The 72089-nt window shown below is 44.6% G+C and overlaps 1 protein-coding gene across 1 annotated transcript; it reads right to left on the reverse strand.

Moving 5' to 3' along the window:
- Positions 1-7818: 7818 nt before the first annotated feature.
- On the reverse strand, positions 7819-47375 carry LOC123441809. The gene is made up of 10 exons (XM_045118031.1): positions 47202-47375; positions 18717-18789; positions 18427-18616; positions 17354-17543; positions 15348-15518; positions 14995-15139; positions 10167-10322; positions 8908-10080; positions 8745-8816; positions 7819-8082 (listed from the first exon to the last, which is right to left on the reverse strand). The coding sequence occupies exons 1-9, from the start codon at positions 47373-47375 to the stop codon at positions 8785-8787; spliced, it is 2304 nt and encodes a 767-aa protein (XP_044973966.1). The 3' UTR covers positions 7819-8082; positions 8745-8784.
- Positions 47376-72089: the final 24714 nt, after the last annotated feature.

Consider the following 72089-nt stretch of genomic DNA (forward strand, 5'->3'; position numbering starts at 1 on the left):
TGATCCCAGTAACCTGGTCGAGTAACTATGTGGTTGTAACACCGGGGGGAATCCGAGGTATCACCCTCGTTGGATTCCGAACGATGTAGCCGTCAAGGTGGGCTTAGAGGAATCACCCTCGGGGGTCCCACACTTGAGGGGTTGCACGACACAGGCATCGTCGGGAATGGTGAAAGAGGAATCACCCTCGATAACCACGACCGACTAGCTATACTACAGAGATATCAGGAGTACTTAGCGAGGTGTCACCCTCGGTACCCGATAATATCTATGTAGCCTCGTACAACTAAGGGGGTGTATGTGTTGTGTCGGGTCTGGCTCGTCGATCAGGGATCGAGATTTGAAAACAAGCGGGGCAACTAGACTACGGGGTCAGAGGGGATGACTGCTCCACCTATAATAAGCAGATTAAAGATACAGTACTGAAAGTAGCAGTTCATCAAAAACAGGCTATGCATCAGATATAGGAGCTAACTACAACAGTAGCAAAATACTAATGCAAGCAGTAGGAAGAAAGACATAGGCGATATAGGAATGATCAAGGGGGGTTTGCTTGCCTTGCTGCTCTGCGGCAAGGACTGATCGGCAGGGTCGTAGATGTACCCGGCAGTAGCGTTAGTCTCGGGGTCTACTGGTAAGAAGAGGAAGAAGAAAAAAAGAAATAATAGCAACGGTGCAACACAATGCATGACATGGCAAGATGCAGGCTAGACATGAGCTAACGCAGCAACATCCGTCATAGACGGGTTGGAAGAATATCTCACGATATTTTCCGGGTCTCGGGCTACTACCGGTGAGACTGAAAACGATAGAAATGTTCCATGTTTGCTATGCTAGGGACGCGTGACAGACGAATGGACCGTGTATCCGGGTTCGTCTCGTTCTACTGATCAACTTTCATGTTGAAAATATTTTGATCTCACTTACGGATTATTTTATATTAATTTTTAAAGTTTTATTAAATATTTAGGAATTAAAAACATATTTAAATATTTTAAATAACAGCAATTATGACATCAGCATGATGTCATGCTGACATCAACAGTTGACTCGTCAACTGACGAGTGGGTCCCGAACGTCATAGGCACAAGTTTTAATTAAGATTAGATATTAATTAATCAGTTAATTTAGTGGGGGGCCCACGTGTCATACTCTAATTATTCTAATTATCCAATTAATTAATTAAATAATATATCTATTTCTTTATTTAATAAAAACATTATTTTTATTTTTATATTTTAATTTCACTTTTCTTTAAAAGAGGGTGTGGGGCCTCCCTGTCATAGACAGCGGGGTGCGTTGGCCCCACCGGTAAGTGGCTTAGGCCAAATACACATATTTACCCGCACATACATATCCATACAATTAACGTATACCGCCATATACCGAAATACATACATACATACATACGTGCATCTCATACATACAAAATACATACGCAATACATTAATTATTTTTATTTCTTTTTCTCAACTCATCTCCCAACTGTGTGTGCTAACAACTAACAACACATACTCTTTTGCAACAGAGAAAGGAAGCATCTCCATCAACACCTACACGAACCTAACGGCGTCGGATCGGAGTGCCGTCTGCCGGAACGGAACCGGGACGGCGTGAGGAAGAAGATGGTGGGAGGAGCCCGAGAAGGGGCTCACCGACGTTGACGAGAGGGCCCGGTGAAGCCGGAGTTCTCGTGAGGCGGAGGTGACGGCGAGGAGGAAGACGAGGCGGTGATGGTGGTGGCGCGGTGGTGACGCGGTTCCGGTGAAGACGGTCGTTGCCGGAGAGGCCTCCCGGAGTGGCCAACCGCTTGACGAGGAGGAGCAGTCTCCCTGCCCGGTCCCTCCTGGACCGAGCGGGAGGAAGGGGTGGTGCAGGGGCTCGGCCGACGGGGAACCAGGGGGAGGCCGACGTGTGTAGGGGAGTGCCGGGTCGTCGGAGGGAGGATGTGGAGCCGACGAGGCCTTGCTGCCGGCGGTGGTAGGAGGGGCGATGGGGGAAAGGGGCTCGGTCCCCGGGAGGAGTTGGGGCCGACCTCCAGGGAGGACGAGGGGGCCGAGGGGAGGGGCGGCCGCCGGAGATGGGGGGTGGGCCACCGGGAGGAGGTAGACGGGAGGGGTGCAGGATCTGGGGACGATGGGAGGGACGAAGGGGGAGGGAGATCGAGGGGACTGGGGCTGATTGGATCGAGGGGAGGGAGCCCTCGGTCTGGGACGAGGGAGAGAGGAGGCTTTTGTCAGGGTAGGTGGTGAAGGGAGTACCAAGAGAAGGCTCGGTCGTGGGGGGTCGTGGGGGTTTCGATCTGGGGCAGCGGTGAGAGGCTGAGAGAGGGAGGTGTCGGTGGGGAGTGGGGTCGTGTGGGAGAGAGAACCGAGGGGAGGCAGTGGCTCTCGAGGGAAGGGCCCAGGGCGATGGGGGTCTCGGGAGACCAGGGGGAGCGGGGGTAGGTGAGCTCGCCAGAGGGGGTTGGTGGCGATGTGGGAGGCTGCTACCCTAGCGGCGGGGGGGAGTTGGGGAGCCAGGGTCGCTAGGGTTGCCCCTTCCTGGGGCTTTATACCCAGGGAGGGTTGGTGGGCCGAATAAGGGGGCTTGGTAGGCCCAATTCGGTCGGGGGGGTCCCTTTCCTTTTTCTTTTTTCTTTTTTTATACTTCATTATTATTATTTCAACTTCTTTTTATTATCTAATTTTATCTACTTTCTTTTATAATTTATTATTTTTATTTTTAATTCTTACTTTTATTTAGTTATTTTCTTTACTTATTTTGTTTAAAGCTCTTTTCTTAAATATATTGGGATTATCAATTATTCCAAAAGTGCCCGATTTGACATTATAATCCGCTAGGGAATTTTTATAACTCCCCTGACATTATTATTTCAACAACCGAATCTTTTCACGTTTGACTTAATCTCGAAGCTTCGAATTTTGATTCGGTTTCAACCAACATGAAAACATTGATATAATCCACGATGATGTGGCATCATTAGCGCCGGATCACTCTCGCTTAATTACAATCATCACTGTAGCAAAAGTCGAGGATGTCACAATCCTCACCACCACCAGAGCGTCGTCACGCTGTCGAAGAACTCATCTACTTCTCTGTCTTGCTTGGTAGATCAAGAAGGCCGAGATCATCGTCGAGCTGTACGTGTGCTGAACGCGGAGGTGTCGTCCGTTCGGCACTAGATCGGGACGGATCGCGGGACGGTTCGTGGGGCTGATCGAGGGACGTGAAGACGCTCCACTACATCAACCGCGTTTCTTAACGCTTCCTGTTGTGCGATCTACAAGGGTACGTAGATCTAAATCTCCTTTCGTAGATGGACATCACCATGATAGGTCTTTGTGTGCGTAGGAATTTTTTTGTTTCCCATGCAACGTTCCCCAACACTCATGGTCATAGGAACAAATACTTGACACGCAGAGAACAATAGCAATAAAACGACACGATCAATATGCTACGTTCATAGTTTGGGTCTTGTCCATCACATGATTCTCCTAATGATGTGATCCCGTTATCAAGTGACAACACTTGTCTATGGTTAAGAAATCTTGACCATCTTTGATCAACGAGCTAGTCAACTAGAGGCTTACTAGGGACAGTGTTTTATCTATGTATCCACACATGTATTTGAGTTTCCAATCAATAAAATTATAGCATGGATAATAAACGATTATTATGAACAAGGAAATATAATAATAACTAATTTATTATTGCCTCTAGGGCATATTTTCCAACAGGTGGTGGCAAATCGGCAAGAGGTGGAGAAGCAGAGGTAGCGGAACAAATAGACAAAGGCTCGATGGGGGTGATAGTTGTGTCAAGAAAAGTGAGGAAAGAGATATCCTCCACTGAAAAGGTCGAGGAAGATGAGCGCGGGTAGAAGGGACGAGACTCATCAAAAGCCACATCCCGAGAGATACACATCCGACGACCGATAGGATCCCAACAACGATAGCCCTTATGCTCATCACTATAGCCTAAGAAGACACACTCAACAGACTGAGCAGTCAGTTTGGTCCATTCTCGAGAGGCAAGAAGAACATAGCAAACACAAACGAACAAGCGAAGCATCGAATAATCAGGAGAACGATCAAAAAGACGCTCGAAAGGAATACCACCCTAAAGAGCAGCGGAAGGTTGTAGATTGATCAGATAGGTGGAGGTGGAGACAGCCGCAGCCCAAAAATAAGGCGGGAGAGAGGCAGCAATCATCAATACACGAGCCGTCTCAAGAAGGTGACGATGCTTGCGCTCAGCCATGCCATTCTGAGCGTGAGCACCAGTACAAGAGAATTGAGAAAGAGTCCCTTGCTCAGCAAGAACACCATGCAACATCTTAGAAATATACTCGCTAGCGGAGTCAGCACGAAACACGCGAATGGGCGAAGAGAACTGGGTGTGAACCATGGCAGCAAAACGCTTATAAATAGACAACGCCTCACTACGAGAAGTCATAAAATAAATCCATGTGTAACGAGAGAAATCATCTATGAAAATAATATAGTATCATGACCCCCTTTCGAAGTGAAGGGAGCCAGACCCCATACATCAGAATGGACTAAATCAAAAGGACGCTTAGACACTGACTCACTATGTGAATATGGTAACTGAATTTGTTTGCCAAGACGACAATCCTGACATTCTAAAGAGACATCTCCTGAGACAGGCCCCAGAAGACCTCGACGAACTACAGACGACAAACAAGAACCACAAAGATGACCAAGCCGATGATGTCACTTCTGGAAGGAACCGATAGCGGAGGCGATCGAAGCGGAGGAACTGGCGATAGTGGTGGCAGCGAAAGGAACATGAAGCCGGTCTTACTCCCAAAGACCTTGAGAATCGGCAGCGAGGGCCGGCCCCAACCAGAGTGTGCGTGTGACAGTCTTGGACAAAACAAGAGTCAACGTCAAGGATGACGCGACAACCAGAATCAGTAAGTTGACCAGCAGAAAACAGATTCATGGTAAGTCGAGGAACATGAGCAACATCAGGGACAAAATAAGGAGTGGTAAGATTGCCTCTACTAGCAACAGAAAGAGGAGTACCATCAGCAGTGAGGACATGAACAGGAAAATCAAGTGATCTAAGAAAGGACAAAGTGGAAGAATAAGAAGACATATGAAAAGAAGCTCGAGAGTCCAGAACCCATGGGGATGTACCTGACTGTGTAGCGGGTGGATGCTCAGTGTTGGAAGCATCAGTCACAGAACCAGCAATACACGTCAAGGAAGAACCTGAAGCAGCGAGCAGACGCTTAAGTCTCAGAATATCCTTCTCAGTCAAAGCAGTGGCTAAAGATGTCGAGGTAGTAGACGAAGTCCCTGAAGATGATGATCGCTCCTTACGCAGGTGTTTCTTCTTCTGGAAGCACTAAAACTCGACATGGCCATCCAGGTTCCAGTAGCCGCAATGTGGACGGGCGCGGCCCGAGCCGCTAGAAGGAGTGGGCAAGAGCGGCGGGGCACTCGAGCGAGAAGGAGTCAGTGCAACATGTGGCATAGTGGGAGCTCGAGCAGCGAGCACAGAGGGAACCCCTAGCAAACCAGCACCACGCAAGCGAGTCTCCTCGGCACGAATCTTAGAAAGCACCTCCATGAGAGAAATACGGCCACGAGCAAACAACTGAGCACGCCGGGGCTCAAACTCCTTATGGAGCCAAGACAAGAACTCGTAGACACGATGAAACTCCAAATTATCCTGCACAGCCTGGCAACACGGGCAAGTATGACAATGAGCATTGCGGAGAGAATCAAGCTCGCGCCAGATAACAGAATTATGTGCATAGAAATTATCAAAAGTGGAGTCACCCTGCTGAAGAGCATGCTCCTGACGGACCATAGAGAGGTATAAGGCATCACCAAAGGGCTCATAGCGCTGACGAAGACAGGTCCACATCTCAAATAGAGTAGGAAGGCCCAGAAACTCAAAGGCAAACTGAGGCAGAACACTAGCAGTGAGAACAGTTGCAGAACGAGCATCATCATGAAGCCACTGGGTGTAAACAGAGAGAGCACCATGATATGCCTGAAGAGCCTCCTCATAAGTCAAAACCTGCTCATCATAAGCATGTTGCTAGGTGAACACCCGATCCGATCCGGAGTGCAGAAGGCGGCGCGGTGCGGGAAGCTTCAATCTGGAGAGCGACCAGGTGAACACCCGATCCGATCGGGAAGTGCAGAAGGCGGCGTGGTGTGGGAAGCTTCGATCTGGAGAGCACGACGCGACCTGGAGAGCACGACCAGGAGCAGAGCCTCGATCCGGCGGCGGGAGACGTCGAGACGGGGAGGAGCCGACGCGGCCGGGGTGGAGGGCGAGGGCGGGAGCAGAGCCAACGCGGCTGAGGTGGAGGGCGAGGGCGGGAGCAGAGCCGACACGACCGGGGTGGAGGGCGGGGGTGGGAGGAGAGCCTCGATCCGGCTTCAGGAGACGCCGAGACTGGGAGGAGCCGACGCGATCGCGAGCTGAAGACGAGGCAGGCTTCGATCTGGAGACACCGAGGCTGCAACACGAGCACGACGCGGTCAGGAAGAAGAACGCGCCAGCCCAAGGTAGCTAAGTGCGAGCTTCGGCGAGAGAAGCTGTAGCGCTAGCGTCGGCAAGGAGGAAAAGCACGAGTTGCGCGTGCGGAAAAAAAACCTAGGGCTCTAATACCATGTTAGGAATATGCAGCTTGTATTCCCATGAGGCCGTAGGCCGATATATATATACATGTACATGTGTGGACTATATGCAAAAAAAACCTTATACAATAGAATAAGTACAAAGGGGTACATGGCTATATTATATATACTCTAATTGTGCGAACTGCGACACTTCCGGGTGCGGTGGTTGATCTGCTCGTGCTGCTTGGTGTGCGATGGGGTCTACGATCTGGGTTGGGAGAAATCCCAGCTTCGATGAGGCTGACAACGACGACGCCCGCGAGCGTCGTTCCCTTCCTGAAGGAATTGTCTTAGACCCGATCGGACTACCTTCCTCGAGCTCGGGGGAACCCTTGGTTCCTTCGAACCGGACAACGACGACGCCAAGGCATCATTACCTTCTTGAAGGCGTTGTCTTGTTGCTCAAGGAACATCGACAGTGCGGCTCGAGTCAAGGTCGACGACTCTTTGGGCGTGGGCCTCTTTGGCACAATGTACACCATCTTCGGTGTTCTCTCGACGAAACCTTTCCTTGGCCTGCCCAAGCCCTGCCGTTCACTTGTCGACTTTCCCCTGGTGCATTTGGGTGGCGGTACATTGGTTTGTGTTGGTTATTGGTCTTGATCTTGTTGTAGGTTGTGATATGGCTAGGTTGCTTTTTGGCTTGCCTTATTTTCTTTGGCATGAGGTTAAACTAGAGAAGCTTGTATCATAGTAGGTGGGATGAGTGTGTGCAATGATTGTGGAGGCTAATCCTCATGATTAGCATTGTATTGGTCGAAAGGCCTTGCATTCGGTTTCTTTGCCGCTTCTTTAATGCTATGATACACATGCTTATGCGTATTCGAGAAAAAAAAACATGAAATTCTGAAGTCGGCGGTGGGTGTGGGCTGCTAGAGGCTTCCTCCACTAGCATCTTGTAATTTATGCTTCCTTCGTTCTAAAATAAATGACTCAATTTTGTATTTGCTACTCTATACTCATTCTGTTCTTAATCAATCAACGCATAAAGCTCTTGCGTGTTTCAGGAAAAAATCAGCACGCACATTCCTCCTCCCCCTTCGTCCTCTCCCCTCCCAGCCAGCCCAGAGCCCACCACACACCATGGAGTAGTCTCGTCCAAGAAACGAAGTCACCCCTCACCAAAATAGGCAAATAAAAGGCAGCAAAATCAACTGATCAGGCAAAAAGTTCTGGAAAAAAGATCCCCACTGCATCTGATAGTATATGTGAAAGATCAGGCCAGCAACAAAAAAAATAGACAATTTTGGCTACGGTTGGATCACTACACGATTCCTACAGCGCAAAAACTTCTGTTTGTTCGGTTTCAAAAAAAAGAACTTCTGTTTGTTGGCAAAAGATTCCTGCAACCCATGAAGAACTTGCTGATTCACTCAGTTTTTGCTTTTTCATTCCTTGCACCTGGCCCTGGCCCCTGCAAAAAATAATAAAATTTTGAGAAAAGGAGTTGCTTAGAGGCCTGTAATTGCCTAAAAACACATAAAAAGTAGTAGGCCCCCTGAATGTTCTAACAAATGATGTAGGCAAAGTTGCAGGACATCCTCAGTAATAATATGACGTTAACAAAATGATGTAAGCAAGTTGATGCAAAAACAAAATGATGTAGGCAAGTTGCAAGATACCCTCAGCAATGAGCAAAAAAAGTTGCTAAAATAATCTGTTTATTTGCGCAAAAAGGAACAACACTTTATTGCTCATACCTAATTATGTTGCCTACTGAAGAAAAACAGATGCTGAAAATAGAGCACAGATATTACAGTATGGTCCACTGGAAAAAATGTGTTGCCTACTGAAGAAAACAGTTGCTGATAAATAGCTACCAATATGGACACAGATTACTATAGTTTTGCCTGCGGAACACATTGCCTGCCCACACCCCAAAGAAACCCACAGCAGGTCTGAACTTTTTTTTTTTTTGCAGCATTCAGGTGCCTTTTGGTACCATTTGACAGGAGTTCAGGGTTGATATATGCACTTCTCTCATTATTGAATCATGACAACATATTATATTTTAGTTCATTCCATATGAGCAATTGCTGCTGGCTAATAAACCCAGTGACACATAAATAGATCTACCTTATTTTGGATGTTCATTTCCATCAAGATGCGGACCTTGTCAGCTATTGTCATCATCCTTCACGGCTTCACCTAAAAGGCATCAAACAACATATATTAAAGGAGCTAAACACAGTGCACCTCGGAATACATGCAAAATTTGTAATATCAGTGAGCTTTTTACCAGGTCGTATTTCCACTCTTAGAGTCCTAGGTTGCCTTGGATGTGGTGGCAATGAAGCTATCAACTGCGGTTCAACAGGCAGTGAGCTTTGCCCCGAGTATTCTTCTCCACTTTGGGAGCCTGGTGATTCTTGCTGAGAAAAGACTTTGACAGAGACTCTTGTTGTTCTTCGCAGTTCCGGTTGAGTTTCCTTCTCCTTGAGCCTTGAACTTGCTCTCAGAGGTGCTGCGGGCTTCTTTCGAGCAACAATGCGAGATTCCTTACGACCATTAGCAGCAGACAGACTGGAACTTGCTCTTGAGGTTTCTCCTGAGTAATCTTCTTCTCCAGTTTGGGAGCCAGGTGATTCCTGCTGCGTTAAGACTTTGGCGGACAGTCGTGTCATTCTTCGCAGTTCCGGTTGAGTTTCCTTATCCTTGAGCCTTGAACTTGCTCTCACACGTGCTGCGGGCTTCTTTCGAGCAACAATACGAGATTCCTTACGACCATTAGCAGCAGACAGACTGGAACTTGCTCTTGAGGTTTCTCCTGAGTAATCTTCTTCTTCTCCAGTTTGGGAGCTTAATGATTGCTGCTGTGTTAAGACTTTGGCAGACAGTCGTGTCATTCTTCGCAGTTCCGGTTGAGTTTCCTTCTCCTTGAGCCTTGAACTCGCTCTCACACGTGCTGTGGGCTTCTTTCGAGCAACAATACGAGATTCCTTACGACCATTAGCAGCAGACAGACTGGAACTTGTTCTTGAGGTTTCTCCTGGGTAATCTTCTTCTTCTCCAATTTGGGAGCTTGATGATTCCTCCTGCGTAAAGACTTTGGCGGACAGTCGTGTTATTCTTCGCAGTTCCGGTTGAGTTTGCTTCTCCTTGGGCCTTGAACTTGATCTCGAAACTGCTGTGGGCTTCTTTGGAGCAACAACAAGAGATTCCTCACCCGCATTGGCAGCAGACAGACAGAAACTTGCTCCTGAGGTGCCTGAAGCTTTCTCCTGCATCCCCTTTTCCAGAACAAGTTCTCTTATTTTCAGCTTGGAACCTGAAGTTTGTGGAGCCTTCTTCTTGGAATCAATGGTTTGGAGCCTATCCAGAGTTAAATGTATATCTCCATCATCGTAGATGAAAGGTCTCCCTTCTTCCTGAACCAACACATCCACCTGAGTTTCGATGACCTGGATGAACCCTGTTGAAACAGGAGCAATTTTCTGTGAGAAAGCAAAAAGAATCAACAAGTTTCATTTAGTTAAGACATAGGATGTAATTATTTACCATCGATATTTGCCAGAGGCATTGTTTGATCTACGGCCAATTCCAACATCTCTGTTCTCATTATTATTTCCTTCCTCTTAACAACTTGAGCTTTGGCCTTTGAGATCGCCTCTTTCAACTCTTTGCAAGCAACAAAATAATCTTCATTCGTCTCAACTGAAAAAGATACAATATTACGTCACAAATATTGTAAAGAGGAATGACGATGCCTTAGTTGGGGAGCTAAAGGAGCTGCTTTAATGATGTGCTTGCAAAAACAGTACTTGATGCCAATACTCGAAGCAAGATTGATCAACAAGCTGTGCTCTAAGAGGCCCATCGAGGAGTTTTTTCTAATGCGTTGGCAATTTGAAATATTGAGAAAAGGGGCCCTCGTAAGTATTGTTAATTGCAACATGTTAATTTTCAGCATGTTTACTATTCATAAGTTCATATGTTTTTGACTGTTTCCTTTTTATCACTTCAGTTGATTGGTGATGTGAGTATGGTGGTCGGGCCATTGAGATACAAAGATTTGCAAAACGTATTGTCAGCCTTTGTGCATCATCATCCGGGTGTGAGAGGAATTGGAGTAAACTCTTTATGCTTTTCAATGGCACTTCCAGCAAGCCATTTACTCATTTTCTTTTGTTGTTTGTAGATCCATACGAAAACTCCACCTAGGCTTGGCGAGCCAACGTCAAAACTCAGTCACTCTTATGGAGATGGCGACACGCAATATCGGAACCTAGGTGTGGTGTCAAATGGGCAAGGGCCGGGCCATCACCCCCTGGTGGCGTGTTGTACCTTGATCTGGATACGGTCGCAAGTGAGCAAGGATCGGGTCGTCGCATCCTTAGTGGTGCGCTACATCGACGCCCAGGTGTAGTGAAAAATGAGCAAGGGTCTTCAAAATTGACTCGACGAGTGCGAAGGATAAGGAAGCTAGCCGACCCTAGGAGGATCCGCTTAGGTAACTGGAACATAGGGTCCCTAACAGGTAAGCTTCAGGAGCTAGTTGATACGGCAGTGAGTAGAGGTGTTGATATCCTTTGCATCCAAGAAACCAAATGGAGGGGACAAAAGGCGAAGGAGGTGGAGGATGCCAGCTTCAGGTTGTGGGACGACTGCAAATAAAAATGGAGTAGGCATCTTGATCAACAAGAGCCTCAAGGCAGACTAAGGCATAGCCTAGTGGTGGAAAGGGGCTGACTTCAAGGCATGGTACTTGCAGTTTGGGTTTGTTGCACCAATTATATTGTAGGGGGCTCCCTTACAGTCTTTCTATCAAAAAAAACAAGAGCCTCAAGTATGGAGTGGTAGACATCAAGAGGCGTGAGGACTGAATTATCCTGGCCAAGCTGGTAGATGGGGACTTAGTTCTCAATGTTATCAGCGCATATGCTCCGCAAGTAGGCACAATGAGAACACCAAGAGGGAGTTTGGGAAGGCCAGGAGGGCATGGTTAGGAGTGTATCTATTGGCGAGAAGCTCTTCATAGGAGGAGACCTCAATGGCCATGTGGGTACATCTAAAACAGGCTTTGAAGGGGTGCATGGAGGCTTTGGTTATGGTATCAAGAATCAAGAAGGAGATGTCTTAAGCTTTGCTCTAGCCCACGACATGATCGTAGCTAACACCCTCTTTAAAAAGGGTGTTGGATACGTGGAGAGAGTGTTGTCCCTCAGCATGAGCTTGTGGTGGTTGACTTCCGCTTTCGGGTTCATGTCCAGCGGGATAAGCGTGCCAAAGTCGCTAGAACGAAATGGTGGAAGCTCAAGGGAGAGGTAGCTAGGGCGTTCAAGAAGAAGGTCATTAAGGAGGGCCCTTGGGAGAAAGTTGGTGATGCAGACAATGTGGATGAAGATGGCGACTTGCATTCATAAGGTGGCCTCCGAGGAGTTTGGAATGTCCACTGTCCAGGGGAAGTAGAAGCGAAGCTAAAGATACCTGGTGGTGGAACGATGATGTCCAAAAAGCTATTAAGTAGAACAAAAATTGTTTCTGACGCCTTTACCTGGATAGGAGTGCATACAACATAGAGAAGTACAAGATGGCAAAGAAGGCCGTAAAGCGAGCTGTGAGTGAAGCAAGGGATCGGGCGAGGAGGACATCTACCATCGCTTAGACACGAAGGAAGGCGAAAGGGGCATCTATAAGATGGCCAAAGATCCAAGAGAGGAAGACAAGAGATGCCGAGCAAGTCAAATGCATCAAAGACGGAGCATACCAGCTCCCGGTGAAGGACGAAGAGATTAAGCATAGTTGGTGGGATTACTTCGACAAGTTGTTCAATGGAGAGAATGAAAGCTCTACCATTGAACTGGACGACTCCTTTGATGATACCAGCATGCATTTTGTGCAGCGAATCCAGGAGTCTGAGGTCAAAGGGGATTTTGAAAGGATGAAAGGAGGTGCGATGGGCCCTGATTGTATCCCCATTGAGGTGTGGAGAGGCCTCGGAGACATAGCGATAGTATGGCTAACTAAGCTTTTCTACCTCATTTTTCGGGCAAACAAGATGCCGGAAGAATGGAGACGGAGTATATTAGTACCAATCTTCAAGAACAAGGGGGATGTTCAGAGTTGTACTAATTACCTGGAATTAAACTGATGGGCCAGACAATGAAGTCGTGGGAGAGAGTCATTGGGCAACGCTCAAGAAGAATGACAAGTGTGACCAAAAATCAGTTTGGTTTCATGCCCGGGAGGTCGACCATGGAAGCCATTTTCTTGGTACGGACAACTTAGCGAGAGACAGAGAGCAAACGAACGAACTGCATATGGTGTTCATTGACTTGGAGAAGGCCTACGATAAGATACCGTGGAATGTCATGTGGTGGGCATTGGAGAAACACCAAGTCCCAACAAAGTACATTACCCTCATCAAGGACATGTATAATAATGTTGTGAGAAGCGTTTGAACAAGTGATGGCGACACTGATGACTTCTCGATTAAAATAGGACTGCACCAAGGGTCGGCTTTGAGCCCTTATCTCTTTTGCTTTGGTGATGGATGAGGTCACAAGGGATATACAAGGAGATATCCCTGATGTATGCTCTTTGCAGATGATGTGGTGCTAGTCGATTATAGTCGTGCGGAGGTTAATAGGAAGTTAGAGCTATGGAGACAAACCTTAAAATTGAAAGGTTTTAGGCTTAGTAGAACTAAAACCGAGTACATGAGGTGCGGTTTCACTACTACTAGGCACAAGGAGGAGGAGGTTAGCCTTGATGGGCAAGTAATGCGGTGCCTCAAAAGGACACCTTTCGATATTTGGGGTCAATGTTGCAGAAGGATGGGGATATCGATGAAGATGTGAACCATCGAATCAAAGCCAAATGGATGAAGTGGCGCCAAGCTTTTGGCGTTCTATGTGACAAGAGAGTACCACAAAAGCTAAAAGGGAGGTTATATAGAACCGTGATTCGACCCGCAATGTTGTATGGCGCTAAGTGTTGGCCAACTAAAGGATGACATGTTCAACAGTTAGGTGTAGCGGAGATGCACATGTTGAGTGTATGTGTGGCCACACAAGAAAGGACCGGGTCTGAAATGATGATATACGGGACAGAGCTGGGGTAGCACCGATTGAAGAGAAGTTTATTCAACATCATCTGAGATGGTTTGGGTGTATTTAGCTCGGGCTTCCTGAAGATCCAGTGCATGCCAAACGGCTAAAGTGTGTTGACAATGTTAAGAGAGGTCAGGATAGACCGAACTTGACATGGGAGGAGTCCGTAAAGAGAGATCTGAAGGACTAGAGTATCACCAAAGAACTAGCCATGGACAGGGGTGTGTGGAAACTTGCTATCCATGTTCTAGGTTTTAGCTCTAGCCTACACCAACTTGTTTCGGACTAAAGGCTTTGTTGTTGTTGTTGTTGTTTATAGATCCATATGAAGAAAAGGAACAAGCTGCAGTGGAAAGGTTGAATTGTTGTGTTTTGTTTCATACAACCGGAAGATGATGCATAGGTTTCAAAAGAGGCGTGAGAAGGCAGGCGACAATAGCTTTCACCCTTTGGTCATTGAGGATTTTGATTGGGGCATTGAGTGGGTTGACCCAACAATACCACTACCTCAAGGTGCTCGAGGATGTCCTGATGATATCACAAGAGAGGATGTTGATGTGGCTGTTGGTGCATCCGTGAACCTTCAAGGTTGCAATCTTCCTAGGACAAGTACTACACTTCGAAGGGGCCTTTAGTTGTCCATGTGCAGTTTAAAAGACGGCGCAAGAGACCTACAACAACATGTCCAGCACTGCTTGAAGATGGGGAAGAGAAGGACGTGGAGCAAGGGCAGCACTGAAGTATCCCCAACCACAATGAAGAGGAGGATTCAGACTATGTGCAGGATGATGATGATGATGAGAGTTGAGACTTGAGAAAGTTGGCCAGAAGCCTTTTGCTATGCTGATGTTATGTGGACATTTATATGCTATTCTAGTAATGTAGTCTAATTTGTTGTGTTTAGGAATCGGTATTGAGTATCCAGGACTGATGCCATGTGAACTGGTTATGCAATATGTCATGCCCTTATGCTTGATTGCTCGTTGCCTTGCCCTTGGCTTCCTTTTCACTTTTGTTCAAATTTAGTTCTCAGATTTTTCATCATTTGTGACCTGATAAATGACAAGTCGTTCTTGTTCATGCAGCTTTCTCTTGGGGAAAAGAGCAAGTGCAATGGAATGGATGCTATGTGGGCTATACAACCAGCAACATCAAGGTATGAATGTCTCACTAAATGGTACTCTATTCTACTTCCATCGTCAACCAGCAACATGTTCAGATCAGTCTAAAAATGTCAAAAAAAATCAAGAACTATAAAGCCACCGAAAGATTACCTTTCATTTCAAAATCAAAATGCACCAGACTCGAGGAAAAATGACTCTTCTGAATCAGTGAAAGCAGCTTGCTCTTGCGCCTGACAAACTTGTCTTTCAGTTTCTTCAGCTCTAGTGATTTTTGCAGAAGAATTTCATTATTTATCTGCTCGAATAGATAGTATTAGTTTAGCACTCCTCGGGAGGGGGGGTGGGAGGGTGAACTAAGTTAACTTATACTCCCTCTGTCCCAAAATAAGTGACTAAAAAATGACTCAGTTTTGTACTAACTTTAGTACAAAATAGAGTCACTTTTGATTCACTTATTTTGGGACGGAGGGAATATAAGATAAGTGGACTGAAACAAATTCTACCTTCTTTATTGAATCAATGTTCAGAGCTTTGTATCCAGTCAACTGTGCCGATGACTCTGTTGCTGATGCGGCATCATAAAATGCCAAGGCTTCCGAAAAATCGACGATTCTTGATGGTGGTGTGTCGTTTGATTTCCACTGTTGGATGACCTTAGTCCCACACTCTTTTAGCTGGAATATACAGAGAATGTCATGATGATAGAGAATATACGACAACACGATGATAGAGTTGATACTGATGTCTCAAGAAAAATAAAACTGATCAAACAACATGATATTTGGTTAATAAGAATGACATGACAGGCCACATCGAAATATAAATGCAATAACAATACTTTGTGCATATGCTCATTCACGATTATCCAACCAAATGTCTGCGATACAGTTTTGAAAGCAGATCCTTCACGTTATTGGAAAGGAATAGGAACATGGACTGTATCTCCTGAAGAAGGCAACCATTTGGAGATTTGAAAATGGAAGGGGCATCAACAAATGAAGGAATGACTGACTTCCAACGAATGGTCTCATGAAATCTGAGTTCAGCAAGAAATTTACAAGACTGAAAAAGTCTAACTCATCAGACCAGGCAAAAAAGGATTGGAATGAGGCTACGGAGTTTTTCTACCCTCACGATGCTGAAATGGTCCTAAACCTCAAGATCCCTGAAACTGATTTGTAGGATTTTCCAGCTTGGAACCCTGGAAAAAGTGGCATTTTCACTGTTTGTAACGCCTACAAGCTAAGCCTACAACAGTAATACTAACCAGGGAAACAATATGATATGAGGTGAACTGCTAGTGCTTAAAGAGACCATTGGAAAACAATCTGGACAACCCCAGTTTCAAACAAAATTTAGAAAATTCTCTGGACAGTTCAGACACTAAGAGCAAGTGGAGAAGAACTCTCGACAATGGTCATTCGTGCAGCATTTGTGGAAACTGGGATACACTAAAGCAAGAAGCCTTCGAGCTAGTATGAGCAAATTCTGTCATTTACCAAGCGAAAACAAATTTGTTAGAATGGATCGACGGATGATGCTTTTCACAACAAAGGGTACGCTAGCATAAGTTGAAGTATCCTACCATTGTCCTTCTGAATTATATTCAGACGCTGCATCTCAATACCATCTACTCCCTCCGTTCCTAAATATAAGTCTTTTAAGAGATTTCACTAATGGACTACATACGGAACAAAATGAATGAATCTATACTCTAAAGTATGTCTATATACATCCGTATGTAGTTCCCTAGTGAAACCACTAAAAAGACTTATATTTAGGAATGGAGGGAGTAGAAGACAAGAAAGGGAATGTTCGGTGAACAGGACACGACAACAGTATTTTCAGAATGCTCGTGTTAAGTGTCCTTGGACTGCGCCCTCACTTGGCTCCATAAAAACCCTTTGTGCCTTGAACAAGGTGAGGCAGGTGAGGGGCTAATTGTCCGAGATCATATTAGCAGCATTGCATTCCGGAAGTATATAACCCTGAAGAAGCCGAAGCTGCAGCATACCCTCTGAACCTATCTCTCATCTACAGTAGAAAACAAGATTGTGCTGTGGTGCTTAACAATTAACATTGTCCAGAAAGTTTTTCAGGATTTAACAGAGCACGTTTGGACAACCCGTACATTGCCATCAAATATTTAAAGAAGTGCCTACCCAATTAACCAGGTCCATCACAAATTTGCAATGATTCTCTCTTTTCCCTAAATAAACTTGATCATGTATAACGTCCATTGGCCTGAAAAGGGTATCATGTCACTCTAGACCTATCGGACACTGTTCTGGCCAATGTGTGTACTCTGGCTGGGACAGACCTCAATTTCAACCCATGAGCGGATAAAACCCTACCCACTCAAATCGTCGACAGATCAAATGACAGAGGGACTCACAATTATGGAACTAACAATTAACACCAACAAACATCAAGAGGGTAAACTGAACGGATTGCGTGCAGGAACTTCACCAATTTTCAGCAAAATAGCAGTTGAATCAATGTTTATTACCTTATTGTATCTCTCCTCTCTGGTCTCGAGTAGAGTCTGTATCGTCCGCTCCAATCTGTTCTCGGCTGTTTTCCATTCTGCCGTCCCCTCTTCAAGCTCCTCCCATTGGCCCAGTTCTTCTAACTTGTCTTCAAAATTTGAGTCCAACACCTTGCAGAGGGAACGCAGCACCTTAATACGATCCATCATTCTGCAAGAATAAAGAAAGCAATGAATTTCCAAGCAGAAATTCGCAAGGTGTTGAACATGGGGCGGGGCGCGAAGAAGACAATTGTCTTATAATTTTCTTAGTTCAATGACCATACAAGAGTATTATATATATATATATAACAGGAATAACATATGATATCCCAAACATGAAACCTAATATGATTACCTGACACAGGGATATCATAAAATTGGCGCATATATAAACAGGTTGCAGGCGACGGCCGACGAACACATCCATCACCACCGGACGCTGGCGGGCCTAGCCCGCACACGGGGGCGACAGACTACGAACGCACGCATCGCCACCGGACGGTGGCGATGCCCTAGACCCTGACACACTGGGGCGACAGACGACAAACACACGCATCGCCGCCGGACGCTGGCGATGCCCTAGGCCCTAGTACACGGGGGCGACAGTCGAGAACACACGCATCGCCGCCGGACGCCGGCGATGAGTACACAGAGGCGGCGGCTGTTTTTTTTTAAGATGGTAGTCAAGCAACGACTAATCGATCATCCTAACGGGCCAACAACAACATAGGTTGCTTCTTAGGCTTGGGCCCTTTCCCAACTTGGCGCTGGCCGGGTTGTTTCCTAGGCTTGGGGCCTTTTCCAGTCGGATACCAATTTATTTTTATCCAAGTTAACAAAGGTTCATAGGGTGGCAGAGCAATGGGGTCTGGCCCCCGCTGGCCCCCCACTGTCTCCGCCACCACGGTGTGGTAGCAGAGACGCCGTGGTGAAGTAGAACGCAGTCCGCTGCAAAACGGCGACGAATTGAAGAGCGAACCCCGCTACGCTACGCAGAGACGATGAAGTTACGGTTAAGAGAGAGAGGGGGCAGGAGAAAGGGAGAGAGAGACCTGACCACCCGCGCTGATCGCCGGTGTGGCTGCAGAAGAAAATCGGCCTCCTGCAGAACCGGTTGCGTCCCCGAACCGAGAGAGGCGCGGGCGGGAGGAAGGGAGACTTCACGGCACCCACGCTGATCGCCGATGCTCGTCGGCTCGTCGCCCGCTTGACACGGGTGTGCGTCCCCGTCGCCGATCCTCGCTGCAGAAGATAATTAGTTGGAAATTTCTTAGCTATGAGAGAGAGAGGGAGAGGGAGAGGCAGAGAGAGGGGGGCGGGAGGAAGGGAGAGTTCACGACACCCACGCTGATCGCCGATGCTCGTCGGCTCGTGGCCCGCTTGAAACCGGTGTGCGTCCCCGTCGCCGATCCTCGCTGCAGAAGAAAATTAGCCGGAAATTTCTTAGCTATGAGAGAGAGAGGGAGAGGGAGAGGCAGAGAGAGGGGGGCGGGGGAGAGACCACGCTGCTCGCTGATGCTCGTCGCCGGCCCTGAAACCGGTGTGCGTCCCCGACCCCGACCCTCGCTGCACAAATCGCCGGAAATTTATTAGCAGAGAGAGAGACAGAGAGAGAGACAGAGAGAGAGAGAGGGGGGGGGGAGAGGCCACGCAACCCGCGCAGGTCGTCCATGATGATGTTCGTCGCCGATCCTCGCTGCAGAAGGAAAATGTCGCCCCGGAAGTTTATTAGCTGCGAGAGACGGAGGGAGGGCGACACCACGCCAGCTGCACTGGTCGCCGACCTCGCTGCGGAAAAGAGAGATCGAAGGGAGAGAGAGAGGGAGGGAGGGTTAAACCTTCTTTCGTGCTGTTTGTTGGTTTTGCCAGGACAGGAGGGGAGGGGAGAGGGTGAGGGAGAGGACCACGGGCCGCAATGGGTGGGACGGAGGAGGGGTACTTATAGAGGCACCCAAAGCCGTGCGGGTTTCGCTTACTTGCGGAATAAGCTCATCGATCGACACATTGTTACTGTGATAAGATACGGCCGTGAGGATACGCTGATTGTAGATATGCATACTCGAGTCAAAATATATCGTCTTTCAATTTCAAGCAGTCACAATTGAAGATGCTAAAGCGCATGCGCAGCCTACAACTTTAAGGAATGTGGCAGATCAGGCAATGATCCAAACTGAGTTGCCAGGGAAATGCAACAAGCTTTCAGGTTTGATAACAATATATGGATCGTGAATAATAAATAAGAAACCCCCCCCCCCCCCCCCCCCCGCGCAGAAGACAGAATAATAAATAAGAAATAGTTGCATTAAAACCCTATTACCAGACGTGCGTGATTATGTAACCAACCTACTACGTGGCCCCACAGCCGATAGCCATCACCATGCATCACCGTGCAGCTGCGATCAAGTTCCCAACTAGTGTGAGGAACCACAAGAACAAAGTAAAAAGTAGTTGGGGATGAATTCTAACAAAAATATATCTGATGTTCTTTGGCGACTTGTCTGCTGGCTCCCTATGCATAGCGGCATTATATGGATCTAAGATCCAACTAAGAAAACGAAGTGTGGATCTAAAACACCACACCATAAAAAATCATGCGTCTTTAATTTGCATGTTGCATAATAAATCAACAACTCACCTACATGGCACTAATTAAAGACCTGGTTATTGTTGGTGTTCTTGTAAAATATGTTGCATAAACACACTGACCCAATATCCCATCAATGGAAGATGCATATATAAACCACACAAGACAAGTGAGCCAAGCATGATTCTCGAATTAAACTGTGTTAAGGCCTTCGGAAGTCTCTTCAATGCATAGCATGTTTGATTCGTAAAATGAAATCCACATAAATAAATTCTAAGGATAGCTTTGCACTCTATTTTGAAGGATCTAGACCCTCCAAAAAGTATGTGAAAATTCTTAAGGCTTTTCCCTGTTTAGCTATATTAAGGATGTAGTGAAGGGTATGGCTTTTGAACTTGGGTTGTATATCGGTAAAAAGGGTGCATATGAACGGCACTAGAGCTTGTTCTTCGCATCCCAATGACCATCTCTTGTTAATGTGGTATCCCTATTAGTCAAGAAATAAAACATACGCTACACTTAGGCCATGTTTGGAACCACAATAGATTATGATAATCTGAATTATGAAGATAGATTATATAATCTGATTTATAAAAATAATCTAGGTGGACATGTTTGAAGGCCAGATTATATAAACTGTAATCCAGGTTTTACATTGCATAATGACCAGCCTGCCCTCTATTTTTTTAAAGAGGAGGGTGACGGTGGTAGAAATGTAATTATCTTCAACTTTACAAGGATAAAGGGTCATTAGCAATCCATAGTGTGATTTTAGCTGGGATAGAGTAGATTATGAGTTTTTAATAATCTGTTCATCTAGTTTTTATAATCTACACCATAATTTATCCTGTTTGGAGACATAATAGATTATAAAAACTGGATTATATAATCTGAGTGGTTTCAAACAGGGCCTTAATAGCCTCTTGAAAATCTTTCTTGAGCATAATAATTTTCACCGGTCATCGATCCATGTCAATAGACAACAATGGAACTAACACATGTATAAACACTTAGCAACCATCATTAGTCCCACTAATTTGTTGTCATCGGTACCAATACAAATTACTAAAGGGCATTTTCACTTTCAACAAGGAACAATGAAGCAGAATAAGAACATTTTTGTTACAACCATATGTAGTTAAACCCACATACATTTTGGGCTGTGTTTATCACATTGGAGAGTATAAACATGTGGATGTAAAACCATTTGGATAGTATATATACTACTCCAAAGAACTTGATTGCGTATTTTACTATGTACCATATTTTTATCATACTAATTTTTTATTTATAAATAGATCCGATCATATTTTTGAAATATACTAAAACCATGGGCTTAGTTACAATTTTTTACATAGTTCATTTTGGAATATCTTATAATTGGCGTATGAACATACTCAATATTAGCATAGGGTGAGGTGCCGGTAGAAAGCTCCGCGCTTGGTCGCCAACGACGGCAAGGTCTACGAGCATCGTTCTCTTCTTGAAGATCTTGTTGTGGGTCTCGTCTCCGTGTCCGGTTCCAGGTGAAAACCTTTGTCCATCATAGACTCGGCAGCGGCGATGCTTTACCTCATTCTCCCTCTCCGGGCGGTGTTGTGGAGTGTAGATGGTGCAGGGTGTAGTGTGGTATTGTACTCAGTTCTTCCTATCCTCTATTTCGATTGCATTGTCGCGTGCATCTCACGTGATCTGTTAATCTTGGGATCAATGTTGTTCAAGGCTTCCCCATCACCTTGTATCATTCGGCGTGCACTTTGTTGTGTGTATGTTTTATATATAAAAGCAAGGTGGACACCTTTTTTGAGGTATAAACTATGTTGTAGCCGTTATGATGTTCATCCAGAGTCACTGATCTTGTAGCACCTGATGGATTTTAAGAAAAAAAGGGGGCACCAACATTAACTTTTATAACAGCATCTGCTGGTTTCTTCCACATGTGATCGCACTTAAGCTTGGGATTTTTAGGCGAATATGCTCTCAAGAAATTTGTGGCAAGGACCTTAATGGCAATGCTGATCTTTTGGAGGCTTGAATTAATTTTGTTGTAGTAATGACTTCGGTTGAAAGTGCATTTGTCTTTAAATGATGTTTTGGTGTAATAACAATGTGGTTAGTGGGACTATTACCAATTACGAAGTTTATACTGGTCCATTGGTCCCTCGGAGCTATTTTAAGACACATGGTTGAAACCCCACTTCAAAAAGGGGAAAGGAAAAGGTGTGGTTCTCTGATGACTCAAATTTTGGGTTTGGTTTCTTTGAGTCATGGGACCATCACACTATTGAGAGGGGTTGGGGATGTTGAGATGAGAAGTGTGGGAACATGCAATATAAATGGCATACACTCCCTTCGTGTGTGTCCACTGACTGCATGCCTTATGCCCACGGGGTCAATGTCAACTTTGTCAAACCTCATGTACATGGCCCTTGTGGCCCTCGTGCACATGGGGTTGGGGGTTAAAACTCCCTAGGCACCCCATGAACATGGGATACAGTGGTTTCACATGTGGATACCCCATGCACATGGGGTTGGGGCTGAAACTCCCTCGACATCCCATGCACATGGGCCTACACTATGCACACTGGGTAGAGTGATTTCACCCCTGGATACCCAATGCACTCGGGGCCCTCCGGCAGCCACCAGCTACATCCCAAGGAGGGGTGTAAAATCCCCCTCCCCTTATCCTACCTCCATCCATAACCATGATGTCTTGTGAGCCTACCACCATTGCTACACCTTGATTTTCTCAACACACTCAATCTCTCCACCCAACCTTGTTGATACATTGGGATTTGAGACAACAAGACCCGATCTACACTTTTAGCAAATGAAGTCGTGTTCCTGGCTTGAATTCTTCATCAACACTTTTTAATCTTGGATACTGGACTCTTAGATGGTTAGGAGTCAAGGCCTAGAAGCTTCCTTGCTTGTGGTGTGCTCCGAGAATTTGGCAAGGTGTGGTGGTCACCGTCGAGACTAACCCCTAGTGATTTGCATCTGTTAGGATGACTGATGTCCCACAAGCGTATGGGATCGCAGCAGTTTTTGAGGGTAGAGTATACAACCCAAATTTATTGATTCACTCACAAGGGGAAGCTAAAGAATATTCTCAAGTATTAGCAGTTGAGTTGTCAATTCAACCACACCCGAAAGATTAGTGTCTGCAAGCAAAGTATCAGTAGCAAGGTAGTATGATAGCAACGACACCAGAAAAAGCTTTGACAATCCCTGGCAATGGCGCTAGAAAAAGCCTTGTTGACGGGATGTTAGCGCCAACAAAGTCTTGCAACAAGTAACAGTGGAGTAATAAGTAATAGCAGTAGCAGCAGCAGCAAAGTAACAGCAGTAGTGAGAGCAGCAAAGTGGCCCAATCCCTCTTGTAGCAAGGGACGAGCCTAGGCAAAGAAACGTAGTGAGAACCAGTAGTAAAAGACTCATAGGCAGTGGATCGGTGATGGATGAGTATTACGGATGTGATTCATCATGTAACAGCTATAACACGGAGAAATATGTGGCTAGCTCCCATTCGTCGATCTAATGTAGGCATGTATTATGTATGTAGTCATACGAGCTTAGGGAAAAGAACTTGCATGACATCTATTGTCCATCCCTCCCGTGGCAGCGGGGTCCTAATGGAAACTACGGGATATTAAGGTTCTCCTTTTAATAAAGAACCGGACCAACGCATTAACATGCGGTGAATACATGAACTCCTCATACTATGATCATCTCCGGGAGTGGTTCCGGCTATTGTCACTCCGGGGTTGCCGGGTCATAACACATAGTAGGTGACTACAACTTGCAAGATAGGATCTAAAACACACATATATTGGCGACAACATAATAGGTTCAGATCTGAAATCATGGCACTCGGGCCCTAGTGACAAGCATTAAGCATAGCCAAGTAGTAGCAACATCAATCTAGAACATAGTGGATACTAGGGATCAATCCCCGTCAATAACTAACTCGATTACATGATAGATCTCATCCAACTCATCACCGTCCAACAAGCCTACGATGAGATTACTCACGAACGATGAAGAGCATCATGGAATTGTCGAAGGAGAAAGGTTGATGATGACGATGGCGACGATTTCCCCTCTCCGGAGCCCGAAACGGACTCCAGATCTGCCCTCCAGATGAAGAACAGGATGTGGCGGCGCCTCCGTATCACAAAACGCGATGAAACCTTCTCTCTGATTTTTTTCCAGGTGAAACGGAAGATATAGAACTGAGATTGGGGGTGGTGCACGTGGGCCCCACAAGCCCTCATGGCGCGGCTATAGGGGGTGGCCGCGGCCCAGGGGCTTGTGGCCCACTGGCACGCCCCCTCACGTGGATCTTTGCGCAGGTATTTTTATTTTTATTCCAGAAAAAATCTCCGTAAATTTTCAAGACGTTCCGAGAACTTTCATTTCTGCGCAAAAACAACACCATGGCAATTCTGCTGAAAACAGCGTCAGTCCGGGTTAGTTCCATTCAAATCATGCAAATTAGAGTCCAAAACAAGGGCAAAAGATTTTGGAAAAGTAGATACGGCAGAGACGTATCAACTCCCCCAAGCTTAAAGCCTTGCTTGTCCTCAAGCAACTCAGTTAACAAACTGAGAGAGACAAAAGAAAAACTTTGACGAACTCTGTTTGATCTTGTTGTTGCAACTATGTCTAACTCACAACCAGAATTTCAGCAAGATCACAATCAAACCACATAACGAAATGACATCTAGGTCTCACGGTAAACTCATATCAATGGCATAATCAACTAGCGAGCAAATAATAATAATCCTCAAATGTCAACACTTCAATCAAAACAACATGAAGCAGTACGAATAGATGGTATCTCGCTAGCTCTTTCTGAGACCGCAAAACATAAATGCAGAGCACCTTCAAAGACCAAGGGCTGACTAAACATTGTAATTCATGGCAATGAAGATCCAGTCATAGTCACACTCAACACAGTTAAAAGCAAAACATAAAAATGACAGTGGTGCTCTCTAATTGGTGCTTTTGTAAGAGGAGGATGACTCAACAGGAACATAAATAGGCAGGCCCTTCACAGAGGGAAGCATTGATTTGCAGAGGTGCGAGAGCTCAAGCTTTGAAAACAGAGATAATAATTTTGGGTGGCATGCTTTCATTGTCAACGCAATGACTAAGAGTTCTTAATATCTTCCACGCTACACATGCTATAGGCGGTTCCCAAACAGAAAAGTAAAGTTTTGACTCCCCCACCACCAATCAATCAAACTTCACGGCTAGCCGAATCCTCGGGTACCGTCCAAACCAACATCAATCCTAGGGGAGTTTTGTTTGCAATTATCTTTTCGATTTGAGTATGGAACTGGGAATTCCAATTACCGGCCCCTTTCTCGTGAATGATAGTGAATAAATACATATCGAGGATAACACGCCTAGCATGGAAGATACCAATAGCCCCCTGTCACCACATGAGCGGTTCGGGCATGCAAAACAGATTATTTCTTGAAGATTTAGAGAGTGGCACATGCAAATTTACTTGGAACGGCAGGTAGATACCGCACATAGGTAGGTATGGTGGACTCATATGGCACAACTTTGGGTTTATGGAAGTGGATGCACAAGCAGTATTCCCGCTTAGTACAAGTGAAGGCTAGCAAGAGACTGGGAAGCGACCAACTAGAGAGCGACAACAGTCATCAAAATGCATTGAGATTAACTAGCATTAAGTGCAAGCAAGAGTAGGACATAAATCACCATGAACATGAATATCATAGAGGCTATGTTGATTTTGTTTCAACTACATGCGTAAACATGCGCCAAGTCAAGCCACTTGAAACATTCAAAGGAGGATACCATCCTATCATACTACACCATAGTCATCTCAACATTCACGTTGGCAACCAAGACAAACCATTATAAGCTCCTAGCTAAATAAGCATGGCATAAGCAACTATGATCTCTAAGTTGTCATTGCAAACATGTTTCTCTCACAACAAAGCTGAATCAGGCATGATGAGCTAGTCATATTTACAAAAACAAAATAGATCGAGTTCATACCATCTTTTCCAGGCTCAGTCACTTCATCATATATCGTCATTATTGCCTTTCACTTGCACGACCGAACGATGTAAACAATAATAAGCGTGCTCATGCATTAGACTAAAGTTGGAATCTGCAGACAAACACAAAGGAGAAGACAAAGTAATATGTCTCTTTGAAAGCTAAACAGGTATGCATGCAAGAGCCACTAAACATTGTGACCAATATCTTCTACCTTGACCCAAAGAAAAAGAAAACTATCTACACGGGAAAGCTCCCAACAAGCAAAAGAAGAAAAAGAAAATCTTTTTGTTTTTTCCCAAACTAGACAGACACACGAAAAGAAAACGAGAAAAAGAAAATAAACTAGCATGGATGATATAGTGGCAAAGTGTGAACACCGGCTAACAAAGTGAAAGCATAAGCAAGAATGTAAAGTCGGTGAGAACACGTACTCCCCCAAGCTTAGGCTTTTGGCCTAACTTGGTCTACTCCCAAGGATGGTCCTCGCGAAACCCAAAATCATAATTGGGGTTATACAGGAGCGCTGCAGCCACTGCCTGAATAGCTGCCTCACGGAGATGAGCAGCCTTGGCCTCTCCTCTGGTTATGTAATATCTTTGTTTTACCTGAAAGTCAAAGAAAGCAGGAGCAGGAAGGGTAATATGGAAAACACGCTGCTGGTCAAATATCAATCGGTATAGGAGGGATTCATCATCCCTCTCAAGGAACTGGTAGCGTGTCATAGCGACGCGGTCAAGGAAAGTTGTATGGAGCGGGGGATCTCGTGCGCGGATGGGTACTCCAAGAAAATTTGCTATGCGGGTGGCATAGATCCTACGAAAGAAATCCCCATCAATAGCATTCTTATTCAGCCTCCTTGCTATAATAGCTCCCATGTTGAAGCTTTTGTCACGTGTCACTACGCTCTTAAGGATACTAAGGTCGGGTGCGCAGAGGTGACAATGCTCAATCTTGCCATTAATGCATCTGCCTATGAAGAGGGCAAAGTAATGCAAGGCAGGAAAATGAATACTCTCCATGGTAGCTTGCGTAATGTCTCTAGTTTCTCCAACCGTAATACCAGCACAAAAATCTCTAACCGAAGATTTAGGAGGATCATTGAGGTTACCCCAAATAGGTATTTTGCAAATTCTACTGAAATCCTCTAAATCCATGGTATACGATTTATCATATAGATCAAATAGTACCGATGGCTCACGCCAGCTGAAAATTTGAATCTACGAACAAAAGAAGCAGTGAGAGCAACATAATGTTCACATTTATTGGAGATGAATACTTCGAGTCCGACATTGCGAACAAATGCATCAAACTCGTCTTTGAAACCTACCTCAATCATAAATTCATCAGAAGGCCATTCACATGGTTGTACCTGCGCGTTCCTAGGTTGGTAAGGATCAGGCTCCCGAATCACAAGACGGGGACCTCTCTTGCTTGAGGAACCACCATGATAGTTTCTCTTGAACATCTTCCTTTTCTGAAATTTACAGTGACCCAAAGGAAAGGTGAACAAGGTTCAACTAAACTTGTAGCAACTACTCCCACAACTTCCTAGAGACCATACTACGCATCAAAACTACTTGGGACTAGCTAGAATCAGCATACAAAGCTCAAGAACATGGTCACCAAGGCAGCAAAAATACGCGGAGTATAAGGCACTAGAGCAAAAACTAATTGGACCAATGGGGGAGTCACTTACCAAGGAGTAATTTCCCCAAAAGAGTTTGGAGAATGGTGATTTGAGCAAAGAGATCGAAAATCCCAGCAAGAGGAGCAAGAACACGGGTTTGAGTTGCGAAACGATTTTTTCTGGAGGTAGGAGAAGCAGATGGGAGAAAGAATGAGTGGAGGGGGTGCCTGTGGGCCCCACAAGCCTGGGTGGCGCGGCCAGGGGGTGCCCGCGCCCCTAGGGATTGTGGCCCACTGGTGTGGGGGCCAGACAGACTCTTTGTCCCAGTATTTTTCAAATATTCCAGAAAAAATCATACTTGATTTTCACAGCGTTCGGAGAACTTTTATTTTCGGGGTACTTTTCTACCGGACGCTAAAACAGAAAACAGAGAAAACTAAACTAAATCTATCATTTTTCTTCTAAGCAACCTAAAGTGAAAGCTTGGAATAGAGGTTTGTGACTCCTCGATTCATCCATCTCATGGTCATCGAAATAAATCCGTCAATGGGGTTGATCAAGTCTCTTGACAAACTTTTTCGAATCGCAAAAGAGAACGAAGAATTTTCGAATAGTCACTAGGTCACCTCAATGGGGATGTGTATCTCCCCAACAAGCAAATCATACTTCATCTTGACACGAGGAATAGGGCATTCAAAGCTCCCGATAATAATCGATGAAGTTTTTTCAATAGCATTGATGCAATGTACTCGATATTGTTTCTTCGGAGAGTGCACTGTTTGCTCATTACCCTTGACATGGAAAGTGACATTCCCTTTGTTGCAATCTATAACAGCCCCTGCGGTGTTTAAAAGGGGTCTTCCGAGGATGACAGCCATGGCATCGTCCTCGGGAATATCCAAGATAACAAAGTCTGTTAAGATAGTGGTGTTAGCAACCACAATAGGCACATCCTCGCAAATGCCGATAGGGAAAGCAGTTGATTTGTCGGCCATTTGCAGAGAGATTTCAGTGGGTGTCAACTTATCCAGTTCAAGTCTACGATAAAGAGAAAGAGGCATAACACTAACACCGGCTCCAAGGTCGCACAACGCAGTTCTAACGTAGTTGCCTTTAATGGAGCAAGGTATAGTGGGCACACCGGGATCACCTAGTTTCTTAGGAGTTCCACCCTTGAAGGTATAATTAGCGAGCATGGTGGAAATCTCAACCTCAGGTATCCTCCTCTTATTAGTCACAATATCTTTCATGTACTTAGCATACGGAGACATCTTGAGCATATCTGTCAGACGCATCTGCAGAAAGACATGTCTGATCATTTCAACGAATCGCTCAAAATCCTCATCATACTTTTTCTTGGATGGTTTGGGAGGAAAAGGCATGGGTTTCTGAACACATGGTTCCCTTTCTTTACCATGCTTCCTAGCAGTGAAGTCATTCTTGTCGTATCTCTAGTTCTTAGGCTGTGGGTTATCAAGATCAACACTAGGTTCAATCTCCACATCCTTATCATTGCTAGGTTGAGCATCTTCATGAACATCACTATTGATATTATCATTAGGCTCATGTTCATCACCAGATTGTGTTTCAGCATCAGAGATAGAGGAATCGTTTGGACTCTCAGGGGTAGCAGCAACAGGGTTGCTAGCGTGCAGGTTCCTATCATCTTTCTTCTTCTTTCTAGGATGACTAGGTGCATCAGTGCTAACTCCTTGAGACTCTTGTTCAACTCTCTTCGGATGACCCTCGGGATACAAAGGTTCCTGGGTCATTCTACCGCCTCTAGTGACGACTCTGATGGAATTGTCATTCAACTCGTTGAGCAAGTCATTCTGAGCTGTAAGTACTTATTCTACCTGAGTAGTAACCATAGAGGCATGCTTACTCAGAAGCTTAAGATCATTGACATTTCTGTCCACACAAGCACTTAAATGACTAAGCATACGAGCATTCTGTTCCAATTCTCTGCTAACATAATCATTGAAACTTTGTTGTTTGGCAACGAAGTTATCAAATTCATCCATGCATAAGCTAGTAGTTTATCAAAAGGAATATCACTCTCATCAAACCTACACAGAGAATTTACTTCTACTATCTGTATCGGGTTATCAAGATCATGGATCTCTTCGATAGGTGGTAGATTTTTGACATCTTCAGATTTAATGCCTTTCTCTCGCATAGACTTCTTGGCTTCTTGCATATCTTTAGGACTGAGGAATAGAATATCTCTTTTCTTTGGAGTTGGCTTAGGAGGTGGTTCTGGAATAGTCCAAGCATTCTCATTGCACAAGATGTTGTTCAACAGAATCTCAGCTTGTTCCACGGTTCGTTCCCTAAAAACACTACCGGCACAACTATCTAGGTGGTCTTTGGAAGCATCGGTAAGTCCATTATAGAAGATATCAAGTATTTCATTCTTCTCAAGAGGGTGATCAAGCAAAGCATTCAGTAGCTGGATGAGCCTCCCCCAAGCTTGTGGGAGACTCTCTTCTTCAGCTTGAGCAAAGTTGTATATTTCCTGCAAGGCAGCTTGCTTCTTATGGGCAGGGAAATATTTTTCACAAAAGTAGTAGACCATATCCTGGGGACTACGCACACAACCAGGAGCAAGAGAAGTGAACCAGGTCTTAGCATCATCCTTTAGCGAGAAAGGAAACTGCTTGAGCATATAGTAGTGGCGGATCTTTTCCTCACTAGTGAATAGGATGGCTATATCGTGCAGTTTGGTAAGATGGGCTACAACCATTTCAGACTCATAACCGTGAAAGGGATCAGATTCGACAAGAGTGATTAACTCAGGGTCGACAGAGAATTCATAATCCTTATCGGTCACAAAGATAGGCGAAGTGGCAAACTTCGGGTCGTATTTCATCCTAGCGTTCGGAGATTTTTCTTTCCACTTGCGCAGAAGTTTCTCAACATCATAACTATCCTTACCCGCAAGAAAATCCTCAGCTATCTCTCCCTCCATAACATAGCGTGTATCAGGCATGTCAGGCAATTCAGGCATAGGAGAGCTAGTTCTAGCAGGCAAAATAGCAGGCTCTACTTCAATAGTATCAGCAGTTTCAGAAGTATCATCACATCTAGCAGCAACTCTAGCAATATGTGCATCAAGGAATGCACCAAGTGGCAAAGCAGTATCAGGCATAGCAGGCATAGTATCAAGCATAGCATCATCAGGCATACTGTCAAGCATAGCATCATCAGGCATAGTATCAAGCATAGCATCATAAGCATCATGGGCAGCAGAAGTAGCATCATCAAGCACAGGCGACATATCAAGATTTCTAGAAGGAGGCGAAGTCGCAAACTTACTCAAAATTGAAGGTGAATCAAGTGCAGAGCTAGATGGCAGTTCCTTACATCTCTCGTAGTGGAAGGTAGGATTTTAGTTCTTGGATCTTTCGAATTCCTCATAGTGATCAGCATACGTCAATCCCAAGTGACTCAGAGAATATAGTTGTGCTTCTCCGGCAACGGCGCCAGAAAAAGCCTTGATGTCCCACAAGCGTATGGGATCGCAGCAGTTTTCGAGGGTAGAGTATTCAACCCAAATTTATTGATTCGCTCGCAAGGGGAAGCTAAACAATATTCTCAAGTATTAGCAGCTGAGTTGTCAATTCAACCACACCTGAAATATTAGTGTCTGCAAGCAAAGTATCAGTAGCAAGGTAGTATGATAGCAACGGCACCAGAAAAGCTTTGACAATCCCTGGCAACGGCGCTAGAAAAAGCCTTGTTGATGGGATGTTAGCGCCAACAAAGTCTTGCAACAAATAACAGCGGAGTAACAAGTAACAACAATAGCAGCAGCAGCAAAGTAACAACAGTAGTGACAGCAGCAAAGTGGCCCAATCCCTCTTGTAGCAAGGGACAATCCTAGGCAAAGTAACGTAGCGAGAACCAGTAGTAAAAGACTCATAGGCAGTGGATCGGTGATGGATGAGTATTACGGATGTGATTCATCATGTAACAGTTATAACACGGAGAGATATGTGGCTAGCTCCCGTTCGTCGATCTAATGTAGGCATGTATTCCGTATGTAGTCATACGAGCTTAGGGAAAAGAACTTGCATGACATCTATTGTCCATCCCTCCCGTGGCAGCGGGGTCCTAATGGAAACTACGAGATATTAAGGTTCTCCTTTTAATAAAGAACCGGACCAACGCATTAACACGCGGTGAATACATGAACTCCTCATACTTTGGTCATCTCCGGGAGTGGTTCCGGCTATTGTCACTCCGGGGTTGCCGGGTCATAACACATAGTAGGTGACTACAACTTGCAAGATAGGATCTAAAACACACATATATTGGCGACAACATAATAGGTTCAGATCTGAAATCATGACACTCAGGCCCTAGTGACAAGCATTAAACATAGCCAAGTAGTAGCAACATCAGTCTAGAACATAGTGGATACTAGGGATCAATCCCCGTCAAGAACTAACTCGATTACATGATAGATCTGATCCAACTCATCACCGTCCAGCAAGCCTACGATGAGATTACTCACGAACGATGAAGAGCATCATGGAATTGTCAATGGAGAAAGGTTGATGATGATGATGGCGATGATTTCCCCTCTCCGGAGCCCGAAACGGACTCCAGATCTGCCCTCCAGATGAAGAACAGGATGTGGCGGCGCCTCCGTATCGCAAAACGCGATGAAACCTTCTCTCTGATTTTTGTGCAGGCGAAACGGAAGATATAGAACTAAGATTGGGGGCGGTGGTGCCACGTGGGCCCCACAAGCCCTCATGGCGCGGCCATAGGGGGTGGCCGCGGCCCAGGGGCTTGTGGCCCACTCACACGCCCCCTCACGTGGGTCTTTGCGCAAGTATTTTTCTTTTATTCCAGAAAAAATCTCCGTGAATTTTCAGGACGTTCCGAGAACTTTCATTTCTGCACAAAAACAACACCATGGCAATTCTGCTGAAAACAGCGTCAGTCCGGGTTAGTTCCATTCAAATCATGCAAATTAGAGTCCAAAACAAGGGCAAAAGAGTTTGGAAAAGTAAATACGACGGAGACGTATCAATGACTCAAATGGAGAACAGGGTGAGCCACTTAGTGGCACTCTAGAACTTTCGCTTCAGTATCTCTCCAACGAAGATTAGAACTCCCCAAAGAGTGTGAACTTCATGATAAAATATGCATCCTCGACTCGCTTGTGGTTAATCATTTTTGTACCTTTACTTTCTTTGTATGTTTGTTGGCTTGCCAATTATATTTTTGCCTACCATACCTTGCCTTGATTGTGCTTGCCATATAGGTTGTTCTCACCTAGTTGCACATCTAGAACTTACTTTATCTGCATTGCCCTAAAATTGGACTTTCGATCCTTTCAATTTGTATCATAGTGAGGCTCTTTGTTAGGGATTAATAGACTAAATATCATGGTTGATAATGGGGATGGGGAACTAAACGCATCACAGGGAGGGGGAACTTCAGGCTCCCCCACCACTTAACAATATGTTGCTCTCGCACCCACCGCTAACTTCACCGTAACGAACTTCACCTCTTTAATGGCGGATTTTAAATCCACTGTGATAAGGGAAGTCTGCTCCGTTGTTAGGGAAGAAGTGGATTCGAAAGTTAGAGCTACATCATTCGCATCTTCCTCATTTGTTCCTAGTGCGGCTCAACATGTGGATGATACAAGAGCGCCTCTTATTCGCCCCAATCCTACCACTACACCTCTCCATAATTATGTGGAGCGTCACTACTTGTGACTACCTATCCAGCATGCGTGTATTAATCATGTCGGGGCTTGACTCCTTTTGAAAGCTAACATGTTTGCTAAGTGGAAACTCGCTATGAATTCTCATATTTGCAGTGCCTCGGTGCAACTATGGTGGGTGATTGTTAGTGGTTTCAATCCAAAGGACCCCTCAAGCCTTACATCAAGGGAGGTTGTTGATGGTCAACTAAATTTCACTGCCCTCGACATGCTTTGTCTTGCAGGCACCAACGAGTATGTCGATTACGTTGCTCTCTTTAAGACTGACAAAGAAAGTTAGGATTGTCTTGAAGAAACGTTTAAAGGTGATGTTAGTGTTCGTAGATCTCGGTTGGCCTTGCTCAACCAACATGACAACTTCTTCATGAGGCATGAGGGAGAGTCCACATAAGAGGTGTTTCGGAGGTTAAAGTCACTTGTGTTTGATTTGAGGAACTTTAGTTGCATATGAGTCGATGACAATTTCATGAGAGGCAAATTTATTGGAGCCATGGTGTTCACACATCACACTATGGTCATGATGATTTGTCAATGTCCTGACTATGACTGGATGACTCCCAATAAAGTTGTGTATACCTTCACCACCCACACTCTATTGGAAACCAAGTCATGATGGTCATTGTTCATGAAACCAAGAATTCTAACCTTGATTTCAAGGGAAATAAGGTGGTTGTGCGAGCTCCAATAGAGGAGGATGAAGAAGAAAATTGTGTTCAATATGAAGAAGATACCACATTCTCATCAAATGACTTTGAAGAAGGTGCGAGCTCCAAGAGAGGATGAGGAAGAAGAAAATTGTGTTGAATATGAAGAAGATACCACGTTCCCAGCAAATGACTTTGAAGAAGACTTGGCCCTCTTTGTCAAGAAATATTGATGCACCATGGCAAACAAGGGGAAGAATCTCAAGGGAACCTTTTCGAGAGAATAAAATACTATAATTATGATATTCAAAGACACTTTGTTGTGTATTGTTCTTACGAGAGATGTGAAGAAAAGTCCGAGGAGCGTGTGCTTAAGAAGAGAAAAATCTCCAAGAAAAGATGAAAGATGGCAAGACGCTTATTCATGAAGAGTATACGCCCGGCGATGATAAGACGATGCCTGGTACGAGGGCGCCCACATGTACCACCCTCTGGTGGCTTCATGACGTCAGTACACGACGACTACTTATAAGGCTCGAGACCCCATTCGCAAATGAAGAGACACATCACAACAAAATACTCAAAACCCTAAAGCAGTATCCACATCCATAGTAGTTGCCATTGCATCTTGATACGTCTCAAACGTATCTATAATTTTTGATGGTTTCACGCTGTTATATTGTCTTCTTTGGTTGTTTTATGTACCTTTTATATCTTTTTTTGGGACTAACTTATTAATTCAGTGCCAAGTTCCCGTTCTTGTTTTTTCCGTGTTTTTGACTCTTTTCAGATCTGATTTTGGAACGGAGTCCAAACGGAAGAAAAACCTTGAAATGATTTTTTTCCCGAACGGAAGAAGACCAGAGGGCCTTTGGGCCAGGCCAGGTGGGCTCGAGGGAGCACACAAGCCCCCACTCCGCCACCAGGGGAGGCGGTGGTGGGCAGGCTTGTGGCCTCCCTGGTCGCCCCCTGACCTAGGTCTTTGGCCTATAAATTCCCAAATATTCCGCAAAAAAATCAGGGGAGCCTCGAAAATACTTTTCCGCCGCCGCAAGCTTCCGTTTCCGTGAGATCTCATCTGGAGACCCTTCCCGGCACCCTATCGGAGGGGACTTTGGAGTTAGAGGGCCTCTTCATCATCATCATCGCCCCTCCAATGACTCGTGAGTAGTTCACTTCAGACCTACGGGTCCGTAGTTAGTAGCTAGATGGCTTCTTCTCTCTCTTGGATCTTCAATACAAAGTTCTCCATGATCTTCATGGAGATCTATCCGATGTAATCTTGTTTGGCGGTGTGTTTGTCGAGATCCGATGAATTGTGGATTTGTGATCAGATTATCTATGATATATATTTGAGTCTTTGTTGATTTCTTATATGCATGATTTGATATCCTTGTAAGTCCCTCCGAGTCTTGGGTTTTGTTTGGCCAACTAGATCTATGATTCTTGCAATGGGAGAAGTGCTTGGTTTTGGGTTCTGCCATGTGGTGACCTTTCCCAGTGATAGTAGGGGCAGCAAGGCACACATCAAGTAGTTGCCATCAAGGGTAAAAGAGATGGGGGTTTTATAATTGGTTTGAGATTATCCCTCTACATCATGTCATCTTGCTTAAGGCATTACTCTGTTCTTTTGGACTTAATACATTAGATGCATGCTGGATAGCGGTCGACGTGTGGAGTAATAGTAGTAGATGCAGACAATATCAGTCTACTTGTTTTGGACGTGATGCCTATAGAAATAATCATTGCATATATATCGTCACGACTTTGCGCGGTTCTATCAATTGCTCGACAGTAATTTGTTCACCCACCGCCTACTTGCTTTCATGAGAGAAGCCACTAGTAAACACTACGGCCCCCGGGTCTATTCACATCCATCGTTTACATCCCCGCTTTTACTTTGCTTTGTTACTTTGTTGCTTTCAGTTCTCACTTGGCAAACAATCTATCAGGGATTGACAACCCCTTCATAGCGTTGGGAGCAAGCTTTTGTGTTTGTGCAGGATCTTGAGATACTCCTCCACCGGATTGATATCTTGGTTCTCAAACTGAGGGAAATACTTACCACCGCTACGCTACATCACCCTTTCCGCTTCGAGGGAACACCAACGCAAGGCTCCAAGGCCACAGAGGAAATCCTTTGCATACTTGCCTAGGAAGTCCCTTAAGGCGTAGCCGCAGCATAAAGATCAAGCCAAGTATTCTCCCGTCGACGTGCCTATTTCTGGCGCCACTGCCAGGGATACACAGCAAACATCAGAAGTATTTCTGGCGCCGTTGGAAGGTCTTTTGTTGCAGTAGTAGAAGTATTTCTCGCGCCGTTGCCGGGGAGGAGAAATCAAGATCTATCCAAGTAGGTCTCAGAAACTCTTCTCTTGCATTTACTTTTGTTGCCAGTTGCCTCTCGTTTTCCTCTCCCCCACTTCACATTTTCCGTTTTCATTTGCCTTTCTCCTTCGCCGTTTTTTTGCCTTTTTGTTGTTTTCTTTTGCCCGTTTCACTCTCTCTTCCTGCTCGTTTGTGTGTGAGATAGTCAATCAATGGCTAGACCCACCACTCCAATCGACACCCCTGAAAATGAAGTTCTCAATTTCAGGCAGAATGAGGAAGAAAATTTGAAGGACGCTTGGTACAGGATTTGCAATGCTCAAAGTAGATCTACTCGTAAGCAATACACTACCGTCCTCCTTCGCAGTTTCTATGTTGGAATTTCTCCTTGGAATAGGTATATCCTTGATACCATTGTAGGCGGGAACTTTTTGGGGAGCCATACTGTTGACTCCTATAGAGCTATCATGATTTTTTTAGGCTCACCCCCACTCATGGTTAATGGAACTATCTTGACCTTGGAACACGTGATGCAAAGGCTTGACGCTATTGAAAACAAAATTGCCACAGTTGAACTTATTGAGGGTTTGGATAGAAAGATCCACAATCAAATTACTCAGTACGGATCCAAAGTGGAAACTTTTTGAAAAATTTAAAGGAGAAGGAACTTATAGTTAATGATTCTTCTAGAATTGGCAAATTAGAAGATGTCATAACCAACTTGGGTTCCGCTTTTGCCGCTGTGCAAAATACTCCAAATCTTACTCTCAAAAAGACCGTCAAGCCTGTTTTTGTTCCTAAAGCTAGTGGTGAGTCATCTAATAAAGACGAAAACCTTAAGATGATAAATGATCACACTACCTATGGTTCGAGCACCAAAGATGACTATACGTGATTTCATCACCTTTCGCCTAGCTAAGGGCGTTAAACAAAAGCGCTTGTTGGGAGGCAACCCAACGAATCTATCCTTTTTCTTTTTGTTTTGTGTTTTCCACACTTTCATAATTCTGTTATGATTGTGTTTTTTGTGTCTCTTTTTGCGTTTGTGCCAAGCAAAACCGTTATGATTAGTCTTGGGGATGATCGTTTGGTCATGCTGGAAAAGACAGAAACTTTCTGCTCACGAAAAGAATTTTCATTTTTTTGTAAGAGATTTTGAGTTGATTCATTTTTCTGCTGATTGCTACGCAAATTCTTCAAACTGTCGTAATTTTTTAGAATTTTTGAAGTACCAGAGGTATACGAAATATACAGATTGGTACAGACTGGTCTGCTGTTAACAGATTCTGTTTTTGTTGTCTTGGTTGCTTATTTTGATGAAACTATGGATAGTATCGGGGGGTATTAGCCATGGAAGATTGAAAGTACAGTAACTCAACATCAGCACAAGTAGAATTTAAGTTTGCTACGGTACCTAAGGAATTGGTGGTTTGCTTTCTTGTACTAATGTTATCATGAGTTTCTGTTTAAGTTTCGTGTTGTGAAGTTTTCAAGTTTTGGGTGAAGTTCTTATGGACAAAAAGATAAAGAGTGGCAAGAGCTCAAGATTGGGGATGCCCAAGGCACCCCAAGAGATTCAAGGATGTCGTAAAAGCCTAAGCTTGGGGATGCCCCGGGAAGGCATCCCCTCTCTCGTCTTCAATCCATCGGTAACGTTACTTGGGGCTATATTTTTATTCAGCACATGTTATGTGTTTTTGCTTGGAGTGTCTTGTATCGTAGGAGTCTTTTATTTTTTTTGTGTCACAATCATCCTTGCTGCACACCTAGAGAGAGATACATGCACACACCGTGATTTTGTCGAGCTTCACTTATATCTTTTGATAGACAATTCAGCTCACATGTGCTTCACTTATATCTTTTGAGCTAGATACTTTTGCTTTATGTTCTTCACTTATATCTTTTAGAGCACAGCGGTGCGTGGCTTGGTAGTTGATCTATGCTTTGAAAGTAGCCTCAAAAGGGGTAGTTATCCAAAGGGATACAAAAACTTCCACCTTCATGTGCATTGAATAGTTAGAGAAGTTTGATTCATCTCAATTAGTTTTGAGTTGTGGTTATGGTAATATTGAAGTCATGCTAGTAGGGTGTTGTGGATCTAGAAATACTTGTGTTGAAGTTAGTGATTCCCGTAGCATGCACGTATGGTGAACCGCTATGTGATGAAATCTGAGCATGATTAGTATATTGATTGTCATCCTTTGCGTGGCGGTCGGGATCGCGCAATGGTTTCTACCTACCAACCCTTCCCCTAGGAGTATGCGTTGAATGCTTTGTTTCGATTACTAATAAAACTTTTGCAACAAGTATATGAGTTCTTCATGACTAATGTAGAGTCCATGGTTTAGATGCACTTTCACCTTCCACCACCACTATCTTCTTAGTGCCGTGCAACTTTCGCCGGTGCACAAAACCCACCATTAGCCTCCCTCAAAACAGCCACCATACCTACCTATTATGGCTTTTTCAAAGTCATTCCGAGATATATTGCCATGCAACTACCACCATGACATGTGCCACCATGTCTACTTTGCCTTTGCACGATCGTAAGATAGCTAGCATGATGTTTCCATTGATGTCTATGCCATGCTAGATCATTGCCACGGTACACTACCGAAGGCATTCCATATAGAGTCATAGTTGCTCTAAGTTTTGAGTTGAAAGTGTGATGATCATCATTAATGTAGCATTGTCCCATGTGAGGAAATAAAAGAGGCCAAAGAAGCCCATAAAAAAAACAGGCCAAATAGCCCACCAAAAAATGAGAGAAAAAGAGAGAAGGGACAACGCTACCACTTTTTCCACACTTGTGCATATTAAGCACCATGATCTTCATGATTGAGAGTCTCTCGTTTCGTCACCACCATATAGCTAGTGGGAAATTTTCATTATATAACTTGGCTTGTATATTCCTATGATAGGCTTCCTCAAAATTGCCTTAGGTCTTCGTGAGCAAGCAAGTTGGATGCACACCCACTAGTTTTCTTTAAGAGCTTTCACATACTCATAGCTCTAGTGCATCAATTGTATGGCAATCCCTACTCATTCACATTGATATCTATTGATGAGCATCTCCGCAACTTATTGATATGCCTAGTTAATGTGACTATCTTCTCCTTTTTGTCTTGCAACCTCCACTACATTCCACACCATCTATAGTGCTATAACCATGGCTCACGCTCATGTATTGCATGAGAGTTGAAAAGGTTTGAGAAAGTAAAGGTGTGAAACAATTACTTGGCCAATACCGGGGTTGTGCATGATTTAAATTCGTTGTGCAATGATGATAGAGCATAGCGAGACTATATGCTTTTGTAGGGATAACTTTCTTTTGGCCTTGTTGTTTTGAAAGTTCATGATTACTTTGCTAGTTTACTTGAATTAATATTGTTTCCACGTCAATAGCAAACTATTGTTTTGAATCTAATGGATCTGAACATTCACGTCACATAAGAGGAATTACAAAGGACACCTATGCTAGGTAGCATGAAAGCATCAAAAATTCATTCTTACCACTTCCCTACTCAAGGACGAGCAGGAGTTAAGATTGGGGATGCTTGGTACATCTCAAACGTATCTATAATTTGTGATGGTTTCACGCTGTTATCTTCTCTTCTTTGGTTGTTTTATGTACCTTTTATATCTTTTTTGGGACTAACTTATTAATTCAGTGCCAAGTGCCAGTTCCTGTTTTTTCCGTGTTTTTGACTCTTTTCAGATCTGATTTTGGAACGGAGTCCAAACGGAAGCAAAACCCCGAAATGATTTTTTCCCGAACGGAATAAGACCAGAGGGCCTTTGGGCCAGGCCAGGTGGGCTCTAGGGAGCCCACAAGCCCCCACTCCGCCACCAAGGGTGAGGCGGCGGTGGGCAGGCTTGTGGCCTCCCTGGCCGCCCCTGACCTAGGTCTTTGGCCTATAAATTCCCAAATAATCCGCAAAAAATCAGGGGAGCCTCGAAAATACTTTTTCGCCGCCACAAGCTTCCGTTTCCGCGAGATCTCATCTGAAGACCCTTCCCGGCACCCTGTCGGAGGGGACTTTGGAGTTGGAGGGCCTCTTCATCATCATCATCGCCCCTCCAATGACTCGTGAGTAGTTCACTTCAGACCTACGGGTCCGTAGTTAGTAGCTAGATGGATTCTTCTCTCTCTTGGATCTTCAATACAAAGTTCTCCATGATCTTCATGGAGATCTATCCGATGTAATCTTCTTTGGCGGTGTGTTTGTCGAGATCCGATGAATTGTGGATTTGTGATCAGATTATCTATGATATATATTTGAGTCTTTGCTGATTTCTTATATGCATGATTTGATATCCTTGTAAGTCTCTCCGAGTCTTGGGTTTTGTTTGGCCAACTAGATCTATGATTATTGCAATGGGAGAAGTGCTTGGTTTTGGGTTCTGCCATGTGGTGACCTTTCCCAGTGATAGTAGGGGCAGCAAGGCACACATCAAGTAGTTGCCATCAAGGGTAAAAAGATGGGGTTTTTATCATTGGTTTGAGATTATCCCTCTACATCATGTCATCTTGCTTAAGGCGTTACTCTGTTCTTTTGGACTTAATACACTAGATGCATGCTCGATAGCGGTCGACGTGTGGACTAATAGTAGTAGATGCAGACAGTATCGGTCTACTTGTTCTGGACGTGATGCCTATAGAAATAATCATTGCATAGATATCGTCATGACTTTGCGCGGTTCCATCAATTGCTCGACAGTAATTTGTTCACCCACCGTCTACTTGCTTTCATGAGAGAAGCCACTAGTAAACACTACGACCCCCGGGTCTATTCACATCCATCGTTTACATCTCCGCTTTTACTTTGCTTTGTTACTTTATTGCTTTCAGTTCTCACTTGGCAAACAATCTATAAGGGATTGACAACCCCTTCATAGCGTTGGGAGCAAGCTTTTGTGTTTGTGCAGGATCTTGAGATACTCCTCCACCGGATTGATACCTTGGTTGTCAAACTGAGGGAAATACTTACCACCGCTACGCTACATCACCCTTTCCGCTTCGAGGGAACACCAACACAAGGCTCCAAGGCCACGGGGGAAATCCTTTGCATACTTGCCTAGGAAGTCCCTTAAGGCGTAGCCGCAACAGAAAGATCAACCCATGTATTCTCCCGTCGACGTGCCTATTTCTGGCGCCATTGCTAGGGATACACAACAAACATCAGAAGTATTTCTGGCGTCGTTGGAAGGTCTTTTGTTGCAGTAGCACATCTCCATCTCCATCCCTTCTCTATAGCCATCACTAGTAATCATGATACATACAACAACGTGTAAGACTATTATCATGAACCATTCATCTTCATGCTCGATCTGCAATGTCTTTCATCTTTGATTTATGTGTGATGTGTGAGTAGTCCACTCTGGCTATGGGTTGATGCATAGCCTTGCAGCCCCTATGTATTTATACATGGGAATGTTGGTTTTGACTTCATCACAACATATTTGTCCCTTGTATCCTTCTCTTTCTTAGGTTCTACACGTACCCGGGATCCCTGAGATTGAACGAGGAGGAGGTAAAGTACAGGGATGCATGGAAGACTGTGTCGAAAGTCGATATTAGTAAGGATGAGTATGTTAGGTGAAAGCAATTCCATGGGGAAATGTGAGGTGTAATCATTAAAGGCTCAGTTTGTCCGTCTAGAGAAATCCTTCATAATCGAGGTAGCCTCACACGATGGTAAGGGCCTATGGCTGGGCAACAAAATCACGGCGCAAATCGTTGATCAATTGTGAGGTTATTAAGACGCACCCCCACAACATGCACATTGACAACACATAGTGACAATATCTACCAGGACCGTGTTGAATATATAGATGTAATTTCAAGTGTAAGTACAAAGTTTCAAGTAATATCTTAGCCCTTTAATATGTTACTTTAATTTTTTCTCCGTTAAAACCATGCAATTTTTTGTCTGGGAAACTATAACTCTTTATGGCGATAAAAGCTTGCAAGACTCATCTGTCGCATTAGCATTCTTCTCGTTGGTTCGATATCCAGGGTCATATATGGGGAAAAAGAGAGGGATTATCAAAAGGCATAAGTGCAGCAGTAGTGATCTTTCGCGTAAATGATGGAAGGTTTATGAGTGTTAGTGCATTGGTGGTGAAAGGGATACATCACCGAGAATATGTAGAAATCGTCGCTTGTCGAGAAGTTGAAAGTTTGTGGCATGATCCCGTGTAGAACTGATGTAGTATCATCAAACAATGCTCCTATGATGTGTATCATACCCGAAGGAACCAGGGCAAAATGTTATGCTGATAAGTGAAATTAGACGTCTGCTTCCATCGTGATATCGAGAGGCAAAATGTTGATGTCCATAATATTCCAAAGAACTCCTTAGAACTGTAGGTAGGTTGGTATGTTTGTTTCCCTCCCCTCCCCCGACCCGCGCCGCCCCCGCGGCGGCCAGGCCGTGCCCCCCGCATCCCGCCTCCTCACCCCCTTCCCTCCTCCCTCCCGCGCATGCCGGTGTGCCGTGTCGGCCCTTGGTCGGGTGGCCCGGATGGCGGCGGGTCCGGCCCTTCCCCTCCTGGCTCGGGTGGCGCGGGGCAGCCCGTGGCCTGGTGATGCTCCTCGGCGACAGTGGCCTGGCGCGGAGATGGGGCTTCCCTCGGTGCAGCGTGGGTGGTCTTGGTGGTGGTGGTGCTGTCGTTGGTGGCTGGGCAACGTTGGTGGCGCTTCGACCAAGCAGGCCTAGATCTAGGCCCCTAGGGCCTGATCTGGGTTAGGTCGGGCCTGCCTCGTCGCCTTCTGTTGGTCTGTGGCGCGGCTTGCAGCGGGGACGACAGCGTTGATGCCACACCGCTACATCGTGGCGATGGGAGCTTCACGGGCTTGTCCATGCCCGACTGAGCTTTTGGGCTGCATGAGGACAGCGGCGGCGGCAACCTACATGCAGCAACACGACGACAAAGACTTTACGAGCCCTGGGGCTATGCCGGGGCTCGGTCGGGACTTGGGTGTAACGCCCAAGATGCGATCCTATCCTTAATTTGGCACGAGGGCCTCGTCAGGGATAGAAGCGCATCTTGTCGTTTCGCAAGAATGGATATCGTTACAAGTACATGTACTGAAAACATGAGATATATGGAATTGGCTTACACTCGCCACAAGCTACATCAGAGTCACATCAGTACAATACATAAATATCATGAAGAAGAGCAGGGTCCGACTACAGACGAAAACAAACGAGAAAAGAAAACAACGTCAATCCTTGCTATCCTAGGCTGCTGGCCTGGAACCCATCCTAGATCGATGAAGAAGAAGAAGAAGAAGCAACTGCAAATGAACAATCAACGCGCTCGCATCAAGTAACCTTTACCTGTACCTGCAACTGGTGTTGTAGTAATCTATGAGCCACACGGGACTCACCAATCTCATTTCCAAAGGTATCAAGACTAGCAAAGCTTAATAGGTGAGGTATGGTTAAGTGATGAGGCTGCATCAAGCGACTAAGCAGTGTATGAGGTGGCTAACTTACGAGTACAAGAATAAAGAGGGGGATGATCTAAGCACAACGGACGTGAAGTACTGATGATCAAATGAATGATCCTGAACACCTACTTATGTCAGACATAACCCCACCGTGTACTCGATCGAAGAAGGAGCTCACGAAAGAGACAGTCACGGTTATGCACCCAGTTGGCAAGTTTTTAATTAAGTTAACTTCAAGTTATCTAGAACCAGTGTTAAACAAAGTTTCCACGTTATCACATAACCGCGGGCACGGCTTTCCGAAAGATTTAACCCTGCACGGGTGCTCCAACTAGTCCATCGCAAATTACCACAAGCCACATAGAAATCCTCGATCACGAAACTCGCGATCTCGTCGGATTCCTTAGTGGAAAACCTCAACTCTGAGATTACCCAAAGCATCACCGGAATCCCGATGCACAAGATATCTCGTAAAAGGTAAAACTAATCCAGCAAGGCCGCCCGACGTGTCGACAGTCCTGATAGGAGCCGCGTATCTCGTTCTCAGGACACGACGGATAAGCTACGCGTACGGTGGCCTGATAGAAATCACCCAAGTTGCCCTGGATTGGCCCCGCACAGTGCTGTGGGTTGGACCAACACTCATGAGGAGCACTGGCCCGGGGGTTGATTAATTACTCCGCGGGTGCCGGCGGGTCCCTATGCATGTTTATTAGTTATTAGGCAAATGTAGTACCAAAGTTGGGCCTTGCAAGACCAGTTTTAATCTAAGACGAATTATCAAGGGGGTCCCCATAACAACCCCGATCGTGTTAGGAGCACTCAATTATGGAACATAACACCGGTAGCCGAAACTAAGGAGGCAAAGGTGGAACAAAACACCAAGCTAGAAAGGTCGAGCCTTCCACCTTTTACCAAGTATATAGGTGCATTTAATTAAATAACATTTAATAGGGTGATATAACAAGGAACCCATGTTATCACATGGAAGCAACTGCACCTGCAACTAGCAACACTAACACATGGTTAAGCAAGCGGTATCATAGCCAATCAGTGGTTTGCTAGGTTGTGAACAGGTTGAAGGTTTTCATGGCATTGTTGAGAGGCTGAGATTTAACATGTGGTAGGCAATGAGACATAGCGACATAAACGATAATACTAGCATGGCAATGATAGTAATGGTATCTGGGGAATGGTCATCTTGCCTAAGATCCCACTTGCAAGAAGAATGCCTCCGTGAAGCAGACAAACCGATGTAGTCGAACGGGTCCTCACTTTCCGACACGCTTGCGGAACTCTATCACGACGGGGGAAACCGGAAACAAGCATCAACACACGATATTCACCACATGATGCACAACACATATGATGCATGAACGGTTGAAAATATGCAAGACATGGCATGGCAATTCACGACAAACAAACACTACACATTAAGTGAAGTTCAATATGCAACAAGTTGCATATGACAAAACTCCACATACGAATTATTTAGTTCTATCCCGATTATGTACATGGCAGTATTAAATGTGTTTAAACATGGCAAGACTTGAAGCGTAATTAAGCTACCTATCTAGGCATTTTAAATGAGGTCGGAAATGACATATAGCACCTCCGAGATGACCTCATACGTTAATTTATAATTCTGTCCAGATCTGAACTAACACGTTTAAATGTTTGTTAAACATAAAAATAAATAGGTTCACGTGATTCTAAGCGTCATTCCAATCAATTTACACATAGAGAACATCTCCAACGGAGCTACGGTTCAAAAGATACGAACACCGCAAGATATGATGGCATCAATGCAATATGTGTGCAAATGGTACCCACAACATTTCAAAACACACAACCAGCAAGATAATATGAAACTACACAAGGTTCTAAGCAAGTTTCATATAGGACACAATCAAAACGGAGCAACGGTTCAACAACTACGAGCTAAACAAGAAATCACTACAATCTGCCAAAATCAGCCACATAGCATTTTCTACACCCCACAACTACGAGCTACACAAATCCAATATACTCAACCAAGGCATGAGACGATAGAGGGCAAGATGCACTACCACATGCAACTTATAACACCTAGCATGGAAGCATGGATCACTGGGAAAAGAAGTCACAACATGGTTGCTCACAAGCAGTTTCAGACTTAGTGAAAATACCAGTCTATGACAGTGCAGTTTTCGATCTGAGGCATATTGATAGCAGCAAAACCATAAGCTACAGGACTCCAAATGGCATGAAAATTCACAGCATGCTAGATAATCTTAAGGACTACAATTAACTCCATTGCACCAACCTCAAAAGAGCTATAGATCACCAGATAAACTCATGTAACGACAGCAACAAAATATAACATATTTTAGACTTAGAAATATTTCAGCATCTCCAAATGAGCACTATTTCCTAGCAAGTTGAGAACAAGCAAACCACACCTAAACATGGATTTCTATTGCAACCAAAATTACCACAGGCTAGCCTACACATCTAAGGGAATATCTCTAGTTGGCAACTCCTCCATATCATGCACGGATTAAATCACACAAAATAAACAAAAGGGCAACATGGCAAAATATCACGCGCACTAACTTGCTCAAAAGCTAAAACTAAATACATAGTTAAATTCTATGGATTTTTCTACCGTGAAAACATATATAACATGTGGGGTTGCAACACAAAAATATCGCCACACGAATATACGAGATTATGTCCTAAACGCGGTATAACAAACTAGCGTCGGAATCCTACATGCAAAAAATACCAACAACCACTCTAAAATACATGGCAAAGGGTCCCTAAAAGCATGAGAATTTTATCTACGGACTTTGAGCAAACCGGACACACACGAAAATAAATACGGGGCAATCCCCTATTGGGACAACACACAAAACTAGGTATATGGCAAGTCAAATCATTTCAAGCATGCATGCAAGTTGCAAATTATGAATCTACGCAAAAAAAACTACAGAAGTTACATATACAACTCGCTCCGATCCGACATACAGATTAAAAACTACGGACGTTTTAATATCTAGCATATTTCCTGAAGTTATTAAATCGAATTCCTAAGAAAAAAATAACTGACAGGCCGAATTGCCTAACGGGCCTAAACAGGCAGTGGTGCAATATACTTAGATTCCGCTCGGGGCGCAACATAGGAGGCCTGGGGGGAATCTCACCTGGTGGCCAACGGGCCGGCTGGGATACTCGGCCGGGGCGATGAGGTGGGCCGCAGTCAGGGCGGCTGGCGGTGGCCGGCTCGGGGCTGGCCTAGGCCTAGGGCGCTCGTGAGCCGGCGCAGAAGGAGGCCGACCTAGCAAGCGGGGCGGCCCAAGCGGCGTTGGAGCGGGGCGCCGGCTCGGTCGCATTGGTCAACGCACGCAGGAACCTGACGGCGGCGCTGCATGAGGAGGCTCCGGACGGCGAGGACGGGGCCGAGGCAACTCATGGCGACGACGGGGTGCTCCTCCTGGCCCGGATCTGGCCAGATCCGACTGGTGCTGGAATAAGGCGGTGACAGGAGGGGCCGGACTATGCGGCGGCTCAAGGTGTCATCGGCCATGGCGAGGCAGCGAGGCGACGGGTGTGGACGCCGGTAAAGCTCCAGCGGAGGGGAGGCTGCAGCGGTCGGCAGGAGGCGGCAGCAGGGCGGATCCCCGGTGGCTGATGGCGGCAGAGGGTGGCGGCGCACACGGGGCGAGCGCGCTCGGGAGCAGAGGAGGTGCGGGAGTACGGGCGAGGCGGCGGCGGAGCTTCGGGCCCGGGCGGGCCAACCGTGGGCCTGGCGGGTGATGTCTACTACGCAACCTTCTCCTTGTAGACGTTGTTGGGCCTCCAAGTGCAGAGGTTTGTAGGACAGTAGCAATTTTCCCTCAAGTGGGTGACCTAAGGTTTATCAATCCGTGGGAGGCGTAGGATGAAGATGGTCTCTCTCAAGCAACCCTGCAACCAAATAACAAAGAGTCTCTTGTGTCCCCAACACACCCAATACAATGGTAAATTGTATAGGTGCACTAGTTCGGCGAAGAGATGGTGATACAAGTGCAATATGGATGGTAGATATAGGTTTTTGTAATCTGAAATTACAAAAACAGCAAGGTAACTAGTAACAAAAGTGAGCACGAACGGTATTGCAATGCGTGGAAACAAGGCCTAGGGTTCATACTTTCACTAGTGAAGTTCTCTCAATAATGATAACATAATTGTGATCATATAAGTAGCCCTCAACATGCAACAAAGAGTCACTCCAAAGTCACTAATAGCGGGGAACAAACGAAGAGATTATTGTCGGGTACGAAACCACCACAAAGTTATTCTTTCTGATCGATCTATTCAAGAGTCCATAGTAAAATAACACGAACCTATTCTTTCCGTTCGATCCATCATAGAGTTCATACTGGAATAACACCTTAAGATACATATCAACCAAGACCCTAATGTCACCTAGATACTCCATTGTCACCTCAAGTATCCGTGGGCATGATTATACGATATGCATCAATAATCTCAGAATCATCTATTCAACCAACACATAGAACTTCAAAGAGTGCCCCAAAGTTTCTATCGGAGAGTCAAAACGTGTGCCAACCCCTATGCATAGGTTCCCAATGTCACGAACCCGCAAGTTCATCACTAAAACATACATCGAATACTCACATGAATCAAACGTGTGCCAACCCATATGCATAGGTTCCCAATGTCACAAACCAGCAAGTTGATCACAGCAGATAGACACGTGCAAGACATACATCAAGTGTTCTCAAAGACTCAATCCGATAAGATAACTCCAAAGGGGAAACTCAATTCATTACAAGAGGGAGAGGGGGAAGAACATCATAAGATCCAACTATAATAGCAAAGCCCACGGTACATCGAGATCAAGACATCTCTAGAACACGAGAGAGAGAGATCAAACACATAACTACTGGTACATACCCTCAGCCCCGAGGGAGAACTACTCCCTCCTTGTCATTGAGATCGTCAGGATGATGAAGATGGCCACCGGAGATGGATTCCCCCTCCGGCAGGGTGCTAGAACGGGCTCCAGATTGGTTTTTGGTGGCTACAGAGGCTTGCGGTGATGGAACTCCCGATCTAGGTTTCTTTTGGGGGGGTTTCTGAATTTATAGGAATTTATGGCGGTGGAATTACGTCGGTTGGGCCCACGAGGAGGTCACAAGCCTGGTAGGCGCCGCCTAGGGGGTGGTGGCGGCCTCACGACTTGTGACTCCCTCGTGGCTCTTCTGGCCTTCTTCCAAAGCTTCGGGGGTCTCTTTTGGTCCAAAAAATCATCTTAAAGTTTCATTCCATTTGGACTCCGTCTGAAAAAGGGTCAAAAACACGGAAAAAACATAAACTGACACTTGGCACTGAGTTAATAGGTTAGTCCCAAAAAAGATATAAAATAGCATATTCATGCATATAAAACATCGAAAGTTGACAAGATAATAGCATGGAACCATAAAAAATTATAGATACATTGGAGACGTATCAGCGGGCCGGCGGTGGCTGGTGGGAGGAGAGAGGAGGTGGGAGTGGGTTGTGCACGGATTTGGGTTAACACGGGTTTCGAGGAGGAGTTGGGTGGCTGTCTAAAACAATAGCATGGGGGTCTATTTATAGACAAGGGGGGCTAGGTTTAGCAGAATTTCGCCCCGCTTTCAGCCGCGCGGTCGGAATCGAACAATTCCGAACGCGGGACGGGCTAAGTGGCCGTGTAGAGTAGGTTAGCCGAAGAAGAGAGGGAAACGGCACCCGGCAACGTATTTTAAAACACCAAAAACGTCCAATGATAGACCGAATACTGTGCCGCTACGATCGACCGTTCGGGTACGAGACGGGCTCCGATTGCGACGAAATTTGACAGGCGGCCTACCTATATTAAAATAAGATCACACGTCAAGTTTCAACCCAATCAAAGAAAGCTTTATACACACTTTTTAAAACAAGGATTGGACGATGCCGCGGGCGTGTGCGAGTGTGGTCGGGCTCAGAACGGGAAACGACGAGAACCGACAACCAACAACGGATGCAACTTTGAAAACTGGCGGCAACGGAGTGCCGATGCAATGGGATGATGCGCATGATGCGATGATGATGCGACAATGAAAAACAATCACACGACGGAAACGGAATAAAGGGGGAACCTTCTGGAACATCGGTCTCGGGCTGTCACAACTCTCCTACACTACAAGAGGATCTCGACCCGAGATCCAAGAATGAAAGGGGAAGAGCATGAGAAAGCAAGAGTTAGAACTTAGTCGCTCCTTAGACAAACGAGTGAAACCAACGATACTTGAAGGTTGCAACTAGATGAAGAATGGTATAAGAAACAAGGAAGAATTCACAGAAAATTTCGGCAGCACTTCGGTAGGAAAAGGGGACAAAATTCGATAAGATAAGAAAACTAGACAAGATTCATAAGAAACAACTAAATTGAAGAAGGGAACAAACATGATCTTGATAGAACAACATGATTGACCCAAATGAGAAACATCACAAGCCTCCGTTATAAAGAATAGAAACTAGCTCTTGGCAAGAAAAGAACGAAGAAGAAATTGAGAACTACTACCACTAGAATCTTGAAGAATATCTTGAGACAAAGAATTGAAACCTTGATGCACCACCATGACGAACCTCTTGGGGAACACCGGAATGAAATGATGAAAGAATAAGATTAAAGGCCTTGCAATGATTTAGATGAAGCTTCTCAAAGAGAAACTTGATAGAACTTGGAACTTCGGAAAAGAAAGATAAGCACTTGAGAAAAGAATTGATATCATGAGCCACTCTGGAAGAAGAATTGGGATCACTATGAACACGAATAAGAATTATGTTATGCTTATCCTTCATCAAGTTTAATTGATGACAAGCAACGGATTTAGCGAACCACTTATTCTTCTTGAAAAGGTTGAAGAGATAAAGATAGAGCACAAACTGAAGAAATCTTCAACGAAGCACCTGTAAGAATTGAAACGAATGAGACAAACATGAATGAATTAAGATTCATGAGAATGAAGAGATCATGAGCCACCTGAGAGAAAAAAAACTTAAACAAGACGCCAGAATAATTGAGAGACGAAGGAAGAGACAAGAATTGAGAAGAATTGAGGATGAAAGCTGAAAGCTGAGAACGAAGAATCTTCTGAAATGATGGCCTTCGGAGGATCGAGAATGAAAACAATTCAGAAATGCACCAGATAGCAAGAAATGAATCACTCATGATTGGGAACAATTAAAGATGATAACGCGGAGCTGAAATGATGAATCTCCAAGAGAATGAACCAAGATTTGAGAGAAAACACTCCTTCGGTCTTCCAAGCTGAAAATGATGACGAGAAACAACACCACCAAGAATAACTGAGACACTCCGAAATAATGAAGAATGAAAGGTTGAGCCAAATATGAGAATAAATTCAAATTGATCTTGAAGAAGGAATATGACTGATGGAAATCATTCTTACGTCACCTGAAAAAGAATAAAAGAACTTCTGAAAGATTACAAGAGCTAGAAAAGATCCTGGGAAAGAACATGTGGATTATGGGCCCACTCAAAGAAACCACCGTTGAAAAGATTGCTCAGAAAGAGAGATATTGCACCGATATAAAGAAAACTTGATGAGGTTAGCACCTTGAAATAATTGAAAGAATTGAAAACAAGAAACTTCTGAGATAACTTCAATACTCCGGATGGAAAAGAGAGGAATGAATAACAAGACAGGCTGATAAGAATTTCCAACATGGGAAAGAATTTAAAGGATGAAAAGGATATGATGAACACGGATAACTGAATTGAATTCACCGGAAAAGATAACAAGATTGAATACAGATGAACACGAAGCTCCTGAGAATCTTCACAAAGAGTCATCGGAAACAATATGAAAGAAAAGAGAGCGGAAGCATTGATGAAAAGAAGGCACTTGGATGACAATTAAATCATTGAAGAAAAGGGTGGGAGGGCGGGAAAACAAAGACAACTTGGGACAGACGAGATGAACTCCGGAATAAATGAGAGAACGATCTTGCAAAATTGGAGAGGATTGAATTCACTTGAAGAGAAGCACACCGGTTGGAAAAGAATTGACACGATGACACCGGGTGAAAAGGAATTGATGTGACAATTGATTAAGCAAAAGGATTAGCACTCTCATAAAAATATGAGAACATCCCTTAGGAAAGATCTGAAATCACCACTTGACATCGAAGCAACTTGAATTACCATACTCCAACAAAACAAGGGGTGAGGCTTATGAAACAAGCCAGAACAAATTCATGAGAGATATTTCGTTTGATATTTTCGTGAACAGGATCGCACGGGCTCGATCCTTACAGTAGTCATCATGTACAAGGAAGTGCACACGACATACGAAGCGTCCTCGAGTCGTAGCAAGTTACAAGGACTCTTTAAGACACAACGAGAACCGTTGTAAGTCGACCGTGAACAAAAGAACCCACTAGATGTCGAACCCCAACCTAACATCATGCATTTGTTGGAAGATTGTACTATAAGTAACTACTTGAATTCCCACCTAAGAACTCCCGAAATTTCTGGTCATGCAATCTGGTCCACGGATACAAGGAGTTATATATCACTCAACTCCTATACTAACCCGTCCAGTGTATCACATCCGTCAACACATAACCAGAACCTCGGAACTTTATCTATCTCACACACTCGAAATCACAACGATACAAAGTATGGCGATACATCCGGAACTCTCTGCACCAGTACTGGGGAAGACGGACTCCTCTCGCCACTACTAGTATTGAAGCAATTTCGAACATCCTCCGTCCTGAGATACTAAGAAATCTGAATGATAACGATGTGCTCAAGAATCCCCTGGAGCTCAACTCCCCGGAAGAAATCAAGTCAGACAGGAGGCACCAAGACAGAACTCTGTCACATCGACATCATATAGATTCCAAAAATATCCGCGTGATCCTAAAAAAAATTTGAGTGAGAAAAGGAGTAGAATTAAAATTATTACGCCAGGATTCCTCACCAGACCATAGAAGAGGAGAAAAAAGAATCCTACTCTCCAATATATAACTAGACTCAAAGCAGTTTTTTTACTAGACTCGACTCGGCCAAGTTCGATCAATCAAGGGGGATCCTAGGTCGGTACTGCTCTGATACCAACTTCTAACGCCCAATATGCGATCCTATCCTTAATTTGGCACGAGGGCCTCGTCAGGGATAGAAGCGCATCTTGTCGTTTTGCAAGAATGGATATCGTTACAAGTACATGTACTGAAAAGATGAGATATATGGAACTCGCTTACACTTGCCACAAGCTACATCAGAGTCACAACAGTACAATACATAAATATCGTGAAGAAGAGCAGGGTCCGACTACGGACGATAACAAATGAGAAAAGAAAACGACGTCCATCCTTGCTATCCCAGGTTGCCGGTCTGGAACCCATCCTAGATCGATGAAGAAGAAGAAGAAGAAGAAGCAACTCCAAATGAACAATCAACGCGCTCTCGTCAAGTAACCTTTACCTGTACCTGCAACTGGTGTTGTAGTAATCTGTGAGCCACAGGGGACTCAGCAATCTCATTTCCAAAGGTATCAAGACTAGCAAAGCTTAATAGGTGAGGTATGGTTAAGTGATGAGGCTGCATCAAGCGACTAAGCACTATATGAGGTGGCTAACTTACGAATACAAGAATAAAGAGGGGGGATGATCTACGCATAAAGGACGTGAACTACTGATGATCAAATGAATGATCTTGAACACTTACTTACGTCAGACATAACCCCACCGTGTCCTCGATCGGAGAAGGAGCTCACGAAAGAGACAATCACGGTTACACACCCAGTTGGCAAGTTTTTAATTAAGTTAACTTCAAGTTATCTAGAACCATTGTTAAACAAAGTTTCCACGTTGCCACATAACCGTGGGCATGACTTTCCGAAAGATTTAACCCTGCACGGGTGCTCCAACTAGTCCATCACAAATTACCACAAGCCGCATAGAAATCCTCGATCGCGAAACTCGCGATCTCATCGGATTCCTTAGTGGAAAACCTCAACTCTGAGATTACCCAAAGCATCACGGAATCCCGATGCACAAGATATCTCATAAAAGGTAAAACTAGTCCAACAAGGCCGCCCAATGTGTCGACGATCCCGATAGGAGCCGCGTATCTCGTTCTCGGGACACGACGGATAAGCTACGCGTACGGTGGCCTGATAGAAATCACCCAAGTTGCCCTGGGTTGGCCCCGCACAGTACTCTGGGTTGGACCAACACTCATGAGGAGCACTGGCCCGGGGGTTGATTAATTACTCTGCGGGTGCCGGCGGGTCCCTATGCATGTTTATTAGTTATTAGGCAAATTTAGTACCAAAGTTGGGCCTTGCCACACCAGTTTTAATCTAAGATGAATTATCAAGGGGGTCCCCATAACAACCCCGATCTTGTTAGGAGCGCTCAATTAGGGAACATAACACCGGTAGCCGAAACTAATTGGCAAAGGTGGAACAAAACACCAGGCTAGAAAGGCCGAGCCTTCCACCTTTTACCAAGTATATAGGTGCATTAAATTAAATAACATTTAATAGGGTGATATAACAAGGAACCCATGTTATCACATGGAAGCAACTGCACCTACAACTAGCAACACTAACACATGGTTAAGCAAGCGGTATCATAGCCAATCAGTGATTTGCTAGGTTGTGAACAGGTTGAAGGTTTTCATGGCATTGTTGAGAGGCTGAGATTTAACACGTGGTAGGCAACGAGACATAGCGACATAAACGATAATACTAGCATGGCAATGATAGTAATGGTATCTGGGGAAATGGTCATCTTGCCTGAGATCCCGCTTGGAAGAAGAATGCCTCCGTGAAGCAGACAAACCGATGTAGTCGAACGGGTCCTCACTTTCCGACACGCTTGCAGAACTCTATCACGACGGGGGAAACCGCAAAAAAGCATCAACACACGATATTCACCACACGATGCACAACACATATGATGCATGAACGGTTGAAAATATGCAAGACATGGCATGGCAATTCACGACAAACAAACACTACACATTAAGTGAAGTTCAATATGCAACGAGTTGCATATTGACGGAACTCCACATATGAATTATTTAGTTCTATCCCGATTATGTACACGACAGTATTAAATGTGTTTAAACATGGCAAGAGGTGAAGCGTAATTAAGCTACCTATCTAGGCATTTTAAATGAGGTCGGAAATGACATATAGCACCTCCGAGATGACCTCATACGTTAATTTATAATTCTGTCCAGATCTGAACTAACACGTTTAAGTATTTGTTAAACAGAAAAATAAATAGGTTCACGTGATACTAAGCATCGTTCCAATCAATTTACACATAGAGAACATCTCCAACGGAGCTATGGTTCAAAAGATACGAACACCGCAAGATATGATGGCATGAATGCAATATGTGTGCAAATGGCATCCACAACATTTAAAAACACACAACCAACAAGATAATATGAAACTACACAAGGTTCTAAGCAAGTTTCATATAGGACACAATCAAAACAGAGCAACGGTTCAACAACTACGAGCTAAACAAGAAATCACTACAATCTGCCAAAATCAGCCACATAGCATTTTCTACACCCCACAACTACGAGCTACACAAATCCAATATACTCAACCAAGGCATGAGACGATAGAGGACAAGATGCACTACCACATTCAACTTATAACACCTAGCATGGAAGCATGGATCACTGGGAAAAGAAGTCACAAATGGTTGCTCACAAGCAGTTTCAGACTTAGTGAAAATACGAGTCTTTGACAGTGTCGTTTTTGTTCTGAAGGCATATTGACAGCAGCAAAACCATAAGCTACAGGACTCCAAATGACATGAAAATTCACAGCTTGCTAGAGAATCTTAAGGAATACAACTAACTCCATTGCACCAATCTCAAAAGAGCTATAGATCACCAGATAAACTCATGTAAAGACAGCAACAAAATATAACAGATTTCAGACTTAGAAATATTTTAGCATCTCCAAATCAGCACTATTTCCTAGCAAGTTGAGAACAAGCAAACCACACCTAAACATGGGTTTCTATTGCAACCAAAATTACCAGAGGCTAGCCTACACATCCAAGGGCATATCTCTAGTTGACAACTCCTCCATATCATGCACGGATTAAATCACACAAAATAAACAAAAGGGCAACATGGCAAAATATCACACACACTAACTTGCTCAAAAGCTAAAACTAAATACACAGTTAAATTCTATGGATTTTTCTACCCCAAAAACATATATAACATGTGGGGTTGCAACACAAAAATATCGCCACACGAATATGCGAGATTATGTCCTAAACACGATATAACAAACTAGCGTCGGAATCCTACATGCAAAAATACCAACAACCACTCTAAAATACATGGCAAAGGGTCCCTAAAATCATGAGCATTTTATCTACGGAGTTTGAGCAAACCGGACACGCACGAAAATAAATACGGGGCAATCCCCTATTGGGACAACACGCAAAACTAGGTATATGGCAAGTCAAATCATTTCAAACATGCATGCAAGTTGCATATTATGGATCTAGGCGAAAAACTACACAAGTTACATATACAACTCGCTCCGATCTGACAGACGGATTAAAAACTACGAACGTTTTAATATCTAGCATATTTCCTGAAGTTATTAAATCGAATTCCTAAGGAAAAAAATAACTGACGGGCCGAATTGCCTAACGGGCCTAAACAGGCAGTGGAGCAATATACTTAGATTCCGCTCAGGGCGCAACATAGGAGGCCTCGGGGGAATCTCACCTGGTGGCCAACGGGCCGGCTGGGATGCTCGGCCGGGGCGATGAGGTGGGCCGCGGTCGGGGCGGCTGGCGCTGGCCGACTCGGGGCTGGCCTGGGCCTAGGGCGCTCGTGGGCCGGCGCGGAAGGAGGCCGATCTGGCGATCGGAGCATCCCAAGCGGCACTGGAGCGGGGCGCCGGCTCGGTCGCGGCGGTCAACGCACGCAGGAACCTGACTGCGGCGTTGCACGAGGAGGCTCCCGACGGCGGGGACGGGGCTGAGGCAGCTGATGGCAACGACGGGGTGCTCCTCCCGGCCCGGATCTGGCCAGATCCGGCCGGTGGTGGAACGAGGCGGCTACAGCAGGGTCCCGACGATGCGGCGGCTCAAGGTGCCGCCGGCCATGGCGACGAGTGAGGCAACGGCTGTGGACGTCGGTTAAAGCTCCGGCGGCGGGGAGGCTGCGGCGGCCGGCAGGAGGCGGCAGCGGGGCGGATCCCTGGTGGCTGCTGGCGACAGAGGGCGGCGGCGCACAGGGGGCGAGAGCACTCGGGAGCAGAGGAGGCGCAGGAGGACGGGCGAGGCGGCGGCGGAGCTTTGGGCCCGGGTGGGCCAGCCGTGGGCATGGCGGGCCAGCGGCGGCTGGTGGGAGGAGAGAGGAGGTGGGAGTGGGTTGTGCATGGATTAGGGTTAGCACGGGTTTCAAGGAGGAGTTGGGTGGGTGTCTAAAACAATAGCATGGGGGTCTATTTATAGACAAGGGGGGCTAGGTTTAGTAGAATTTCACCCCGGTTTTAACCGCGTGGTCGGAATCGAACAATTCCGAACGCGGGACGGGCTAAGTGGCCGTGTAGAGTAGGTTAGCCGGAGAAGAGAGGGAAACGGCACCCGGCAACGTATTTTAAAACACCAACAAACGTCCGACGATAGACCGAATACGGTGCCGCTACGGTCGATCGTTCGGGTACCAGACGGACTCCGATTGCGACGAAATTTGACAGACGTCCTACCTATATTAAAATAAGACCGCACATCAAGTTTCAACCCAATCAGAGAAAGTTTTATACACACTTTTTAAACACAAGGATTGGACGATGCCGCGGGCGCGTGCGAGTGTGGTCGGGCTCAGAACAGGCAACGACGAGAACCGGCAACTAACAACGGATGCAACTTTGAAAACTGGCGGCAACGGAGTGCCGATGCAATGGGATGATGCGCATGATGCGATGACGATGCGACAATTAAAAATAATCACACGACGGAAACGGAATAAAGGGGGAACCTTCTGGAACATCGGTCTCGGGCTGTCCCATCGGGCCTATCTGGCCTCGTGTGTCGTGGCTCTTGTGTCCGGTCGACACCCATCGATGGCGATGGAGGATGTCCTCTGGGTGGTTGTCACTATGGAAACTCTTCCTTTGAGGAGTTTGTTCGGGGTATCTTCACCACAAACGGAAGCACGAGGAGTTGCTCCTCAACCTGAGGTACCTACTGAAAATATCTTTTATGAAATTCCTTTGGGTATGCTTGAGAAACTGCTGGCTAATCCTTTTACAGGAGATGGATCTTCACATCCAGACTTTCATCTAATCTATGTAGATGAGGTTTGTGGTTTATTTAAGCTTGCAGGTTTGCCCGAAGATGAGGTAAATAAGAAAGTCTTTCCTTTATCTTTGAAGGATAAGGCGTTGACATGGTATAGGCTATGTGATGATGCTGGATCATGGGGCTACAATCGGTTGAAATTGGAATTTCATCAAAAGTTCTATCCTATGCATTTAGTACATCGTGATCGGAACTTTATTTATAACTTTTGGCCTTGTGACAGGGAAAGCATAGCTCAAGCTTGGGGGAGGCTTAAATCAATGCTATATTCATGCCCCAATCATGAGCTCTCGAGAGAAATCATCACTCAAAACTTTTATGATTGGCTTTCTCATGAAGATCGTACCATGCTTGACACTTCTTGTGTCGGTTCTTTTATGAAGAAGGATATTGACCACAAATGGAATTTATTGGAGAGAATCAAACACAACTCTGAAGATTGGGAGTTGGAGGAAGGTAAGGAGCCAGGTATGAATTTCCAGTTTGATTGCGTTAAATCTTTTGTTGAGACAAACACTTCTAGAGATTTTAGCGCTAAGTATGGACTTGACTCTGAGAAAGTAGCTTCTCTATGTGAATCTTTTGCTGCTCATGTTGATCTTCCCAAAGAGAAGTGACTTAGTGTAAGTCACGGGATCTTGTATTACGGAACGAGTAAAGAGACTTGCCGGTAAACGAGATTGATATAGGTATGCGGATACCGACGATCGAATGTCGGGCAAGTAACATACCGAAGGACAAAGGGAATGACATACGGGATTATATGAATCCTTGACACTGAGGTTCAACCGATAAGATCTTCGGAGAATATGTAGGATCAAATATGGGCATCGAGGTCCCGCTATTGGATATTGACCGAGGAGTCTCTCGGGTCATGTCTACATAGTTCTCGAACCCGCAGGGTCTGCACACTTAAGGTTCGACGATGTTTTATGCGTATTTGAGTTATATGGTTGGTTACCGAATGTTGTTCGGAGTCCCAGATGAGATCATGGACGTCACGAGGGTTTCCGGAATGGTCCGGAAATAAAGATTGATATATAGGATGACCTCATTTGATTACCGGAAAGTTTTCGGACGTTACCGGGAATGTACCGGGAGTGACAAATGTGTTCCGGATGTTCACCGGGGGGCAGCCCACCCGGGCGAAGCCCATAGGCCTTAGGGGTGCCGCACCAGCCCTTAGTGGGATGGTGGGACAGCCCAAGAGGCCCTATGCACAGGAGATAAAGAAATCAATTGAAGAAGAAGAAAAAAGGGGGAAGTGGGAAAGTGGAGAAGGACACCAGCTTCCAATCCTAGTTGGACTAGGATTGGAGGGGGAGAACTCCCTCCTTTGGTTCGGCCGACCCCTTGGGGCTCCCTTGAGCCTCAAGGCAAGGCCCTCCCCCTCCCTCCTATATATACTGAGGTATTAGGGCTGATTTGAGACAACTTTGCCATGGCAGCCCGACCACATACCTCCACGGTTTTTACTCTAGATCGTATTTCTACGGAGCTCGGGCGGAGCCCTGCTAAGATAGATCACCACCAACCTCCGAAGCATCGTCATGCTGCCGGAGAACTCATCTACCTCTCCGTCTCTCTTGCTGGATCAAGAAGGCTGAGATCATCGTCGAGCTGTACGTGTGCTGAACGCGGAGGTGTCGTCCGTTCGGCACTAGATCGGAGCGGATCGTGGGATGGATCGTGGGACGGTTCGCGACGCGGATCGAGGGACGTGAGGACGTTCCACTACATCAACCGCGTTTCTTAACGCTTCTGCTGTGCGATCTACAAGGGTACATAGATCGGAAATCTGCTCTCGTAGATGAACATCACCATGATAGGTATTGCGTGTGCGTAGGAATTTTTTTGTTTCCCATGCGACTTTCCCCAGCAGTGGCATCATGAGCTAGGTTCATGCGTAGATGTTATCTCGAGTAGAACACAAAAGTTTTTGTGGGCGGTGATGTGCGATTTGCTGCCCTCCTTAGTCTTTTCTTGATTCCGTGGTATTGTTGGATCGAAGCGGCTCGGACCGACATTACTCATACGCTTACGAGAGACTGGTTTCATTGCTACGAGCAACCCCGTTGCTCAAAGATGACTGGCGAGTGTCGGTTTCTCCAACTTTAGTTGAACCGGATTTGACCGAGGAGGTCCTTGGAGAGAGGTTAAATAGCAATTCATACATCTCCGTTGTGGTGTTTGCGTAAGTAAGATGCGATCCTACTAGATACCCATGGCAACCATGTAAAACATGCAACAACAATTAGAGGACGTCTAACTTGTTTTTGCAGGGTATGCTTGTGATGTGATATGGCCAACGACGTGATGTGATATATTGGATGTATGAGATGATCATGTTGTAATAGTTAATACCGACTTGCACGTCGATGGTACGACAACCGACAGGAGCCATAGGGTTGTCTTTAAACTAACGTTTGTGCTTGCAGATGTGTTTACTATATTGCTAGGACGTAGCTTTAGTAGTAATAGCATGAGTAGCACGACAACCCCGATGGCGACACGTTGATGGAGATCATGATGATGGAGATCATGGTGTGGCGCCGGTGACAAGAAGATCGTGTCGGTGCTTTGGTGATGGACATCAAGAAGCACATGATGATGGACATATCACGTCACTTATGAATTGCATGTGATGTTAATCCTTTATGCACCTTATTATGCTTAGAACGACGGTAGCACTATGAGGTGATCTCTCACTAAAATTTCAAGACGAAATTGTGTTCTCCCCGACTGTGCACCATTGCTACAGTTCATCGTTTCGAGACACCACGTGATGATCGGGTGTGATAGACTCAACGTTCACATACAACGGGTGCAAAACAGTTGCACACGCGGAACACTCGGGTTAAACTTGACGAGCCTAGCATGTGCAGACATGGCCTCGGAACACAGGAGACCGAAAGGTCGAGCATGAATCATATAGTTGATATGATTAGCATAGATATGCTTACCACTGAAACTATTCTCGACTCACGTGATGATCGGACTTGAGATAGTGGATTTGGATCATGTACCACTCAAATGACTAGAGAGATGTACTTTTTGAGTGGGAGTTCTTAAGTAATATGATTAATTGAACTAATTATCATGAACATAGTATAATGGTCTTTGCGAATTAAGATGTAGCTTGCGCTATAGCTCTACTGTTTTTATATGTTCCTAGAGAAAATTTAGTTGAAAGTTCATAGTAGAAACTTTGCGCACTTAGTTCGTAAAACTGAGGATTGTCCTCATTGCTGCGCATAAGGCGTATGTCCTTAATGCACCACTCGTGTGCTGCACCTCGAGCGTCGTCGGTGGATGTTGCGAACATCTGACATACATGTTTTTGATGACTACGTGATAGTTTAGTGCAAAATACTTAATGGCTTAGAAGCAAGGCGCCGAAGACGTTTTGAAAACATCGCAGAACATAAGAGATGTTCAAGGAGATGAAATTGAGATTTCATGCTCGTGCCCTTGTTGAGAGATATAAGACCTCCAACAAGATTCTTTGCCTACAAAGTAAAGGAGAAAAGCTCAAAATCGTTGAGCATGTTCTCAGATTGTCTGAGTACAACAATCGGTTGAATCAAGTGGGAGTTAATCTTCCAGATGAGATAGTGATGGTTCTCCAAAGTCACTGCCACTAAGCTGCTAGAGCTTCTGATGAACTATAACATATCAAGTATAGATACAATGATCCTTGAGCGATTCGCGATGATTGACACTGCGCAAGTAGAAATCAAGAAGGAGCATCAATAGTTGATGGTTAGTAAAACCAGTAAAGTTTCAAGAAAGGCAAGGGCTAGAAGGGATACTTCGTGAAATGGAAAAACAGTTTTTGCACTAATGAAGAGACCCAAGATTAAACCCAAACCCGAGACTAAGTGCTTCTGTTATGAGGGGAACAGTCACTGAGGCGGAGCTACCCTAGATGCTTGGTAGATAGGAAGGCTCGCAAAGTCGAAAGAAGTATATTTTTTATACATGATGTTCATGTGTACTTTACTAGTACTCCTAGTAGCGCGATGGTATTGGATACCGGTTCGGTTACTAAGTGATTAGTAACACGAAATGAAAGCTACGGAGTAAACAGAGACTAGCTAAAGGCGAGGTGACGATACGTGTTGGAAGTGTTTCCAAGGTTGATATGATCAAACATCGCACGCTCCCTCTACCATCGGGATTGGTGTTAAACCTAAATAATTGTTATTTGGTGCTTGCGTTAAGCATGAACATGATTGGATCGTGTTTATTGCAATACGATTATTCATTTAAAAGGAATAATGGTTACACTATTTGCTTGAATAATCATCTTCAATAGTTTATTGAATCTCGACCGTAGTGTTACACATGTTCATGATATTGGTGCCAAAAGATACAAGGTAATGATGATAGTACCACTTGATTGTGGCACTCCGCTTGAGTCTTGTTGGTATAAATTGCATGAAGAGGATCTATGCTGATGGATCTTTATACTCACTTGATTTTGAATCACTTGTGACATGCAAATCATACCACATGAGCAAGGCCTTGTTTTCATTGAGATGAGACAAGATAGTAACTTGTTGGAAGTAATACATTTTGATGTATGCAGTCCAATGAGTGCTGAGGCACGCAGTGGATATCATTATGTTCTTACTTCAATGACGATTTGAGTAGATGCAGGAGTATTTACTTAATGAATCACAAAGTCTGAAATATTGAAAAGGTCAATTCTGTTTCAGAGTGAAGTTCGTCGTAACAAGAGGATAAACTGTCTACGATATGATCATAGAAATGAATATCTGAGTTGCGAGTTTTGGTACACAGTTAAGACAATGTGGAAGTTGTTTCGCGATTCATGCCACCAAGAACACCATGGTGTGATGGTGTATCCGAACGTCATAGCCGCAACCTATTTGATATGGTGCATACTATGATGTCTCTTATCGAATTATCGCAATCATTTATGGGTTATGCATTAGAGACAACCGCATTCACTTTAAATAGGGCTCCGCGTAATTCCGTTGAGATGACACAGTATAGACTAAGGTTTAGAGAAATCTAAGATGTCGTTTCTTGAAAGTTTGGGGCTGTGACACTTATGTGAAAAAGTTTCAGTCTGATAAGCTCGAACCCAAAGCGGATAAATGCATCTTCATAGGATATCCAAAACAGTTGGGTACATCTCCTATCTCAGATTCGGAAGCAAAGTGTTTGTTTCTAGAAACGGGTCCTTTCTCGAGGAAAGGTTTCTCTCGAAAGAATTGAGTGGGAGGGTGATAGAACTTGATGAGGTTACTGAACCATCACTTCAACTAGTGTGTAGCAGGGCGCATGAGGTTGTTCATGTGTCGCCTACACCAATTGAATTGGAAGCTGATGATAGTGATCATTGATACGTCCATTTTGCATCATGCTTTCATGTTGATATTTATTGCTTTTTGGGCTGTTATATTACTTGTGGTACCATATTTATGCCTTTTCTCTCTTATTTTGCAAGGATTATTTGAAGAGGGAGAATTCAGGCAGCTGGAATTCTGGACTGGAAGAGGAGCAAATCCTAGTCCACTATTCTGCGCATCTCCAAATGCCCTGAAAATTTACGTGGATTTTTTCTGGAATATATTAAAAATACTGGGCGAAAGAACTACCGCAGGGGGGCCACCAGGGCCCCACAAGCCCCCACTCCGCCACCACTCCCCTGGTGGCGGTGGGCAAGCTTGTGGGCTGCCTGAAGGCCCACTAGCCTCCCTCTTTTGCTATATGAAGCGTCCTGGTCTGGAAAAAATCAAGAGGAGATTTTGCATGGTTTCGCCGCCGCCACGAGGCGGAACTTGAGCAGATCCAATCTAGAGCTCCGCCAGGACGTTCCTGTCGGAGAAATTTCCCTCCCGGAGGGGGGAATCTTCGCCATCGTCATCACCAACACTCCTCTTGTCGGAGGGGAGGCATCTTCATCAACATCTTCATTAGCACCATCTCCTCTCCAATCCCTAGTTCATCTCTTGTAACCAATCTTCGTCTTGCAACTCCGATTGGTACTTGTAAGGTTGCTAGTAGTGTTGATTACTCTTTGTAGTTGATGCTAGTTGGATTACTTAGTCATGATTATGATTATGTCTTGTGAGTAGTTACTTTTGTTCCTGAGGACATGGGATAAGTCATGCTGATAATAGTCATGTGAATTTGATATTCGTTCGGTATTTTGATATGTTGTATGTTGTTTTTCCTCTAGTGGTGTTATGTGAATGTCGACTACATAACACTTCACCATATTTGGGCCTAGAGGAAGGCATTGGGAAGTAGTAAGTAGATGATGGGTTGCTGGAGTGACAGAAGCTTAAACCCCAGTCTATGCATTGCTTCGTGAGGGGATGATTTGGATCCACTAGTTTAATGCTATGGTTAGACTTTGTCTTAATTCTTCTTTGTAGTTGCAGATGCTTGCGAGAGAGGTTAATGATAAGTGGGATGCTTGTCCAAGTAAGGGAAGTACCCAAGCGCCAGTCCACCCACATATCAAACTATCAAAGTAGCGAACGCGAATCATATGAACATGATGAAACTAGCATGACAGAAATTCCCGTGTGTCCTCAGGAGCGTTTTTCCTCCTATAAGACTTTGTTCTGGCTTGTCCCTTGCTACAAAAGGGATTGGACCACTTGCTGCACCGTTGCTACTACTTGTTACTTGTTACTCTTTGCTTGCTACGTTTCACCTCACTACACCATCACTTGTTACCGCTACTCAGTGCTTGCACTTATTACCTTGCTGAAATCCGCTTACCAGAGCCTTGTGCTCCTCGTTGGGTTCGACACTCTTACTTATTGAAAGGACTACGGTTGATCCCCTATACTTGTGGGTCATCAAGACTCTTTTTTGGCGCCGTTGCCGGGGAGTGAAGCGCCTTTGGTAAGTGGAAATTGGTAAGGAAACATCTTTATACTGTGTTGAAATTTATTGTCACTTGTCACTATGGAAACTCTTCCTTTGAGGAGTTTGTTCGGGGTATCTTCACCACAAATGGAAGCACGAGGAGTTGCTCCTCAACCTGTGGTACCTACTGAAAATATCTTTTATGAAATTCCTTTGGGTATGCTTGAGAAACTGCTGACTAATCCTTTTACAGGAGATGGATCTTCACATCTAGACTTTCATATAATCTATGTAGATGAGGTTTGTGGTTTATTTAAGCTTGCAGGTTTGCCCGAGGATGAGGTAAAGAAGAAATTCTTTCCTTTATCTTTGAAGGATAAGGCGTTGACATGGTATAGGCTATGTGATGATGCTAGATCATGGGGCTACAATCGGTTGAAATTGGAATTTCATCAAAAGTTCTATCCTATGCATTTAGTACATCATGATCGGATCTTTATTTATAACTTTTGGCCTCATGACAGGGAAAGCATAGCTCAAGCTTGGGGGAGGCTTAAATCAATGCTATATTCATGCCCAATCATGAGCTCTCGAGAGAAATAATCACTCAAAACTTTTATGCTCGGCTTTCTCATGAAGATCGTACCATGGTTGACACTTCTTGTGCCGGTTCTTTTATGAAGAAGGATATTGATCACAGATGGAATTTATTGGAGAGAATCAAACGCAACTCTAAAGATTGGGAGCTGGAGGAAGGTAAGGAGTCAGGTATGAATTTCCAGTTTGATTGCGTTAAATCTTTTGTTGAGACAAACACTTATAGAGATTTTAGCACTAAGTATGGACTTGACTGTGAGATAGTAGCTTCTCTATGTGAATCTTTTGCTGCTCATGTTGATCTTCCCAAAGAGAAGTGGTTTAAATATCATCCTCCTATAGAAAGCAACATAGCCAAAACCAATCTAGTTGAGGAGAAAATCATAGCTTTTAGCACTAAGAAACCACCATACGCTGCTAGGATAAAGGATTATTCTAAAGCTCCAACTGTGATACGTAGGGGTTACATTAGACCACTTGCACCCCCTGAGGAGATTAGAGTTGAACCTAGTGTTGCTATTATCAAAGATCTCTTAGTAGAAGACGTAGACGGGCATGTTATCAAATTCTGTGAGGACTCCGCTAGAATTGCTAAACCTCACGTGAAAGACAAGCACGGGCCTGTAGTTGGCCTGCCCGTTGTTTCTGTTAAGATAGGAGATCACTGTTACCATTGTTTATGTGATATGGGAGCTAGTGTTAGTGCAATACCCCGTTCTCTATATGATGAAATCAAAGATGAGATTGCACCTGCTGAGTTAGAACCCATTGATGTCACTATCACGCTAGCTAATAGAGACACTATCTGCCCTCTGGGAATTGTGAGAGACGTAGAAGTCCTGTGTGGTAAGATGAAGTATCCTACTGATTTACTCGTCCTTGGTACTGCACAAGATAGCTTTTGTCCCATCATATTTGGTAGACCCTTTCTCAACACTATCAATGCTCACATTGATTGCATTAAGCAGACCGTCACAGTAAGTTTCGAGGGTGTGTCTCATGAATTTAACTTCTCCAAGTTTGGAAGACAACCCCATGAAAGAGAGTCGTCTGGTAGAGATGAAATCATTGCTCTTGCCTCTATTGTCGTACCTCATACGGATCCTTTAGAGCAATATCTGCTTGAGCATGAAAATGATATGCATATGGAGGAGAGAGATGAGATAGATAAAATTGTCTTAGAACAACATCTTATTCTCAAGAATAATCTGCATGTTGAACTGCTTGGGGATCCTCCCCCACCAAAGGGTGATCCTGTGTTCGAGCTTAAACAGTTGCCTAATACTCTTAAGTATGCCTATCTTGATGAGAAGGAGATATATCTTGTCATTATTAGTGTTCTCCTCTCAGAACGCGAAGAGAAGAAGTTACTAAAAACTCCGAGGAAGCACCGCGCTGCTATTGGATATACTCTTGATGATCTTAAGGGTATTAGTCCTACTCTATGTCAGCAAAAGATTAAAACTGATCCTGACTTTAAACTAGTTGCTGATCATCAAAGGAGATTAAATCCTAAGATGGAAGAGGTCGTTAGAAAAGAAATATTAAAGCTTCTGGAAGCAGTAATCATTTATCCTGTTGCTCATAGTGATTGGGTAAGTCCAGTACATTGCGTACCTAAGAAGGGAGGTATCACCGTCGTTCCTAATGATAAGGATGAACTAATCCCACAAAGGATTATTACCGGCTATAGAATGGTGATAGACTTCCGGAAACTGAACAAGGCAACCAGGAAAGATCATTATCCTTTGTCGTTCATCGACCAAATGCTAGAAAGGCTATCAAAACACACACACTTTTGCTTTCTAGACGGTTATTCAGGTTTCTCGCAAATACCTGTTGCACAATCTGATCAAGAGAAAACCACTTTCACCTGCCCTTTTGGTACCTTTGCCTATAGACGTATGCCTTTTGGCTTATGTAATGCACCTGCCACCTTCCAAAGATGTATGATGGCTATATTCTCTGACTTTTGTGAAAAGATTGTCGAGGTTTTCATGGATGACTTCTCCATTTATGGGACTTCCTTTGATGATTGCCTCAGCAACCTTGATCGAGTCTTACAGAGATGCGAAGAAACCAACCTCGTCTTGAATTGGGAGAAGTGCCACTTTATGGTTAATGAAGGTATCGTCTTAGGACACAAAATCTCCGAAAGAGGCATTGAAGTTGATAAGGCTAAGGTTGATGCAATTGAGAAAATGCCTTGCCCCACAGATATCAGAGGCATACGAAGTTTCCTAGGTCATGCTGGTTTCTATAGAAGGTTCATTAAAGACTTCTCTAAGATTTCTAGGCCTCTTACCAACCTCTTGCAGAAGGATGTTCCTTTTGTTTTTGATGAGGATTGTGAGGAAGCCTTTGAAATACTTAAGAAGGCTTTGATAACCGCACCTATTGTTCAACCACCTGACTGGAACTTGCCCTTTGAAATCACGTGCGACGCTAGTGATTATGTTGTTGGTGCTGTTCTAGGACAAAGAGTTGACAAGAAGTTGAATGTCATTCACTACGCTAGTAAAACTCTAGACAGTGCCCAAAGAAACTATGCCACTACGGAGAAGGAATTTTTAGCAGTCGTGTTTGCATGTGAAAAGTTCAGATCTTACATAGTTGACTCCAAAGTCACTATTCACTCTGATCATGCTGCTATTAAGTACCTTATGCAGAAGAAGGACGCTAAGCCTAGGCTGATCAGATGGGTTCTCCTGCTACAGGAATTTGATTTGCACGTCATTGACCGAAAGGGTGCTGATAACCCTGTAGCAGATAACTTGTCTAGGCTAGAGAATGTCCTTGATGACCCACTACCTATTGATGACAGCTTTCTTGATGAGCAATTAAATGTCATCCGCACTTCACATAGTGCATCGTGGTATGCCGATTATGCAAACTATATCGTAGCCAAATACATACCACCCAGCTTCACCTATCAACAAAAGAAGAAATTCTTATTTGATTTGAGACACTACTTTTGGGATGATCCTCACCTTTATAAGGAAGGAGTAGATGGTGTTATTAGACGTTGTGTAACTGAACATGAACAGGTACATATCTTGCAAAAGTGTCATTCCGGAGCCTACGGAGGACACCATGCTGGAGATAGAACTGCTCATAAGGTATTGCAATCAGGTTTCTATTGGCCCACTCTCTTCAAGGATGCCCGTAAGTTTGTCTTGTCTTGTGACGAATGCCAAAGGATAGGGAACATCAGTAAGCGTCAGGAAATGCCTATGAACTATTCACTTGTCATTGAACCATCTGGTGTCTGGGGCTTTGATTATATGGGACCCTTCCTGAGTTCCAATGGGTACACTCACATCTTAGTTGTTGTGGATTACGTTACTAAGTGGGTAGAAGCTATCCCCACTAAAAATGCTGATCACCACACCTCTATTAAGATGCTTAAAGAAGTCATATTCCCAAGATTTGGAGTCCCTAGATACTTGATGACTGATGGCGGTTCACACTTCATTCATGGTGTTTTCCGCAAGATGCTAGCTAAGTATGATGTCAACCATAGAGTTGCATCTCCTTATCATCCTCACTCTAGTGGTCAAGTGGAGTTGAGTAATAGGGAGATCAAGTTGATCCTACAAAAGACCGTCAATAGATCTCGAAAGAACTGGTATAGCAAACTTGACGATGCACTATGGGCTTATAGGACTGCTTATAAGAATCCCATGGGCATGTCACCGTATAAAATGGTTTACGGGAAGTCCTGTCATTTACCTCTTGAGCTGGAACACAAAGCTTATTGGGGAATCAAAGAGCTCAACTTTGATTTCAAACTTGCCGGTGAGAAGCGGTTGTTTGATATCAGCTCGTTAGATGAATGGAGAGCCCAGACATATGAGAATGCCAGGTTGTTCAAGGAAAAGGTTAAGAGATGGCACGATAAACGAATACAGAAACGAGAGTTCAATGTAGGTGATTATGTCTTGCTATACAATTCTCGTTTGAGATTCTTTGCAGGCAAGCTTCTCTCTAAATGGGAAGGTCCCTATGTTGTCGAGGAAGTATATCGTTCTGGTGCCATCAAAACCAATAACACGGAAGGAAATTTTCCTAGAGTGGTAAATGGGCAAAGAATCAAGCATTACATCTCTGGTACTCCCATAAATGTTGAGACCAATATCATCAATGTCATAACTCCAGAGGAGTACATAAGGGATGTTTATCAGCCTGTTTCAGACCTTGAAAACGAAGATGTATCTGTTTCGGCAAGAAATTGGACTCCGATACTTTTCCAACAGGAAATTTCCTCAGTTTTGGAATTTTTGGGAAATTAGAAAAATAAAAAGCAGTCCGGAGAGCAAACGAGGCAGCCACAAGGGCCCACCCCATCACCACCCCCTTGGTGGCGGTGGGCAAGCTTGTGGGCACCTCGTGTGCCTCCCGGACTCCGTTTTCTTGCGGAAGAATCCTTCTAGCCCAGAAAGAATCAATATATAGTTTCCCAAAGGTTTTGATCTCCGTATCGCGTAGTTTTCCTCTGTTTTCGTTTCGAGCTTGTTTCTGCCGCAGATCTAGATCATCATGACTTCCCCAAACACTCCTAAGGACAAGATCTTCGAGAAGGTCATCAATCCCTACCTCACGGAAGTGCTGAAACACCCTCAATCTATCAAGATGAGCGAGGGGATGTTGCACATCCGTGATGTTGAGGGGCCTAAGAAGACTGGAAGCGTGGAGACGAGGCTCGAAACAATGGAGCAACAAGTCTTCAAGTGCCAAGGGATGGTTGAGCGTGGACTCAACGCCAACCACACGATGATCATGGAGTTCACTAGCAATCACAAGATGGATGCCATTGATATTGGGAAACACCTCTCCAGGCTTTACGATAGGGTTGACCAACTTCAGGGCCAGATCTATGACCTGCAGAATCAAAACTGTGAGTATGAGTACAGATTTAAATCAATAAGGTTGGTTGCAGATTTGAGGATTCCGGCGACTCGTTCATCCTGCCATGATGGAGCACCTATGCCTTGGAAGACGGAGGATCAGACTACTCCAACAACACCACCATCACCGCCAAAGGAAGACAACTAAACATTGGTATGGGCAATCCCCTTGGCTTCTGCCAAGCTTGGGGAAGTTTCCCTGGTATCGTATCACCTTTATATCTTTTGCTTTCACCTTTGTTTTAGTTCTTTCCTTTTCAGTTTTTATTTCTTCTTTTAGAGGAACAAGTCTTTAGTTTTTAGTTTGAGTCTTCTGATTTTGTCTCTCCCCCGTTGTATTCGAGCTTACGAGCTATATAATAAAGAGTGTCTTAGTCAAGGGCTTTACTTTGTGCCATGATCAAAAGTATGAAAGAACGATAGCATGAAAGATCATGAGACGATCTTATGGATAGTGATAACTTCACATATGACACGTATGATGATTGAAACTTGTTGAGAATAAATCAACATAGACCTCATTCATTGTTGCAATTAATAAGAAGTAATAAGGAAAGAGAGGTTCACATATAAATATATCATCTTAGACACTTTTTACAATTGTGAGCACTCACCAAACTATTACATGCCTAGGAGTAGATGTTGGACAAGGAAGACAACATAATGAATTGTGTTTGCTTGGTTCCAAACAATGTTATATGATTAGAGATCCCTTAGCATGTGACGATTGCTTCCACCTCATATTAGCCAAAACTCTCGCACCAAGTAGAGATACTACTTGTGCATCCATAAACCTTCAACCAGTTTTGCCTTGAGAGTCCACCATACCTACCTATGGATTGAATAAGATCCTTCAAGTAAGTTGTCATCGGTGCAAGCAATAAAAATTGCTCTCTAATATGTATGATCTATTAGTGTGTGGAAAATAAGCTTTGTACGAACCTGTGATGAGGAAGACATAAAAGCGACAGACTGCATAATAAAGTTCTTTGTCACACGAGGCAATATAAAGTAACGTTCCTCCACACTAAGAGGACACGCATTCAAACCTCAAAAGCGCATGACAACCTCTGCTTCCCTCTGCGAAGGGCCTATCTTGTACCTTCACCATTTACCCGTGTAAGGGTCATGGTGATCATCACCAATTCCCTTTTTGCCTTTGTCTTGGCTACCGTCACATGCTTGGGAAAGATCTATATTCATATATCAACTTGGACTTGAGTACTCATGCTTTATTGTTGTTGACTTTACCCTTGAGGTAAATGGTTGGGAGGCAAAACTATAAGCCACTATCTTCCTGTGTGTCCAGCTGAAACTTTGACACCATGAGTACCACGTGAGTCGTAACAATTGTGGAAAACAAAAGAGATGATTGAGTATGTGGGTTTGCCTTACAAGCTCTTATTTGACTCTTTCTGATGTTGTGATAAATTGCAATTGCTTCAATGATTATGGACTATTGTTGGTTACTTCTCGGTAAGGTTTTTGCTTCATGCTTTGCTTTGTGAAGGAATTGTTACTTTCCCATAAGA

The sequence above is a fragment of the Hordeum vulgare genome, chromosome 3H (genome assembly GCF_904849725.1).
Source record: "Hordeum vulgare subsp. vulgare chromosome 3H, MorexV3_pseudomolecules_assembly, whole genome shotgun sequence".
Lineage (NCBI taxonomy): Eukaryota > Viridiplantae > Streptophyta > Magnoliopsida > Poales > Poaceae > Hordeum > Hordeum vulgare.

Excerpts from the sequence above, each read along its gene's own strand:
- LOC123441809 (XM_045118031.1), bottom strand. The coding sequence starts at position 47,375 with ATGGCCGATGACACCTTGAGCCGCCGCATAGTCCGGCCCCTCCTGTCA. Across the intron at positions 15,519-17,353 it reads GAGAGGAGAGATACAATAAG|CTAAAAGAGTGTGGGACTAA; the intron begins GTAATAAACATT and ends TGTATATTCCAG. Across the intron at positions 15,140-15,347 it reads ACATTGATTCAATAAAGAAG|ATAAATAATGAAATTCTTCT; the intron begins GTAGAATTTGTT and ends CTATTCGAGCAG.